The sequence below is a fragment of the Oxyura jamaicensis genome, chromosome 15 (genome assembly GCF_011077185.1).
Source record: "Oxyura jamaicensis isolate SHBP4307 breed ruddy duck chromosome 15, BPBGC_Ojam_1.0, whole genome shotgun sequence".
In the NCBI taxonomy this organism is placed as follows: domain Eukaryota; kingdom Metazoa; phylum Chordata; class Aves; order Anseriformes; family Anatidae; genus Oxyura; species Oxyura jamaicensis.
Window position 1 is genome coordinate 4,930,639 of NC_048907.1, and position 71,887 is coordinate 5,002,525.

At 45.7% G+C, this 71,887-nt stretch overlaps 3 long non-coding RNA genes across 6 annotated transcripts; all 3 read right to left on the reverse strand.

Moving 5' to 3' along the window:
• Window positions 1–11,837: 11,837 nt before the first annotated feature.
• On the reverse strand, window positions 11,838–19,992 carry LOC118175118. The gene is made up of 3 exons (XR_004754887.1): window positions 19,803–19,992; window positions 13,144–13,254; window positions 11,838–12,389 (listed from the first exon to the last, which is right to left on the reverse strand). It is a non-coding gene; the product is annotated as an uncharacterized LOC118175118 (long non-coding RNA).
• A 19,562-nt stretch (window positions 19,993–39,554) lies between these two features.
• Window positions 39,555–46,054, reverse strand: LOC118175097. 2 transcript variants are annotated; one of them, XR_004754870.1, is made up of 4 exons: window positions 45,653–45,739; window positions 44,354–44,386; window positions 42,870–42,962; window positions 41,876–42,138 (listed from the first exon to the last, which is right to left on the reverse strand). It is a non-coding gene; the product is annotated as an uncharacterized LOC118175097 (long non-coding RNA). The 2 variants fall into 2 exon arrangements; XR_004754871.1 differs by lacking the exons at window positions 41,876–42,138; window positions 42,870–42,962; window positions 45,653–45,739 and adding exons at window positions 39,555–39,915; window positions 45,928–46,054.
• Window positions 46,055–64,776: 18,722 nt separating this feature from the next.
• LOC118174643 lies at window positions 64,777–67,109 on the reverse strand. Of its 3 annotated transcripts, none has more exons than XR_004754719.1 (3): window positions 66,999–67,109; window positions 66,802–66,848; window positions 64,777–66,180 (listed from the first exon to the last, which is right to left on the reverse strand). It is a non-coding gene; the product is annotated as an uncharacterized LOC118174643 (long non-coding RNA). The 3 variants fall into 3 exon arrangements; XR_004754721.1 differs by having other exon boundaries at window positions 64,777–66,243; XR_004754720.1 differs by lacking the exon at window positions 66,999–67,109 and having other exon boundaries at window positions 64,777–65,829; window positions 66,802–66,922.
• Window positions 67,110–71,887: the final 4,778 nt, after the last annotated feature.

The window sequence follows — 71,887 nt, forward strand, 5'->3', positions numbered from 1 at the left end:
CATTTGATCTACTTTCTAATGCCAAAGTATTGTGAAACTGTGTTGTAAGATCTCTCATTTAAAATCCCTGTCTGTGGAGTAGGACAGTTGGATAAAGGGATGAAAACTGCCTCCTTAGGATCTCAAACCATGCAAGCCTCCCAGTAGCCCTGAGGTGGTCATTAGGAGCTCCTGCCACAGTTGTAATGTGGGCTTGATCAAAACAAGCTGTTCTCCTTTTTGACATTGATGGTTTTCAGCAATGACAGACCTAACTCCCCGGACTCTGGCCCTCAGTAAAAAAGGCCTGAGAGGCACTAATAAAGATGAGCACTCTCTGTTATCCATGTGGCAAGCGTGCCAGAAGATGACAGCACTAAAGAAGGGACCACATCTTTAGACCACACATGATCCAACACCAGGCATGCTGGCACCCTTCCAGAGAGGAAAGACAATTAAATTCCAACCAAAGTAGTTCTATACATTTGTTTTCCCTTGCAACAGCAGTCAGGGACCCATGCCACCAGAAGGATATCTCAGGGAAAGGACTACCAGCAGCTGAGCTACCAATCCTAACAGCAAGTGAAATCGTTATCTTGGAACGGCTTCTGATATGCCCAGCTGCTCTGAGCCAGTGACCTTTTCAGCATTTTCCTCTCCAAGGGTGAGTGAGCGGACACCTGCCACAACCTCGCTGTTCCCCTCTTCCCTTCTGCTGCACGGCTGCATTAACCGTGGCCGCCATCCAGCTGGGTGACGCATGCCCGCCCACTGGCCACAGGGTGCTCTTTGACTCACTGACCGATGCTTGCTCTGATCCTACGGCTGGGGAGAGCTCACAGCTCCTTCAGACTCTACCTCTGAGTCACAAAATAAGCAGGGTCAGAAGAGACCTTTGCAAGGGCCAACAACACCAGATTGATTAGGGCCCTCTACTGTTGCTGTCTGAATACCTGCCAGGACAGAGATCCTGCAGCCTGTGATCTTCATCACCATTTATATTTCCGGCTCCCTAAGCTGCGACAGTCTCCGGATGTTCATGCCCATGACTGCTAAACTGCCACCCCTTGGCACTCACAGTCTGGACCAATTTCAATGCTGGGAGAAAAATCCCCTCGTGTTTCTCCTGGCAATAAGAGAGATGTCACCTCAGCTATTTAATTTGGGGTGAAGCATAGAGCTAATGTCTCGCTTTCTGTACAAATTAGCTTTTTTGCCCTGAAGTTCTGGTCAAATTCCAGTGAAGGTAATTACACTGAGTTCACCTAATTCCCCTAAAGCCTGAGCTGAAGACATTATTAAGGAATAATTATTTCTTAATTTGCTTTGTACAGTGTCAAATAGTTGTCATGTGGTACTGCAAGGGTGGCTGCGTTTTTGCCATGGTCACAAAGCAACTGATGACTCCGTAATATTTCTTGGCTGTTTCCATGATGTAGCACTTATACAGCAGATTTGGAACTAAAATTTAATCCATTATGGCTGTAAACAACACACTACGATGTGAAGCAGGTGTAGCCTATGCTGTCTGCTGAAAATATGAAATAATAACTCTGAGAAAATGGTGAAAATCTAATAGTCTGTCTAGCTATTTGTCAGTGTGTAATGTCCCCTGCATGCTGCTGTTACGGGGAGGGTTGGTCTGCCTACATATGTGTCCCTCTGCAGTTGCTGGAGCGTGCATCTGCATAAGCAATAGAGCCCACATCACCACCTGTCTTGTCCTAAAGTACATGTCCACAATAGGTCAGATGAACAGTCCCTGAAGGTACCTTTTTTTCTCCAGATACTACAAAGGGAGCCCACAAAGATGTGGTCAGACAGAGGCACTTAAAAGTAGGAGGAATAAATCCTCCAGTGGATATCTCTGCCTAAGTTTATTCCAAACACTAATGGAAGAAGACAGGGACACTGCTAACTCTGTCCCTATAGACGTTCATCCCTTGCATGTCACGTTCTGCAGTGTTCACATATGACGTGGATGTTCATTCACATCAGGTATGAACTGACACAGTGTCAACACCATCAGGTAAGGCCTGGTAAAATTGTCCATTTACCTTTTCCCAGTCTGAACACAGACCTGTGCCAAGCCTGTGCCCTTGGACACAGCTTACCTGGTCTCTGTTTCTGTCTCAGGGCAAGTGAGGATTGTCTTTAGTCAATTGTATTTATTGTACATCAATTGTTATTAATTTTATTTTGTACATTCATTGTTATTAATTTGTACATTAATTGTTATTAATTGTATTTTGTCACCTTGTATATTTATTGGGGCATAATGAGTCCTGACAAGTGGGAAAATGTGGTCCAGGTAAAGCTGAGTGGTGAGAAACCAGAGGGAAATTTTGCAGTGTCTGAATCCAGTGTGTAGAAGCAAGTCCTTTTTACCAAAAGGGAAGGTAGTGAGCAAAACCAGGCAAGCCCCAACCCCATCCCCACCCCTGCCCCATACGTAGCTGACTGGAACCCTGGAACAGTCAATTGCTTGCCCTACTGACCCCACAGCCTACTTGAGATCATCAAAGGCAACACAGCCCATTTTTCTGTCCTTAACTCCTTCTGAGACAACATGTCCAGAGAATTATTCTCTTACAGGAGCTTTTCTATCCCGTAACAAACTGCATTCAGCATAAAAGCAATTCTATCCAAGAGTAAGCCGCAGGCTGTATTTTTCCTCACACCCTAATCTCTCTGAGAACAGAAATGGGCAGCAGCTTGGGAGCCCAGGGTGCCTAGAGAGGAGTTTGTTTTATTGCCTGGAACATAACCCAGCATAAATGGAGCCATGATGTATACGTGGAATTTATTCCAGTGAGATAAGGACAAAGGCTATTAGGAAAATGAGTTGGACCTTTCTGATAAGCTGCTACTTTCATTGCTTACTGAGCATAAATCACAGTCCCCCTGTGAACCTGAACACATTTGATTTCCCTCCCTTACCTTCTCTCAGTAAGATCTGTTCTGTCCGGGGCTTCATAAGGGTCCAGAGGCATCAGTTTCCAGCTTCACAGATAAGACTGTAGGAGAAAAGTCTGGAGAAAACAGTTTATTAGAAAGTTGGCAAATGGGGAGGATGGGGCAGTTCGAAGAGGAGAGTGCTGCAGACATGTACCGGGATGCAAAGCAACACATGCTCTGGAGGAGATGAAATGGGTAGTTGTCACCCCCATCCTAGCTTGTCATCCCTTCTCCTAGCACAAAGGAGCCAACAAGTAAGAAGTAACTGCATGGAGAAATGTAAAAGCAGAAATATGCTTTGTTCAGACGCAACACAGTAGTAGTCCTAGGTACTCACTGCAGCAAAATGTGGGACAACAATGCCCAGAATCGTCCTTTTAAGTAGCAAACAGAAAATAAGAAATTCATGTGAAAACACATCAGATTAGGCACATCTAATCAGGGCATCTCCTTTCAAATTTTCTGGGGTCAGTGGGGAGTCCGGGTAACAGTGTGTTGGTGATCCTGAAGGCAGGATCCAGAAGGGGTGGAGGAGGCTGGCAGGCTGCAGGAGAGCCCTTATGCACCCCGCTGCCACCTATGGCACACTCCAGAAAGGCCTGCATGATCGAGGCCTCGAACACACGCCGGAGCAGCAGCCCTTCGTGACCAGGTCGCTATGACCAGGTATCAAGGATCTCCTGGCCGGAGGCAGCTGGAAGCAGTGTCTGGCACAGCACTGAACAGACCGCCCGCCATGCTGGGGACAGCGCCGAGCAGGCCCGGTCCTTCTGGCAGGAGCCACCACGTGCCGCTGTAGTCAGCCAGAATTACGCTGACTTCCTGCCCTTCATTTTAAAGGCGAATCCCATCTGGTTTTGTTTTGCTCTTTGGGGTGATTGTGTACTCTTTCTTGAAAGAGGTGACCCCTATTTCATTTGTCACACGAGTTGTAGGGGGCTGTACCAATCGTCAGTGCCGCTGCTGATTAAACCTTGCTCTCAGCAGGGAATTCAGCCTGGGGGAGCCTCGACTTTTAACAGAAACTAATCACAAAGTTAGGGTGAAATACAGGTTTGTCTCATGTTGCCAAAGACCGTGTTCCCTGTGCACCCTCATTGAAAATCATAGATATGGTGTTGTGTTCAAGACTTTGCCTGTCAGACATGCTATTATCCCTGGCCTTTGATTCTGCGCTTGTCAATCAGGCTGGGAAAAAGCATACAAAAAAAGTCTCCTGGACAGATCCATTGAGACAAAACAGCAAATGCTCAGCCTCTGACATTTTATTGCAACGATTTAGCGAGTCTAATGAGTAGGACAGGGCACTGAAACACCGTGCAAGATCATTGCTCTCTGACAGGGCCTGAATGTTAGAGCCCAGCATGCCAAAAATCTCCATCCCTGGTGGGCAGCTCGGGGCTGGGGATGTCTCCTCCTCCTCTGCCACTGCTGGGGTGGCTGGAGACTCAGCAGGGAGCTTGAGGAGAGGTGGGTTCCGTCCGTGCTCAGGGTTAAAGGCTGTGGAAACCCTGCTCCAAAAGGTGGGGAGGACACCCCCTCATCAGGGGCACTGCTACTGGAGGCTTGAGAAGTTGGCTGAAGATGGGTAAAAATTCCAGCATGACAGAGAGAAACTCCTGAGGGCCCTGCTGTGTGTGCTTCTCCTCCAGAGCAATTTCTGAATGGCTGAACTGCAGTTATCTTTATTGAAAGCCATCTCACTTCCCAAAATGTCTGGCCCTTTGGGGTCAAGTTCAGCATACTTTGTCCCAAATACTATGTAATCACATCTACGCAGAACCTTGAAAACCAAATGGCTGCTACAATGCTTATAGGGCATTTTCCCAAAATTATTCCACTTTCCGCTGATGTGTAATGACATGTATGAAATACGTGGTTACAGGATTTTAGTCTAGAGCTGGGATAACACTACATAGTCAATCTTTTCTCAGTATAGGGATTTTTTAATCCATAAACACATCATGTTTGAACACTGGCTGGCAAAGGCAGGTCTCTGCAGTCTGTCAGCTCGGTGTAGAGGGGACTGGAGGCAGGCAGGGTGACGAAGAGCTGTGCCTGGGTCACGGCACAGTGTCTGTGCCCCACAAGGGTGGTGACCACAAGAGTGCCTGCAGCAAGTCAAAATACATCCCTAGAAAGAAAGCAGCCTTCTGTTTTCCCAATGGAGACGGTCCCCCAGGGATCACCAAATAGAGAAATAATTTCCATGAGCCCTACTGGATTTATATGAAAGTAGATTCTGAATTGCTTGAGGTGGGTAATCAGATATAAGTCATTATGCGAATGAAGCAAGTGCAAATGCTAAAATTATGGCATTAGAATTCTATAGAATACAATTATAAATTATAATACATATAATTATAATATATATAATTACAGGGGAACTCATAAGAGCAGATCTCTTGAAACTTTTGCCTAAGGAATATGAAAATATTGAAAATGACAAGGTAACTGCTGTAGAAACAAGAGCACATCGCAGCATTATCAGTAATCATTAATATAGGCTTTGTGATTGTGATAATAAATGAAACACTGTTGTTTGTCAGGCTTCACTTACAGAAAAAATGACAAATCTTGGTAGGGCAAAAAAGTACATATACTGTCAACGACACATTGTCACTTCTTCATGTGAGGAAAATTATTAATAAAGACCATGTGTGTTTTTTCCTTGCTGATGACATGTAATGCTGTGGAAAAACATTAAAACAAAATGTTATACATTGCTATCTATTTGATTATTTTCAACATAAGAAAGACCATACAGTGTTTCTGATACTGATATTTCAGAATATCAGAAAAAAAAAAAAAAAAAAAAAAAAAAAAAAAAAAGATCTTTTGACTACTTACCTTCATTTATAGATTCTATGCTAACATTAACTGTGGTAGATACCACGTGAGTACAAATTAACAGGAAATGAGAATGGATATGTGCCCTACCAGCTTACATAACTACCAGCTTACATATAACAAAAATAACAGGGTATGCCACAGATGTGTCATCATTTTGTCTTGAAAATCATCAATAAATAATTTCAATCACTCTTAATTTAAAAAAAGTCTTTCAGCACCACAGAGATCTTTCATTTTGGCAGCCCTGAGCATGTAGATACATTGAGGTATATCCCCACAAGACTTTTCTTCTCTCTACTGTGCAGCTGAAGGGATTTTTTAAATGCTTTCCTGTTATTAGAGGTTACTTCCATGCATTGAGGGAGGACTTTCCACATTGCATTTTTTAAGTTATTAAACAACAATAAAGCTGGTGATGCAGAGGCCCTCTTTATAATAAAGTAATGCATACATGTATATTTACTCATTTCTTGAGACACTAAAAGCTTTTCTTTTTATGACACAGCTAATTAAAACAGTCTCATCCTGCATTCTGTATATGAGGTATTTGCACACCTCAAAGTGTGCCATAAAAAAAAAAAAAAAAAAAAAAAAAAAAAAAAAAAGAAACTGTGACAGATTATTTGGCCACAAATAAGGCTCCTATTAAAAACTCAGGCAGTGGCAAAGTAGAAAAGAAGCACAGGAGTTTCAGCCCATTGCATATAAACATTTCAGGGAGAGGGAGTGAAGAAGATTTCTTCTTCTTCTTCTTCTTTTTCTTCTTTTTCTTCGTTTTCGTTTTCTTTTTTTTCTTCTTCTTTTTCCTCCAAGAGCTGTTTGGGAAGTTTTACATTTACATTTACATTTACAAGTTTTGTCTGCATGTAAGAGGACTGTAGTGGACAGAAAATCACAGTACAATGTTTGTGAATGGTCCAGGAGTCTGGTATGTGGAGAAGTCTGAAGTTCAAGCTTCAAATCCTTTCTCTTCCAAATTCATACATCAGAGCTGTGCTGTCCAGATATCAGTGGAAAAAATGTTTTTCTTGAATAACTAAATATGAACAGACTGCAACAATCCAGGAAATATTGATTCTGTTAAGGCTAGCCTGCAAATTAAAGTTAATCCTGTTTGTACATGTAAAGAGTGCTTTACAATTCATTAAAAATAGTACAGGTGCCCTGGAATGCACTAAAGGTGATTAATATGTACCACTTTAAATAATATACCAGAGTTTACAAAATTTTAATCATTTATGAAAGCAGCACTAACAACTAGCGGAAAGAAAAATAAATGAATGACTAAGGAAAACAGCATTTTTCTAAATGTTGCTTAATGTAAAACAATATTTCCTCCTTTCCAGCTGGTTGTTGTTCATCTTTGCAGAACCTCAGAATTGCTAAAGTTGGAGGCACCTCTGGAGATATCTCATCGAACCCTCTGCTCAAGCTGGCTGCCCTGGGCTACATCCAGTCAGGTTTTGAATATATCATAGGATGGAGACTTCACAACCTCTCTGAACAACTTGTGCTAATCAAAAGCTTTTTTCTTAGGTGCAAGTGCAATTTCCTGTTTTTCAGTTTGTACCCACTGTCTCTTGTTTTGCCTCTTGGCATTAAAAAGAGCCTGGCCCCATCTTCTTTGCATCCTTCCATCAGCTTTTGGTACATGTTGAAAAGATTCCCCTGACCCCTCTCTTCTCCAGGCTGAACAGTCCCAGCTCTCACAACCTCTCCTCTTGTGAAAGATGCTGCTGCCCCTTAGTAATCCTCTTGGCCTTTTGCTCCCATGGCACGCAGCAGAAGTGCAGGAGAATCTCCAGTCCCAAGAGGAAAGGCACTGGAGGCTGTGCAGCTGCTCCTGAACACCTCCTGAGTCAGGGCAGATGTATGCCTTGTGGCAATTGTTTCAAATCCAGTTTGGGGTCTGGAGGCATCATTAACTAAAAGCTCAACAAGATGCAATAAGAAACTAGAGCTTGTCTATTCAGTCCCCAGTGCCTCACTGTCCCCATCCTAGTTAACGTCTTTTGCCCACACTCAGCCACATGGTAATTATTTGCCCTGCCAGGTCTGCAGCAGCAGAGGCAGGATTTATCACTTGTGCAGCCACCTCCAGCAGCTGTTAGATGAAAATGGAAAAAGGAGCCCTCTGTTATCCCCTGGGGACCCATCGAGACAGAAGCTCCAAGCATCTGTTGTGAAGATGGACAGTTTTAATACCATACAAGAGCCCACAGACAGTTGCCCTGACTGTAGTGTGTTCGTCAGTGCTTACTTTGCTGGCGCATGCCTGCTCTCACCTCTTGATATTTTTATTATTTTGCTGACAGTTTTTCTTTCCAGCTGTTTTATGAGCCAGACTTTTCATATTGGTTAAAGCACAAGAAGCATCGAGCAGGGCCAGGGTTAAAGGAGGTCAAGGAAGAAGACAGGAATTGGAGTCTGCAGCTAGGATGTTTTATGTTTTCCCTACACCTAGCTGCCAGCTCCTCCTGCCATTGCCACATGATGGATTTGCTCTCAGCTTCTCACTAGACAGCTTGCATAGCAAAAGCACTGAGAGAGCAATTACATCCAGATGTGGGGTGGGTAGTTTTAGCAAACTGGCCACCATTCATAACTCAACAGCAGCAATCGATACTCAGAGCTGCACTTGGGGTGGAGTGGAGAAGGTGGGAACACGTAGGTGAGGCTGCCCTGAAAGGATGGGCCGCTCTGCTGGCTGCGGTCACAGCTCATCAGGTTCCTTGTTTTAGGGTGTGAAGAAGGGGTGGCAGAAGGCGAGAGTCCTCCTTTATTAGGCAGCCTAAAGAATTACCTGAACCACCAATGCTTGGGACTATCTCCCTTTCTCAGCTGAGAGTGGTGCATCACTGATGACCCCATGGAAATGTCTTCTGGAGATCGGAAGGATCTGCTGGACCATGCCCAAAACACAGGCTTGATTCCTGGGCAGAGAGGAATGATGCCAACCCTTCCCCTTATATGCTCTGCAGGATTCTTCTGTGAGTTCACCACTAGAGGCAGATTTGGCCAAATTTTGGAGACCTGCTCTAGCCTGGTCTTTGTTTCTCATCCTCCTCAGGATCATCATTAGCCTGTGAGGGATTGGGGCATAGTCTTCAGTCTTTCATGTCCTGTAAATCCAACAGAGAAGAACACAGTGCAAAAGACTCAAACCATCCAGCCCCACCCCGCCAGCACCCAAAGGGACCAGGAGCTTCTGTGGAATTGCTGATGCAGATCACCTGCTCAGCAGGTAACCTCTGATGCTGTCAAAGTCTGGTCTCCTCTGGGTCCTTTGCATTTATTGTGTCATCTCAAGGGAAAAGAAAAGAAGAAGTATTCTGCTTTTTGCCAGAGCTCTGCACTTTTACTGTTCTCCAGTGATATTTAGCAAAATCCACCTTGAAATGACATGACGTACAGAGAGACTTAAGAAGAGCAGCTATTCACCTCCTGGACAGACAAACATTTAGTGTCATGACAGCTGTGAAAGAAATGACCAGGTATATCCAGCACTGATGCTACACAAGAGAGCAGAATTAGGAAAGCCTGAAACATTCAGACAGGATACGTTGCATGTGAGGAAAAGGAAGGTGAAAAAACAAGTGCATCCCAGCTGACCTGACCATATCTGCTCTACCTACAAACCTGTCAATAAACAACAACCCACCAGTCTCTTATGGGAGCAGCTGAGACCAGTATGCTGCTTAAACAACCTATTTCTTTCCAGTGGAGCTGTTGATTTGGAACCACACCATTGACAAAGTTGTTTTTCTGTTCAGCTTCTTATTATGACACAGCAATACAGTCATTAGCATTTCGTATTTAGTGACAATATTCTTCCTTTGGAGACCTTTATATGAGATTATGTGGCAGGAATGATCAGAGTGCTTCTCAAGGGGATCTGGTTATTGTGTCCAAAGAAACTTATGTTGATGTTAAAGCATATACTAGAAACACACCAGCAGCAGCCATCAGGATCAAAACCAAGCCCTTGTTCTGTATTGCTGGCCAGATCAGCTCGGTACACACACCACTTTGTGTGGTAGGCACGGCCCAGGCACAGCATCAAAGCAATGAAACACTTCAGGATATCTCCCTGCAGCCCTGGTGGGTTTCGGCAGGCAAGATGGGTTAGGTAAAGCAATGGGGCGACCTGTTCTTACCTCAGCATTCATTTGATCAAATTGCTGAGCACCTGCTATTGAATAAAAACAACCATTTCTGCTCCTGGACACATGTAGGGAGCAAGGCTGGGTAAATAATTGATTTTTCAGTTCAACTACCAAGTTAAAAAGTGAAAAAAAAAAATCAATTTGATCCAAACTAGAGCAGATGTTTTTCATGTTTTCTTGCCAAAAAGAAAAATGAAACAATTCCACTTCAGTGATTAACAAAAAGTTTCATTCCTGTTTGGGCCATTTTGAGCAAAAATGGGATGCCCACAACACCTGCAGCCTGGAAACCAAAGTTTTAACATCTTTTTACACCCAACAGCCTCTTAAATTCATCCTCAGCGTAGCCTGGAGCTGGGTCTCAGCCCCATGTTTCATGCTGAATCTGTTCCACTTGTGTTTTACTGACTGGAACAAAAATGGAAGGCATATGTCTCCTCCACAGCCGTGACCCTCTGGGATGCAGGGTTGTCCTCATCCACCAGGTGAGTGTTTTGGTTTAGGAGACACAATCAGGGCATGCAGCAAAATCCACCTGGAGGTAGAGAAACTCAGCAGAGAGGCGGGTCACCCCATTCTCCAAAACAAGAGGGAGGCGCTCTCAGGGACTGTATTGCAGAGTCACAGAAGCATCTGCTGGGTGTTACTTGGCCCAGCAGCTTCCCCTCCTCTGCGACTTGTGATCTCCTTGTCAATGGCTCCTTCCCACCTCCATCCCAAAAATATGCCAAGGCTGCATCAGCTCAGCATGACAGCTTCCAAGCAGCAGCAGAAAAATGGGCAGACAGGGTTCTGGGACCAAGCTGGCCCAAAATCAGCCACAGCTCGCCTCAGCAGAGCTGTGGGCCTGGCACGGAGCAGCACAGTGCGTCCCCCCCAAGGTGGGCAGGAGCTCTGCCATCACATCCATCAGCACTCACCTTGGGCTCTGACACTGCACAGTAGTGCCTGTCGAGATTCCACTAAATCCAGATTTTCTGGCCAGAAATATGTGCACGTGTGTTTCTGTGCAGGTCAGAAAGCCAGCTGTTGTGGGAAGAGCCTCGTGTCCTACTGTGAAGATATAGCGTTCATAAATGATACCTCACATGCTTCTGGAAGGTGTGGAACCTCGGCTGATGTGCTCTGCAATTGGTATTGGTACGTGCAGTAGATGCAGATGCAATTTCTGCATCTGAACGGTCCATTTAGTCCTACTGGATGGCTCTCAACCTGGAGAAACTTTGCCTGGATGTGGTTACTGAGTGGAATAGAGAGCATCTCCCAGGAAAACCAGCTGCACAGAGCCTTAGCTTGGCAGAAATCTCCAGGCTGGCAGTTTGGAGATCTTATCTTTAGGGATGGATAAATCAAACCCCGTGGTAGAGGAAAAAATACCTGCTGAGGCAGCACAGGGGCTGGGTAACGTGGCAGGACCCTGAGAAGTGCAAGAAATGGAGACTTTCCCGAGCCCTGCAAAGGGTAGAGTAAGGTAGAAGAAACCAGAGAGTCCAGACCTTCGGCAGAGCACTGAGAGGCACCAGCAGCCACCTCCTACCAGGACAACTCCTTCTGTGTCCCTGGGTGCTGGGAAGCAGCCCCGCAGCTGCAGCTTCATTAGCGAGCAACAGGGCTGGAGCAGGGGCTGTAGTTCTGCTCGCTGGTTTTGCATCTGTTGTTCGAAGAGAAGCCAGTGCTTTCCGAGGCTGCCAGTCTATCACCTTTCATCAGTGCGAAGTATGTTTCGATCAAGAAATGAGATGTGCAAGCTGAGGATAATTGCAGGTTGTAGATGGCGATAACAGCTGTAATTTGGATTGTGGAAGCAATAAACCCAGGCTCAATCACTGGCTGCTTTATTTGGGAAAGAGCCCAAGCTGCAAACACTGAAAATGAAATATATGAAAAAAATATATTTCGTGAAAAGTAATTAGCATATGTCTGTTGCTGTGTTTGCAGGGGACTAAGTGCTTCCAACTTTCTGCAGGCTAAGCCAAGATGTTTGTTTTAAGAGAAGGAGGGTGGGGGGGGGGGGAGGGCTCTGCATGCACTATCATGGGCAGCCAGCACAGGCAGGATGAGCCACGGTGTGAGGCTTCCCTTTACTAGTGGCGTAGATTGGACACTGAATTTTTAGGCAGCTAAGGTTAGGTTGGGATAAATGTTACTTCAGTTTGATTAACTTTGGGTCATCAAAGCTACACTGTAAAAAATAAATAATTTCCACCAAGGTTGCTGTATTCATGCCACTGGACTGTAAAACATTTCCAGTTGTCCCCGCTGCTGACATCTGACTCATTCCATGCTGCTCCAGCTTACCGCATGTGCTCAGGAGGTCATATGATGAGTGGAAGATAAGGAAAATCCCATCTCATTTTCTTTCTTGTGTCTTCCTTTCTTCTTTTCCTTCAGCAGTCTGGAGCTTTCTGTTAGCTTCTGTCTCATTTTAAACACCTCAGGTAAAGCAAGACCAAAAAATAAATAAGATGCAATTAATAAAGTGAGATTCAGAGGGAATGAGACTACTTTGATTTTTGACCAAATTCAACTAGTGCTCTGTGCATAAAGTAATGGAGGAAATAGAAAATACACAAGTGTTACATTTAGACACTTTAAAAAAAAAAATGCTGTGCTATGGAAATGCAGGAACATTTTAATTTTGCCTTTTTTTTTTTTCTTTTAAATTAAATTGCATCTTTTCAATATAAAAGGGGCCAGAATAAAAAGAGCAAAATGTACATAAACTGGGCAAATAGCCAAAAAATAAAGCACAGTATTTATCTGCCTCTTAATGGAAATTTTCCCGACTGACCCAAAATGATTTTTTAAATTTTTCTCCCATAACTTGTGCTTTCAACAAGAAGAACAAAAACTCTTTCCAAAGCAAACTTAGGTGGATTTTTAGGCTTGGTCACTGATATGATAACTCCATTATTTTCCCAGATCATCTCCGAACTACTGAAGTTTCAATCATCTCCCTTCTGGAACTTCTTCCCCTGTAAAATTGATCTCTAGGGAGAGCTTCCCTGGCAGGCAGCTTAACTGTCCCTTCTCTCATTTTCATCCCATTACTCCTAGCAAATTATTTGTTAGGGTTATTGCGATGAGTGATGGGTTTTTGTGACCCTTCTTACTCTGAGCTGAGTATTATGGGATGGGAATGTGGTGAGGAATCCTGTTATTGCTGATGGGTTGGTAGTTGGTTTACCTTTAAATATCTCTTCAGCAAAACATCTCGGATCTGTCCGTTCATTGTGGACATGGGACTGCACCCTTAGTGAAATGGAAACAATACAATTAATGTCCCCTGCAGCTCTCTCTAGAGGTGGGAAGGCAATCAAAGAACAAAAAGGGGAGTAAAACTGCAACTCCCATGAGTTGTTACAGAATCCTAGTTAAAAAAAAAAATATATATATATAATTAAAAATAATAATAATAAAATAATAAAAAAAAAAAGTCTTATTCATCTATAGGACCAGGAACTGCCTCTTTATTTCTTCTTTGCAGAGAGGCAAAACCCCTGTGGCTTCTGTTTCAGATATGATTTATTTGAACATAAACCTGTTCTGATCCAAATATGACATTTTCCAAAGGAAGACCACACACATATAGGTAGCTTCACACTCTGCTCTTCCTTGCAAGCCACCACGTCAGCACAAGAACCTGCTGCTGCCCAGAAGAAAATTTATTCTTGATGCCTTCCAACCCCTTCAAATATATATATATATATATATATATACATATATGTACATAAAATAAAAACCAGAGACCAACTATATTGAACAACATGTTAGAGCAGCCCCACCAACCCCATCGGCAGGCATTTCACTCTGGACACACATAAGCCGTGCTGAAAAAGCAGATTGCTGCCCTACGGCCAGCCGGCTGGTGACCTCTTGCTCCTGGCCCCCCAGGAGATGACCTCTCACATCTGTAGGGCACCAGGCACATGCTGTGAGGAGGAGGTGTGCAGGTCATGGGCTTGCAGAGAAACTCCTGAGACCTTGCTCTGCCCTGCTGGGGTTTTCTTGCTCCCTAGAGCATTCAGTGAGCTCCTGCCTCATCTGCAGGCTCTGTGCAAGGTTAACAGAGGGTGCTTTTGCTCTCAAGGAGTCATTATTTGCAGCAAACGGTCCACTCCTGTCACAACAGTCTCTTCCCTGTTTCACTGCTGACACAGCCATAGGTGGGTCATCAGCTTCTCCAGCATGTGAGCCCGTCACCTTGGCTGTCAAATGCCAACTACAGGCACTGATACTACTTATGATAAAAGCCAAAAAAGATATTTCCTCAGTCCTTGGCCACACAAATAAGTAATCCCTTTTGACAACCAGTTAAGGGATCCCATCACCAGCTTCTCTCCTGTGTCTGGACCACTGCTCACATCAGATCACTTTTCCTTGTTCACTAAAAGACAAGGAAAGGGAAGAGACTCAAGGATCCTGGCTGAGGGTCTGGCCCTGGCTCTGCAACAATGCTGTCTGATGCATGGTATAATGTCAAGGAAGGCTGCCACCCCCATGGAGACACCCAGCACTGAAAGACATTTGATCCAAGGAAAAAGAACTGAGGCAAAGTCTCACTCAGAGCCCCAGTGCAGAGCAGTACCATGACGCTGGGTGTCCAGTCCAGCAGCGAAGGCAGATGTCTGTGCAAAGATGCCAAAAGCACAGGGTCCCGGTCCACTTTCAAGGGAACTGGGTCACATCCTGAGACAGAAATCATGGGGATCAGCAAGAAAGGAGGAGTGAAGAGAAGGCTGAGGTCTTGAGGGTAGCTGTGGTGCATGTCATAAACTCCAGCATGCAATGTAATCTTTGGTTTTGCAGAAAGTCTGCATAAACTCACATCTCCCTGCAAATCTTTAGCGCTGGGGACGTGATATAATGAGCTAATAAATACTTGTCTTTGCATGTCACTAGGACACAACGTTCTTAGCTTCAGTGAACCAGCAGGTTGTATCAGCCTTTGGGCACTCTGATTCACACACCTCTAAGTGCTTGAACGTGCCACTCGCCTCTTAAACACTCTGAGCATTTCTCAGCATTTTGGTCAAGAGACTTCAAACACTGCCTGACACCAGCAAGCCTGTCTGCTGTCCATAAGCATTGTCCAGCTGAGATCATTACTTTCCAGAGGAGACAGAAAGATGCATGATCTGGTGGGTCCGACTGACGTTTGCTCCACTCAGCGGCCACTGATCACTTCCCCAGGTTTTATCACAGATTGAATCAGTGAGCACTGCAGGGAGCAACATAGCTGCAATGTGTGACTGACTCAACAGAAGAGACGAGTGGTGTGGCAGCTCTCAGAAAGATTCTGATGTCAAAATATCACGGGCTATTTTTGTCATTCTCACCTTACTAATTCCACAAAGCCATCCATGCCTGGAGCACATCACAGTGTCTCATTTGGCTCAAAGCCACCCCATTTTCAAACCAGACCAAGTACCCTTCTTGCAGCAAAACAAATTTTCAATAGGAGAAGGGCAGAGCTGTCATGCAAATGAAGACTCTCGCCTCCAAATTGTGCTGCTCTAAGACAGGGCGTACAGCTGAGACACGCAGATTTCAGGGAAGGTATCACATATTTTTATTCACTTCCATGCTCTCGCTACAGACTCCCAGTCTGAAAAAAATGTTATAGGCAAATCTGACAGGGGCACTTAAAATAGGAGCTAGTTAGATTTAGAAGCCCGTGGTTGAAACCATGTGGTTCTTCAAGATCTTTTTTGAACTTCTGTGTAGCCCTGGAAGTGTTGCTTCAGCTTCCAGTGTTCACCCCTCCGACGTGCCTTCCCACTGGGGCAGCTCAGGCCCAGGTCCACCAGGACACTTCACAGATGCTAATGAAAAGCAGATCTGTCCAAAAGAAATGCTGGAACATGGTGTCTTGCTTCTGCGTTCAAACCTGAATGCTTCCCGAGGAGAGATCCTGCTGTTGGCCGTGAGAGGACTGCCCGCAGCTGTGCAGCAGAGACCTGCCCCACGGGGTCGTTCTGCCCCATGTGTCGGCACTCCCCATCCCACACCATGCATGCAGCACAAACACAGCCACGCTGCTGCAGCCAGAGTGAGGCTGGGCACATCCACCACCTCTGCACTGCCTGCTGTGACCATCCCTCCCATGCACAAATACAACATGCAGCCGCGGGTGCGATTATTATTACTCCAGCTTAGCTCTTGTGTAGAGCTTTGGTGCTGTCCTCCACTATCTGCACTGCAAAGCTTTTTTGTTATTATACATGGTTGAAGAGGAGACTGGTTCCTGGCAAAGCTCCATTGGTAGCTTCAAAGGAAAAGTTGTGCTGACACTTACCTGCAGCCTGAAATTTAAATTCCTACATCCACATGAGCAAGCTGAGCCCATTCCAGTAGTGAATTGATGTTTTCCTTGCCTGCTCTCAAGTTTGAGCTCTCCGACAAGGGATACTTCTCACAGTTGTTGACAAGGCAATTCTCACCTGCAGAAGAAACTGCATGGGATGCTGTGTCACCACCTGGTCATCTGTCAGCCCTTGTCTGCAGATTCTGGGGATATCTGTGGCAGGGAGCAGCTGCCTCCCTCCAAACTGCAAAACCCAACAAGAAGTAAATATCTTCCCTTTGAAGCTTCGGCTTTAGCTGGACTAATGTATTTGTGAGTTCCACGGTAATACAGTGCAGCAGGAGAGTGGACGCAGTGTATAAATTTCATGCAGACACCGTCATTTGTTAATACTAGGAGCCATTGCTAATGCAGAGGATCATTGTCATTCATGCACTGTGCTGGATATATACAGATACGTCCGGAATACTAAATAAACACAAAGCAAGCATGAGAAGATAGCAAACAGACAAACATAAAAAAAGGAGCAAAGTGAGTATTCATCTTTAAAAACTACATTTATTCTCCCCCTGAAAAAAAAAAACAGTTGAAAAAGCAGGATGATGAAAGAGAGAACAGGAGTTAATCAACAAAGAAGTTCTGGCAAGAAACCAAGTCACCTTTGGAGCTTCTTGTATTGAATGAGAAACCATCAATGATAAGGTACAGCCGTAAATGATTTTCACAATGGACTGGCCCAAACACTGAAATTATTCTGCAGGGAACAGCTCTTCACAGGCTAATTGGGCTCGTTCAGTCTTGAAAACCGAGGATACACCAGGGGCTACTTTCATTTATTGGGTTTAGAAGAAGTATTTACAAATTTAAAACCATAAATCTGAGGCTTTGTAGCCTTAGCGAAAGAGCAGAAATGCAACTAAGACTGATGCCAGACAGGACTTTGCCTTCATCCTTGAGCTTAACTGATTGATTGAGTTACATGTAGATCATTAATAAACATATATTAAAAGAAAACTCCCAACCTCTGGGAAGACCACCCCTGAATACTTTAATGCTAGCAAGAGAAAACAAAACAAAACAAACAAACAAAAATAACAAAAAATATCAAAATTCAGCAACAAAAATATGAAAGAAACCTATAACAGCATAGCATCAAATGGATAGAAACAATTCCAGTTGCTACCCAAAAATACCACCCTGCTTCTCTCCTCCTCATGCTGGGCACCTGCCCGTTGCTTGTGTGAGCTGGAGGTTACCATGTCCAGACAACTGGTGGGCCAAGATGGTGGCAAGCTCAGCCAGGAGTGTGATGGACATAGAAGAAGGCTCATCTCCAGATCATAACAGGTCACAGCAGAGACATGGAGGCATCTGGCAGCCAGACGTGGGGCTGGAGGGAGACTGCTCGGGCAGCTGAGAGGCTCTGCTCTGCCTGGGGACTGTTGTAAAGGCATGGCCACCAGGGAGCCCGCCGGGTCCTGAAGGGCTTCCCCAGGCCAGGGGCTAGCTAGAGCATGACAGAGTACTCATTAATTAGCAAATTTTCCTGAATTTATGATCCCAGAGGAACTAAGGTAAGTCACAAACATCAGCTGGAAAAAATTAGGCAATTTTCTAGAAGCTGAAAGAATCCTCAGAGGGATCTCAGGAGGTTTCTTGTCCAACCTCTTGCTCAAAGCAGTGTCAGCTATGAGGGGAGATGTGGGCTTAGGGCTTTGCTTAGGGCTTTGTCCAGTCTGGCCTTAAAAACTGCAAGGGTGGAGACTGCATATCTGCCCCATGCTACCGCTTCCAATGCTGGCTTCCCAGGAGCAAACAAAATGGTTTGGGGCTTTTCGTTTCTGAGCAGTCCTCTTCAAAAAAAGCTAAATGGAGGGAAGTAGAAAGGTAAAGTAGACAGACTAAGGAAAAATAAAGCAACCCTTTGTGAAATGGGTTAAGTAGAAGGAGCAGAGATGTTTTCACCTGTTTATGACATCTCCACTCTAAGCTAGTCATCCCAATTCCCTCCTTGCCACCTGAGTACTGACAAGTTTTGGATATTAATCAGTCCACCATAAAGGAAACATATTTTATGGCTTAGATCAACAGCCCTCTGGACCTCTCTCTCTCTGGTGACTGGGGAGAGCCTAGGCTACTCATGCACAAAAAGACACCTCCATCAAGATGTCTAAGCCTGGGGCTGATATTTCCTGTCCTGCCTGCCTCTTTCACACCATCCACCAAACATGTTTCTCCTGGCTTTGTTCCCCCCCACCCAAAGCTGCACACTTGCTGTCTGAGGGAAAGCTCAACCTCCAACATCCATTCTTGCAACTTCCTTAAAGATGCAAGAGTCAAGGCATTGACCATGGGTGCTGAGGCTTCCTGTGAGCTCTAAGTGAGTTTGGAAAGAAACTCATTTCCTTGCACATGCAGGATACTGTTGGCATCCAAACCACAGGTGCACAGATTGGTCTGGCTCTCTCGGGGTGACATATCCAATGTCCTCCTATACCACCCCAAACACACACGTGGAGCTAGTTCAGGGTGAGATCAGTACGGACAATAAAATACAATTTGTCATGTCGTTACTCTGAATGACAGGGGTTTGTATACTTTAAAGAGCTCATTAATTTAAACTAGTCTCTTATTTAGCTGTTACTTTTATGCAGCCTCACTCATCACGGAGTCAGACCTCAGTGTACCCTGTTAGTGCCACGTCGCCTGAAGCTGTGCATCCAGCTCGCAGCTGCCAAGCTTCACCCTTCCCAGCGTGCATGGACCAGCTGCCAAGGCAGCAACTGGAGACTAGGACGGAACATTAGGTGTGAGCCAGTTGTAAATGTCGCTTCACTATTTTGGCTCCTGCGAGGACAGATCAATCTGAGTAGCTTTGGGAGTGGTAAACACATGGTTTGCAAACACAACTGCTCTGATGACACCCTTTCTGCACTGTGCGCGAAAACTATCAAAATGGTAAGAACCAGAAACATAAAAATCATTTGATATAGTCCTCTTTATTTTCCAGTTCATCTGTAGGAGGGATTGTTTGGGCACGGAGCAGTAGAGAAATTAGCATTGTTAATTTGATGTAAGCCAGGATATCTATATGTGTTCAAGAAATGCAACACAATTAATTAGCCTCTAAAAAAAGCATTTGAAGTGTTTATTGCAGGATCAAGCTCCTGGTTTTATAAGCAGATGGGGAAATAAAGCGCTAGGAATGACATGGAGAAAACAGCTGCACTGGGACCAGAAGCCTAATTCATAATTCAGCAGACTAATCAGTGAACATCTTCTGCAGTTCCTCAGCTGTAATGGAAGAACGTGAGGAGGCAAACGATTAGGCTGCTTTATTTCTTAAAGAGGTTGCTACCAATTAGCTTTCTTTCTCTGCTGCCTGTGTACAGAACTAATGATGTGGCCCATGTTATTAAAGAGACAGAGAAAAGTAGGTCAGCCTAAAATAATTGTCTTAACGATAAACACACTGAGGCACAATTTCAATACAGTTTGCTGAGAATTAATTAGAAGAGTAAAGACCTGTTCACACTCACTTTTCTGATCTTCCCCATTCTCCCACACGAGGAGAAAGGGACGATGTTCTGTCACTGCTGCTGTTTGCTTGGCGATGGCTCTTCAAAGCAGAGCCAGCCATGGCTGCTGGTTTACCTCCACGCAGACCCAACCGGCACAGCACAGATTTGCCCTTGAGGGCAAAAAGCATAGACTGCGTTGCAGTCTATGTGTCCAATACCTGAGTCATATGCATGAAGTTTCACAATGTGCCTACACTATGCATAACCTGTCCCTGCTTCATATTAAAATTAGTTCAAGAAGTCATTTCCATAAGCACCTCCCATCTGTGCTTGCACAGTGTCTCCTGGTGGTGGTCGCCGGGGGTTGTAGATGAAGGTTGATGACTCTTCCTCATCGCCGCTAGCTGACCTCTTGTCTTTGCACAGACTCAATTGCTCCTTGGCTCTTGTCCATCCACAGGACCAGTTTCTGCTAGTCTCTTAAGATGGGCTCACACTCTTATCAAGAGACTAACCTTGGTAAGGGGTCCAAGGCTTCTTGCTTTAATTAATTTGCACAATGCACAACAGTTAGCAAAGACACTAAGTAGGATCCACAAGTTTAATACTGTTAGCGCTCTATCTCTACTTGATAAGATTCCCCTAACTCCCTCTCTCAGCACAGCCTTCACTGCTAGTGAAGGCCTTGGCTTGGAGTGTCCCTGACGTGGTCTTCGCACGGGGCAAAACACCCTTGGGCAGAAGCTTCATGTTTTTCTTTCAGTTAAAGAGCATTCATCTCAACAAGGATCCATTGAGATGACCTTTCATTGATCTGCATTTCAAATCCTTTCCCTGAATCTTGTTTCCTTGTCTGGGTTGTAGATCATTTTACTAGCAGCTTAGGATTCAGCTGGCCCATGTTTCCCTGTGCTGGCACCAGGGCACTGAGTATTGATTGTTTCTCCATGTCACAGCAGAACGAAGGGCTGGCCCTGATTCCCTCCAAGCACACGTCTGTGCAGCTGGATGAGTTGAAGGACCAAGATAAGCTGATGGTGTTGGCATCTCTCCGCTGTCAGTAATGCCATCTGGGATTAAAGTTTTCTTCTTCATGAATCTCCCAACTAATATCTTCAAGTATAGTCGGCACTAACAAGCTGTATTCCTACCCCTGCTGTTCTTCCCAAGGTTGTGAGAATCCAGCTATCACAAAAATGCAGTTGGAGGGTTTTGGGCCCACATTTCTGGAAGAAATACACTCGCCTTGATGTAGTGGCAAATCCTCCAAGCAGTGGGGAGCTTGCATCTTTCTGTCTGCCAGCTGATACCTTTTGCAAAACCAGACTAAACTGTGAAGATTTCTTTAGCTGAGTTTTTAATCAACTTTGAAAAGTGGAACATTTCCCAACAAAATGGTTTACTTATTCCTTTCAAAACAATACCCTGTCAGCCTCTGCCTTTTGAAATAACGGATGCACAAAATTTAGTGAGATATTTTGTCAGTTCTTCCTTTTTAGACCAAAACCAAAAAAACATTGTCAAGTTCTTCCAGAATGATTTTTTTTAAGCACATTTAATTTGATGTACTAATAAAAGACCGATCTTTTTTCCAGATTTGACTGGGATAAAAAATGATGTTCCGAGTCCACTGATATCAAGCTGCACCTGGCTGTTCTGATGCTTGTCTAGAGACAAGCCAACACCGGAGCCCCAGATCAGAGCTACTGCCTGAAGAACAAACGGCTGAGTCCTCCCTGCTGGGCACTTTGAAGGCACCAAGCCTGGTGCTTAGATCTCTGCTCTGCTTCTGCCTCAGTGCATTTCCTACCAGCTACCCCCCCAGGACCTGCTCTTGTGACCTATCTGACCTGCCCTGTCTCTTGTTAAGCTGCAGCTGGCCATCTCCTGCACCTCCAGAGCAGTCTGGGGCACTGAGCTTGTTGCCTGGACTGGAGCTTGCAAAGTTCCCCCAGCACAGGCTTGCATACAAAGCAGGCACCGTGTTCTTCTGCGGAGGCGAAACCAGCCCTTCTCAAGGAATTGCTTTCTAAAAAGCCCTCATGGAGCACAAACCTCTGATTAAAAGGAAGGAAAGTCATTTTCGATGTCTCCATTCAAGAACTATATTACTGAGCCTTTCAATAATTACTAAGCTAATCTGACATTCATGATCCTCTCTAACTGATGGACTTGGTTTCAGTCATTCATTCCATGCCATATAGAATCTGATTAATAAGATATTACTTAGTGGAACACAGTTTCTTTTCTTCCCCAAGGACATTGTAATTTTAGAAATAATTTAAATATTACAAAGGATAGCAGGTAATTGGCAGGAGCATTTATCATGCAGCTCTGCAATTCATGGGCTTCCTCACCATCAGGAGAGGGCTTTCCCAAAAGATCACTTGATATCGTAGTTGGGAGGGAGCAGAGGGAAAGGAGATAGAAGAACAGGTGGGAATGCAATGGACAGGAGTCAGGGTTGAACACAGACCCAGGTCCATACGGTAAAAAACATAGTTCGGGCTCTCTTGGTTTCTCTCTGCTGTTACCAGGCTGACCCTATGCCCAAAGAGATGAGAATGCTTTATATGCACCAGTGAGGTTACTTCCAGCTCACACTGATGTGCCCAGCATCCAAATTCCTCCATGGATTTCCACTTACACATCCTTGAGGAAGCACAGCCTGTGCAGGACCAGACCCTTCGAACCACTGTTTGCCCCTGGGGTCCACAGCCCCCATGAAGGCTGATGTAGGGCAGGGGATCTCCAGTGTCTTCCGTCCACTCCACACCAAACCTATGCATTTTCCAAGATGTTACATACAATTTGAAGTGCCAAGAAACTCTGACAAAGAAAAAAGACAACATTATTATTACTTATTTTTATTTTTTTTTTAATTGGACTCAAGCCTAGTGAACAGAAGATAAAGCAAGACGAATGAAAATGTTGACAGTACCAACTTACCTCTTTGTTATAATCGTGCTGGGAACTGCCTGTCTTAGCAAAGATGAGGCCAGTGTCTCAGTGCTGACAGCGTGTGCAGTGTATTTCTTCTGAGCCTCACGACCCTTCTGTCTTTTAAAAAGAGAATATTAATGTTCCTTCTGCTATGCTGGATCCAGGGCTGTAGACCTCATGCAGTTCATTATAATTCTCCCAATAGATCTCAAAATAATTTGATGCCTGCAAGTCTGCTTTCTCTCATGGACATTATTGGGTTAATCAATATCCAGCTGACTTTCTCAGAGCCCTGTGTGCAATACATTAGGATATAAGCAGTACAGGAAAAAAGTTATCACATAAAAATGCATGTTGAGTGTGCCACCTATTACCCTGCTTCTAAAAGCATTTTAGGCTGTTCACACCACCTTTGCAGTGTGCCACAGCTCCTTGCCAAGCCCTACTGTGGTGTGCATCCATACAATGCCCCAGCTTTGTGTTTCATCTCTAACGTGAATCTGTCAGCAATGCCCTGCATCGTCCCCAGCTGTTCCCCTGGTAGCTGTGAGCAACCAGTTCAGGCTGTGTTGGCTGACTGCTGTCTGGGACACATCTGAGTGGCTGGGTATTTGCAACGCAAAGGTATGCAGAATAGACCCTGCACCTGCCTCTCTATCAAATACCCAGCACTTCTCCAGCAAACCAATGAGAGTCTGCTAACCCATAACACATTCCTGAAGTGTTTCCTGAGCATTAGTGATTGCCCTGAAGATGAGGAGCACAACAGCTGTTGGGACTCAGTGGGGTCAGCACCTATACCAGGTTCTCCCCCCACTCCTCCTCAAATGAACCCATAAGAAGGGGGACATGGCAGCAACGCCAGCCCGGGTTGCTCCTTCCCAACCTCTTCTGCAGTTCTGCTGCCCCTGAGCCATGCTAACATGTGGAGCCCATGCAAACATGTGGAGGTCCAAGCTACACACTGGAGAAGTGAAATGTTCTGTTTTAAAAGCAAATCTTGTAGTGACAAGATCTGCTGAGGTTTCCATAGAAAGACATCCTCATCGCTGGATCCAGACCCCAGCCTTGACCCAGATATAGCCCCCAGGTGCAGCTACTGGGCTGGGAGCTAAAACAGGCTCTAGTCATTTACCTTCATCTCAGAGCCCACAGTCTTTCAGAAGAGCAAGGTGTTGACCTCCACAGCCTTCCCTGTGCACTCCTCTGTGGTCTCCTTCTACCTCCCTGATCTCATCTCAGACAGGCTTTTGGTGCTTGCAATGTTACATCTGAAACCATGGGGGGCTGAAAAAATGCTTTCTCCTATCAAAATGTTGGGGGTGGGGAGGGGGGTTAGGAATTAATTAAAGAAATTAAATCAGAACTTCAGAGTTCTTGGGGTTTTAGAACATGACAACTTTATTAAATAGTGTTTTTATTACTCAAAGCAACAAAAATGAAGAAAAAACAAGTGAAATTAAGCTAATGAAAAGCTAAATAATTTAATTGAGAAAACAATTCTCCGTAAATGCTGGTTTTATGTGTGTTTTTTTTTTCTCTCGAATGCCAGACCTTTTTTCTCCTAACTGCTCCCCCACTGCTTTTGTGCTCCTTTTGCCACCCACTTCCCAAAGCTAGCTGCAGCCTTGCTGTGCTGTTTGGAGTGATTCCTGCCTATTGTTTGGTTTATTCCTCATCTTATAAAGTCTGCTGGTTTGGGATGTCACTGTTGTTACCTGTTCTCTCTGTTGTCCTCCTGCAAATGATTCCCAGAAATGGGCAAGCAGAGTGGGCTGTCTTAGACTTCTAGGTCAACCATCAACCTTCTCTTTTTCTTTGGGCCCTAAAAATATTTTCTTCTGATTTCCAGTGCACCAGCAGAAAGCCTGTTCTTCCCACAATAGCATCCTCTGTGACATGTGGAAGAGATGAAGTAGGAGAAGTGGAATCACTGAAGTAGAAGTAGGGTTATTGTCACATCTTTCTTATGCTAATGACATGAACTGGAGTGGCTAGGAAAACATATATATATATATAAATCCCATACCAGGAACATCAATGGCCAGCACAGCATTAAGGGAGGCTGAATTTCTTGGTGTCCCCCTGAATGAGCGAACTCAGTACTGTGCAGGTTGTTCGCAACTTGTGCACCTGTAGAGGTTACCAATTCTAGCCATTTCATCCCCATAACAAATACTTTCTTAAACAAACATCCATTTCACAATTTCAGATGGATTTTTTTTTCCAGCTAGCTCTTACCCTTCTAATTATCAAGGAAGAAAATATGGCCTCTAAGACCTTCAATGCCATAAAGCTATTAAGCAGAGTTCATGGTTAAATCTTACGTGTTCAACCATTCCCAGCATCTAGGAGGACTCACCAGCCAGTTAATGCATGTGGAGTGTTGGCATAGCCCCTGCTGCATGGAGGATCCTGAATTGCTCCTGATGAAGTCATTGAACCAAACAAGGACATAACAGAGCAACTGTTTGCAAGCAGTCCCAAACCAAACAGTCCTCTGAACTGAACGGTCTGAAATCAGCTCTCCTTAACCATCACAGATCGTGACAGCACTTCCATAATGACTGTGTGGTTTTTAGAAAAACAGAGTGCAGAGACTTGACTCCCTGCTGCTTGCCTCTCATGTGGCAGCACCAAGTTTTTCATCTTTCCCAGTCTGACTTGTAGAAGTGAGAACAGCAAAAAAAATACATTGATTCTGGTGGTATGTCTGCCTTGATCTGAAAAGCAAATGTCATTTGCGAGATGCACGGGATCCTGTCCACAACAGCCCTGTGGTCCAAGGGTGGGGTGCTAGCTATGCCAGATCAGGGTGACTGAACTTGGGTGATGTTCGTCTGATTGTGCTCTAAAGAGCACATTTTTGTTATGGCCCAGCTGTTATGGCATTTGGGCTTCCCAACAACCACTATAACTCTTGTTTGGTGTTCCCTCTGACATTTGCAGATATATTTGTCTGCCCCACTGAGAAGCCTTTGCCAAGGTGTCAATTACCTGCCCAGATCAACAGGGTTTTTTGTTTGTTTGTTTTGTTTTTCGCTATGGTAGCGGTTGTTTTGCAAAATTTGTGGATGTTCAGAGTCTGGCAGGGGCTGTAGGAGGGATGCTCCTCCCCTGGCCTAACTGTCATATGAATATGTAAAGAGAAGACTTGAATGAGAAAGGAAAGAAAGATGAAAATACTGATAAGCCACCTTGTATCTATAATGATCCATTATAATGAGGGGTAGGGAAAGCTATTGCTATTGTATGACATAAGCAATATGTTAATTAATGTAAGAGATGCTGACTGCTTTGGCATGCTGGAGGTGGAACCTGTTTCCCTCCTTACTAAGAAACATTTAACATAAGATATTGTTGGCTTAATAATTCATTAATTTCACCAGCAGCATGCCAGGATAAGGGAGAAGACCCATCCCCTGTCAGGTTGTTAGCTCTCAACATCTTTTGGCACCAAGTAAAGCCTCAGGACAGTCAAAAGAGGGAAGCTCATTTCCCATCACAGAATATGTGAGGCCAGAAGGGACCTGTGGAGACCATGGAGTCCAACCTCCCTTCTCAAGCAGGGTCAGTGAGAGTAGGTAGCCCAGGACTGTGTTCTGCTGGGTTTCAACTATCACCAGCATCTCCTGGCTTTTTGCTTTTCCAGGTTGTTTCACATCAGCTTGTTGTGCTGGAAGCAGCAGAGCAGATTCAAAACAGTCAAACACGATTAGGGATTCTTGGGAATGATCTCGTAGGAAGCCGCAACAAACTTTAAGTAATTATGTTGTTACAGTTTATTGGGTATGTATTAGTTTAAAACTAATTATTAAACCCCACAGAAGATACTTGAAATAATTATTCTCATTTGGAGAGACATGCTTGAAATAACGATCCTGATTTGCAGACTCATGTTTGCTACAACAGGAATGCTAGATGTCCCCAGGACCAAAAGCATAAACCTTCCTGCTCTCCGAGCTTTGTGGAGAATGGTGGAATGAGGTCTGCACCCCAAAATTGCAACACACTGGTCCCAGCAAAGGGCAAAGTCAGCTGGTGGGAAGTTCTCTGTGCCAAGCTGTGACAGTGGAGTCTCGTGGCTGGGTGCTGTGACCAAGGCCACACGATCCCACTATTCCCCGCGGCACCAGCCTGAGCCCAGTCCTTACACCTCCTCTGTCCCACAGCACCAGCACACCAGTGGGGCAGGACTCGTATCTGCCCGCCCAGCAACCTCTCTTCCAAGATTTTCTGTGCATATGCAGGAGAATTATTCAACACACGTGGAAAAACAAGAACACTTCTGGCTTGAATTTCAACAGAGGGAGGAACCTTTTTTTACTGGCAACCATGCAGCATCGAGAATAGGGACCCCATCTCCCTCTCATCCCTTTCATCCCTCCTCCCTCTGCTGCTGATCTATTTTCTTTGCACTCATGCAGGTAAAAACCCCATACTCAGCCTTCTCAACAGTATGGGGTGCAGGCAGGATGAGAAAGAGGTCACACCTGCTGCACCAAATTGGCTTATGTATTGTGCTAAATCAGATTACAGGCACCAGACAGGAGATTTAAAATAAATTGAATATCAAAAATTTAAATACATTTTATGAAACTTCTGGCTTCTACATGAACACTGCTTTCAAAATAATGAAGGGATGTTAAATATGCATCCTGGGATGTTTCTGCTGGCAATAACCTTTAACAGCCTTCCTCGCTGTGTTGAGAAACTGAACTCATGCATATTCGCTATGCACATTCTTGCTATTCAAAGTAAGTGCCGCGAGTATCACTGATTCATGTTCAGCCAAGTGTCCTGTTTCTTCATGCCTGGGAAACTGTCCGGTGAGACTCGTCAAATGCTGTGTGCCTTCAAGCTTCGTAAAAAAAAAAAAAAAAAAGAGGAAACCCCCAAACCAGTGATTAGGCCCAAGCAAATCCCACAAGCTACCTGCCAGTATTCACATTTACAGCATAAAAGCTCCGAGGCATGTTTCAGGGGTTTTACAGTTCATCTTTTTGTGCTTAATAAAACTGGGGGAGGCATTTTGAAAAAATATACCAAAAGTACACCTGGGAGCCAGCAAAAAGGAGGGTTTCATTATTCAATGCAATTAAATAATAAAAAGGCAGATTACACACACACACACAAATAATTATTTCCATCACTTGAAGAAATCTCTCAACACCTTCATGGCAAGATGTCAACAACTGCAGTGCTGGAGAAGAAATGGGGAAAATTATGGAAGAAAAAGCATTTCTTGGTAATGTCAGTGGGTGATACGTGGGCCCCAGAGCTCTGTTAGGAGTTAGAGAGGAGATTGCTGGGATGAGTCCCAGGGGCCTTGGGGGACAGCCCCCCACTGCCACCCCAGGGAGCCCGCTGCAGGGGCAGATGACCAGCACCAGAACCACCACTGATGGCAGAGTCATCGAAGACAAACCCTCTCAAGAGAGTCAGGTTTGAGTGAACAGTATGACAGAGATATTGGAGATAAATGCCTAGGAAAGACACGAAGCTTCCCTAGATCATGATCTGAGAGTGAACGTGCTCAAGGGAAGAAAAACACAATCATTTCTTGTTTCTTGCTTTAAAATCTTGATTTTGAATATAATGCTTTGATCTTTCTGGTAAAGAAAATCTAGCTGCGGGAAGAATTTTGGTCTCTGCCTTCACATTCCTAAAAATCCTTACTGCTAATATTCATACTCAGATCTTTGGGATATTGCTGTGCACCCATGGCCTTCAGTGCAGTCTTTAACAGTCCATTATATCACTCAATTTTCCTGGAGGCTGGTGCTTGATACGGGATATGACATACACAGTCAATACCATGCTCTTTGGCCTATAAGTCTATAAGATTGTTTCAGAAATGAGGCCCATTGTCTGACTCAATTCTTTCTGGGGTGCCACGTTGCCATAGGACTTGCTTTTCAAGGCCCAGGACAGTGTTCCAGGCAGTGGCATGGGGCACAGGGTATGTTTCCAGCCACCCGCTGGTTGCTTCCACCATTGTAAGTAAATGGCACTTGCCATTGTGGGTTTGAGGGAGTGTGATGTAATCAATCTGCCAGGCCTCCCCGTATTCAGCCCTTGTCCTCCATACCAAAGAGGCTTTAACCACTTGGCTTGCTTGATTGCAGCACATTTCACAATCATGAATAGCCTGTGCAATAGTGTCCACGGCCAGGTCCACCCCTCAATCACGAGCTATCTGTGATCAGATTAAAACTGAAATACCAACATCACGAATACTAAGAAGCCCTGGGAACACACTCTCTGTCCACATGGTAATTTACCTGTCTCTTGGTGTGTGCACTAAGCTGAATGTCTTCTGAAGGCACACACTCTTCTTCATCCACAAATGGTCAATGCCCTTGAGTTACGTCCCCTGCCCTGTGAGACGTGGCAGACAGAGAGAGCATGTGGGTTCTTCTAGCCTACAGAAACCATGACACAGACATTTGATATCTGTATATACAGAGATGCATCAGTTTGGAAGATGACATGCTAGAAGATGGAAACTAAGCGGCACATCAAAAAATAGCTAAATGGTGAAGAAATCAGTTTTGGTGGAAATAGAAAAAGCTTCTGAAAACGGCAACAGAACAATTAAGACTGGTGATTGTGGAATATCTGAGACGAGGTGTTCTTCTGTTCCTTGCTGGTGCCACAATGCAGCAAGATTGACAGAAAGCAGTGGAAGTGGCCAGTGTATGCCACTGCACTCCTGTCTGGCCATCACAAGTTAGTGCTGAGCAATGGTGATGGTGGCAGCAGTCACAGCTGGGTACAGGTTGGAGACTGAAGTCCCTTCTCCTGACTTCTCCTGACTACTCCTGACTTCTTGCTGTTGCCAGAGGAAGCAGATCAATGCTTTGGCCAGCAGCTGACAGTTCACAATGAAGTATGAAGCTGAAGCCCCAGGCCCCACTGCTCTGATGAATGGAAAATTGCTTGCTGGCTGGAAGGGGACCTGGGCTGACTTTGGGAGGTGGTGCTCACAGCCAGCACCCTGCCAGAGCAGGATCTGTCCCCACAGAATGTCTGCCTCCTGGCCTTTCAGAGCCCTCTGTATGCCCCGTCCAGATCTGGGGTGATCACAGTGCTTGTGTCCATCCCAGGGAAGTCTGGACAAGGGAGATGGTGAGCCTCTGCTCAGAAACCACAGTGCTGTGCATTGGAGTTTACAAATGCATGTCTTTGTAGTTAGCCATTAAGCCCAACCACTGATGTTCACAAAAGCCTTTAAAAGGCAATTTCTAATGATATTGATATTATTCTATGCACATTCTATCCACATTTCAGACTGCATCTTTTCTATTAAGTTTATTTATACTCCCCATAAAGAAAGGCCTCATGGCCTCTATTTGCCATTTCAAGACAGTTGCATTAACTTTATCTAATGGGACATATTAGTGATTAAACATGGAACAATTCCAGTTTAAGCATACTTCACAAAATTAGACATTAATTACAGCAACAAGCTTAAGAGAATTAGAGACAACTAATTAATGGGCTGCTTCATTTTTTGTCAGAAGTGATTTCTTCTGGCAGAAAATGGAGCTTAAGACCAACTTTACAAATGTGAAATAATCATGGATCTGAAAATACAAGCTTACAGAAAATTTGGTAATAATTTCTGCTGGGAATAAAACTAAACAGAAAGGCACCTCCAAGCCATGTTGAGCTCTGATCATAGAATCATAGAATCATTAAGGCTGGAAAAGACCTCCGAGATCATCTGGTCCAATCATCCCCTACCACCTTTATCACTCACTAAACCATGTCCCTAAGTATCACATCCAGCTTTTCCTTAAACACCTCCAGGGATGGTGATGCCATCACCTCCCTGAGCAACCCTTTCCAATGCCTGTCTACTCTTAATCCCTTTGTTTTAACTGTATTATGACATTTACAACATTCCAAACAAACAAGATTTTTATTTTTTTTTGTCTGTGATTTCAGATTTTGTCTTCTTGGTTTCCCATCTTTTCTTCTTGGTTTCTGCTCCTCAGAGATAAATCTTGTGCAGCATTTCAGTCAGTTATGCCATTAGATAAAAGTTTACAAAAGTGATATTACATTTTTTGATCCCAGAACTTGTTATTTTGAAATTCTGTTTTTTTAATTTTGCAGTGTGGGGGGGTTCAACAGAAGAAAAAAAAAAAAAAATGTTTGGGAGAGAGGAAGAAAAAAAGGAAAAACTCTAAAAAAAACATGCTTTAAAATAATGACAAGATGGTCTGTGCGATGTTCTTATACAGTTCTCACCTCAAAGCCGGAAAGGTTCAAGAAGAAACAGCAACAGTGAGAAGGCTCTTCTCTTTTGTTCTGATCTAACAGAGCCTCTTTTTCCTGCCTTGCCATAAACATCCCTTCCACTCTTCCCTCACCCTCTAGCTTTATCAACTTCCAGTCCCATATGATATGACACGTAGTCCAGTTCCGTGGTCCAGAAAGCATAAAAAAAAAAAAAAAAAAAAAAAAAAAAAAAGAGAGAGAGAGACTTTCAGAATTGTTTAGGATCAGAAAATAAGCCTTTTGGCAAAAGACTAGAACATTCAATTTGTGGTTTTTCAGCTAGTGGCTCCTGAGGAGAGTCACTGGAGTGCTGTTATAACTTTCTGTACAGCCAGGTGGGACAAGAAGCTTACATCTGCTGTCAGAGGCTTTGCACTTTTGCAGGCAGCTAGAAGCTGCAGCTAGGCAAGTCTGGGCTGGATATACAAAGCATGTATACAAAGCTCCATGCAGGAGCCACCAGGTGGAACTGTCTGGCCTGAGGTGTGTGCAGAGGTCAGTCTAGCTTGTCATGGGGTCCCACCTGCCTTCAAACCCAGGGCCTCTTGATTCTCCCTCAGGGTATGATAGCATGAGTGGAAAAGGTTGATTCAGGAACCTCCACGGTGACTTTGACAGAACAGAAAAATTGTGGGGTCTCTGCCAAGTGAGCAGGAGCATTCACCACCCCACAGTATGCTCCTTCGTGTGCCACCCTTCATGTCACACTGAAGGGTGGAACACAACGCTGGTGGGTGGAGAAGTGGGCAGGATCAGCACTGAAAGGCTTTGGGGACATCCCAACAAAGCACAGTGAACTCATTCCTCCATCTCCTCTCCTGTACAGTGACACGGAGCACAAAGAGGAGCCTGGGTGGAAGCTGCTGGAGGTTGCTCCCATGGCACAGGCTGAGGACGGCTGCATGCCCCAGGTCTGAGTAGCTCTGGAGCCCTGGGTTACACAGAGATTATTCTAATCCTTTCATTAGCTTAATCCTGCTTTTCTCCAGCATGGCTGATACTGTTACAAGGAGAAAGGAGTCAGCGGTGCAGGATTACATTCACCCATTCCTGCCAAGGAGAAGGAGCTGGGAATTATCCCCTTCGTTGAATTTGGATGGACGGTGCATGACTGGCATCGTTGGCCCTTCTTTTAATCACATCAGAGTAGATGAGAGATGCTCCGTGCACACTCAACAGCTTTGGAAGGGAGAAGCAAAAGCCTCAGAAGATATTTCTTAATTAGGAAGATTTAATTTCTGCAGATTAACATATTTATTATACTCACTAATCATGCCCTCCCATGTCCTACCACAGCACTGCTCCAGCAGGATCACGGTGTGCTGCCCTCCCTTGCCAGGGTGAGGTGGGAGCACGCCACCGCGGAGCTGGAGCCTTCCAGGAGAGCCTCCCAGGAGGCCTTCCAGCAGAGAGCATTCTTCTGCCCTGGTGTCACCGGGAGGGAGCCAGGAATGTCCTTGTCACAGTGATACCTGCAGTCACCACTACCAAAGAGAACTGCACCAGGGACTCCTGCCTTCTCTGGACAGCATGCATTTAGAGAGGGAGGTATGACAGCTCCTTTCTCTCACAGCACAACTTTGGCTGTGAATACCCAGGGAGGTGCAGACCCATCTCTGTGATCAGTGCCAAATCTGACTCCTGTGCTCACAGCTCCCAAGAGACTCAAGGAATTTCCTTGCTGGCTGCAGACAGTTCTCTGCTTAGCTCCCAGGCCCTCCAGAGTCCTCCAGGAGATGCCCAGCTCCCATCTGAGCTGGAAGATCTACCTGCCTCTTTTGGTGCTGCAATCCAGCAGTCTCAGACCAGCCCTGTGTCCCAGCAAACTTACCAGCACTGAACTCAGGGGATTTGGTTTGATGGGCTGGTTGGTTTGCTTTTCTCCTTCAAGCACTGTGACTCCTATGTAGTCAGGTGGGGGGGTCTGCCCCATGCCAAGGATCAAACTCGCAGACTCCTGTATTGTTCTGCTGCCCTGTCATTAAGATCCTCATCATCATTAAGATCCTCCTTGTCATTAAGATCCTCTTTGTCAGCTGGGGTGTGGAATCTGAGCACATGCCATGGGCTCAGCAGAAACAGAGGTACCTGGCACTAGGTCCCACTCAGTAGCTCTTCTGGGATTTCTCCTGTAGGTTGATTGCCCTCACAAGAGGAACAACTGCTGAAATCTCCTCTCGATTGTTCTGACAGCTCCTGTGCTCCTACTTACTGACATCCCAGAGTCAGAAAGAGACTAGGAAAACCCTGCCCACTCACAGACTTGTCCATAACCTTCAGCTCTTCCAAGTGTCCCCCAGAAAGGTGATTCTCACATGTCCCCCACTTGTGCTTCTGCAAAGAAAACCAAAATAAGGTAGAAATCATTACTGGCCCCATGTGTCTAACACCTGTGCCCACTCCCAGTGGTTTCCCTCCTTCACAGTGAAGTCGGGGTCGCTTTCTTCCCCTGACATTTCTCCTGAACCAGATGCGGGTGCGCACTCCTCAGCAGTGACCCTTTATCCAGGCCCGGCACACAAGCTGCAAGGGGCTGTGTGCTGGATGTGACGGCCTGCCCGCCAGCCCTGCCCAGCCACGTGTCCCACCCCCCTGCAGCGAAGTCTGTGCCCATCACCCGTCATTCAGTGCCTGCTTCTTTCATCTTTTCCCTTTGCCAGCATTAAGCTGCATCCCGCCAGGAGACTGTCTGAACCGTGAAGATCACGGTGACCAGGAAGCATTTGAATACGAGCAAATAATTGGCCTGCTGTTACTTTCCTGCTACATTTCACCTGTCCTGGATGAGAAACAGAGCAGTGGCATTTGATTTCCTTCCTGTGGCTCTGTGCACAGCCACCAACATGAAAGAAAACCTGTTGATCTCTCATGCTCTTCCTCAGTGACCTACTTTCTGATCTGGGAAGGGGAGAGGAGCTGCTGTGGGCTGCAGCTCACAGTCTCCAAAGGTCAAGTCATGCCCAAAGTGGCATGATCCACCATCCGTCATATCTGAGAGGTTGTGGCAGTCCAGTGAAGTTCCCGTAGACTGGAAGAAGGGAAACATAACCCCTATTTTTAAAAAGAAGCCCTGGGGAACTACAGGCCTGTCAGTCTCACCTGATCCTCGTGGAAACTCTGATAAGGCACCTGGAAAATAAAGAGGTGATTGATGACAGATAACATGGCTTCACTAAGGGCAGATCATGCCTGACAAATCAGGTGGCCTTCTGCGACAGCACTGGTGGACAGGAGAAGAGCAACTGACATCATCTGCCTGGACTTGTGCAAAGCATTTGACGCTGTCCCCCATGCTATCCTTGTCTCTAAATTGGAGACAAGGATTTGATGGATGGACCACACGGTGGATAAGGAGTCAGCTGGATGGTCACGCTCAGGGAGTTGTGGCCAATGGCTCAATGTCCTGGTGGAGGTCAGCAAGAAGTGGTGCTCCTCAGGGCTCAGGACTGGGACCAGCACTGTTTAACATCTTTGTTGGTGACATGGACAGTGAGATCGAGTGCACCTCAGCAAGTCTGCCAATGACACCAAGCTGTGCAGCGTGGTCAACATGCTGCAGGGAAGGGATGCACTCCTTTGGATGGTCTCTAACACCTTTATATCCTTGTTATTGCGCTGCAAGGAGGCCAGGATCCCCAAGAGCCAGCCAGGGACTCCTTTTGACTTCACTGGGAAGGACCTGGACATCCTGGAGGGCTGGCCAGCAGTGCTGGAGAGGGGGAGAGCCTGTACGACTTTGTCCTGCAGCCTCAGAGGGAAGTGTGAGGTTTTTTTTTGAAGAAACCCTCTTGCTGAGTGTGTCTGCGGCTGTATGCCATAGGCAGAGTGCCCCGAAGGGGCCTTGGGAAGACACAGCCAAGGCCTCAGGGGCTGATATGAAACACCAATGCCAAGCCCTTAAGATGTGGTGGATGGAGCAGGCAGTGGCACTGCGGAAACCCCAGAAACGTGCTGGGGCTGGAGTACTGCTGAAGAACGTGCTGCAGGTAAGGATGGCCCATTGTGATGTTGCAGTGATGGACTGTGACATCCCAGTGGCAATGTCCCCTACTGGTGGGCAGCAACGTGCCCAGCAACTGTCTGTGACATCCCGCTGATGCGCTGGGATGTCTCCAGGCGATGGTTTGTGACTGCATGGCCCTCACTGCTTAAATCTGGGCACGGCAGCTCAGCCCAGCCACTTGTGCCTCCCCTCCAGCCGAGCGGTTGTGCGAGGACTGGAGTGCGGAATTAGGCGTGCCTCGGTGCTGGGTCGTGGTCTCTGAGCTGCTTCGTGTAGCTCTCAGAGGCTCACGTCCCCAGAGCCACCTCTGTGTTTCTCCCAGCCCTGGTCCGACCAGGCAGCTGGGACATCCAGGAGGAGCACCTGCAGCAGCAGAGGTAGGCAGCGCAGGGACACCTCTATCTGCCGGCGGGGGGTTCCTCCCTGAGGGACCCTCCCCAGGCCAGAGAACGACAGTGGCCCTCTCTTCCTCTTCCAGAGCGACACCCGCTGCTGCAGCGTCTGTACCAGGGAGCGCATCGTCACCTGCTGCTCCCCACAGCCCACCGCAGCTGGTGGCAAGCATGGCCACAGCATTGGACACCCGCTGCCCCATATGTCTGGACACCTGGGGCAGCCCTGCTTTCACCATGCCATGCTACCACCAGTTTTGCTTCCCGTGCATCCAGCGGTGGGCTGACAGCAAGCCCGAGTGCCCACTCTGCAAGCAGAGGCTGACATCAATCGTGCACTCGGTGCAGGCTGATGACAAGTTTGAGGAGCTGGTCATCAGCCCGTCGGCATCCATCAACGCCGACAGCCCCCCTGACACCCAGGCAGCCTGGCCATGGGCTGCATGGCTGGCACCCAGACGTGGGCGGCCTCCCCACGGACACCTGGGGACAACTTTTCCGGGAGCACCCTGCTCTGCTCCAGCCCCTGCTCTCTTGGGTGCGCCAGGAGCTGGGGCGCATCTTGCAGACACAGCATTCGCAGGTGCTCATCTTGGAGAATGCCATCGGGGAGGCCCTGTGCCTCTTCGGACTGGAGGAAGAGATGCTGTTCCAGCTGCTGGAGGAAGACCTCGGTGGGAACACGGCGACGTTTGTGCGTCATCTCCTGGACGTTGCCGTGCAACAGCTCGGCAGGGAGGCACACCGCCTGCCGGGCCTCAATGTTCCCCCTGCAGCCGAGCATCGGGAGGCCAGCCCCGTGCCACAACCCGGCCCATCTGGCCCCGAAGGAGTGGCTCCTGCTTCCAGACCAGTCCCCTCTCTCCATCCCACCAGCTCCAGCAGGGATGAGGTGCCTGGCACAAGAGATGCCCTTCGAGGGAGTGCCAGCAGCCCTCACTCCCCCCCTGCTGTGGTCCCCATGGAGCAGGCAGCACCTCAAGAGGAGCCACGGGAGGCTGCAGCAGGTCCCTCCACCGCCAGGCGGGGCAGGGGCTGCCCACGTGCGGGACCCCCGCGAGCCCCCAAGAGGAAGACCAACTCCTCCCAGGCCTCCACACCACCCAAGAAGAGGCCACCCCGCCGGCGGCAATAGAAGACCCTCCAAGACCAGGGCTGGACAGCAGCTGGGACACATGCCACAGCCCCAAAGGACCCGAAGGTCATCAGGGTCCTATTCCACCACACAGAGAATAAATAAAATCACTGAAAGCGTGTCAGTGTTGCAAACAGCAGAGTGGTCATTGCCATCCCCACCCCTGCTGCTTTCTCCTCCCAGGTACATTTCTAATCCATATTACCATGGATGGCCATTTGTGACTTAGAAAGAAACCCATGATTTTCCCTATTTTCCTTGCGTCTCCCAGGTGCCTCATGATGTTTTGTTTTTGTTGTTGTTGTTTGTTTGTTTTTGTTTTTGTTTTTCCCAGAAAAGCCGTACTCTCAATTGCTCCATTTGTGGTGAATGATACCATGAGGGAAGAAGAGCTGATATTTTCCTGGACATTACTGTTGGAGGTACAAGGTTTAGATGGACCTCTGGCTGACACAGGGAGCTCTTCTGCTGGGTGCATCTAACTGTGGAATGAAATACCTGGGAATCTTTTAGGGCCCCAAAGACAGATGACCCATTGCTTGTTAACTCCACTTTCCTCCTAAGCAGCTAAGCAGGGCAGAGAGGACACCAGATCGGGGGGGGAGGTAACACGGGGAGGGGGGGGACATGACACGGATCTCTTCCCACCTCCACGGTAACTCAGGTAATGATGATTTTAGGAGACCTGCTGTTCTTCAGAATCAAGTCACACCACAGAGCATGGGGCTGGCATGAGGACTGGCAGGCGATAATCAAATCGTACTCAAGCAGATGCAACAGCAGACGAAGATAAATGGGTGGGAGTTAGGAGGGAAGCAGCAACAATGAATAGGGACTGTAAAACCAGATAGATTAAACAAGATAAAAAGCAATAAATATGTACATTTCTAGTAAACAATGATTAATGGGAAACAGAGAACATTGCAAGGAGGGGTTTATTGGAGCCAGAAGGAAGAGCAGAGACTAAGAGAACTAATGAGATGGTATGAGGAAAAAGAAGTGTGGCTGTCAAACCTAGCACCACAGCAATGGCGAGGAAAAGCAAGGACCAGACTGGTGGGACCCTGTTGCCTTGGTTAGCAAAGAGAACAGGAAGCCACCAGGACTGCAGGGGACAACCAGTATGATTGCACAAGAGTCAGCTTCACCGCACATTGGTCTCACACCGGCATGGCAGAAGGCAGCTGTGATGGCTATGGCCATTCCACAGAGGTTCCATGTTCCCCATGCCTGTATCTGCATGCAGGGGACTTGCTACTGCCAGGTAATGCAGGAACCAAGGCTTCCTTCTGCTCTCCTAGGAAGGGTGGTGCCCTTGGATATCCATGGCAAGTTCATACTGGAGGTGCAGCTTCCCACCAAGCAGCGGCAGCTGCTCACCTACAGAGCAGCAGAACTGAGTTCTTTTCCCTGCAGCAGGCCCTCCAAAGGGGCCCTCACAAGAGCTTTGCAGCCTTGATGCTGCTGCAGAGCTGTTTGCCAGACACATTTACCCACAAGTTTGGTAGTTGCCTGTCTTCTGCTGCCATCACAGAGACCTAGAGCAAGGAGGGCTTGGGAAGGAGGGGTATTTGGCAGCCTGAGCTTGCCCATCTGGAGGAGGGGAGCTGGGGAGAGTGGCAGGCAGTTCTGGCCAAGGACAGGAGCGTGAAGGGCTCACTGCTAAACTGTCCACCATGCGCTGAGAGATTGGAGCCATCCATTAATGCAGTTTCACTTCTCCCATCAGGTCACAGAGTTTGCAGTGATAAAAGGAATTAACAACTGCAATTAAACCAAAATCTCCCCTGTGTTGTCAGGATGAGTTATCAGGAGCTGGGTTTTATAATAGCTCTATCCAGGGGACTGCAAGAGATGGCTGTGGGTGGCGGGGGCTGAAATGTTTATGGGTTGTGATACCTTGAGCTCTAAGCCACTTTGTTTTCATCAAGGAAAATGTATTAGGAGCCAAGATGCCTGCATGTGCAGGAAGAGGTCCTGCTGGCCAGGAGAGCTAGAAGATGGGCTCTAGCTCTGTGGCTACAGGGATCCAGCCTGTCAGCCTTGGTCTGTGGAAAAGGCCAGAGAATGAGGAAGGTCGTGTGTGAAGACCTGGCCTTGCTCCTACAGTGGGAACTATTTTCAGGCTCCCTCCCACCCCAAACACAGGCAGAAACTCTCATCAAGCTGTGTGCAGTCACAGGCACTCCAGAGGCCAGCCCCAGCCCTGGCAAGGCTCCTGAGCTCTCCATGTGCTTGGCACCAAGGAGGGTGGCAGAGAAGGGATTCATGTCCCAGGCCAGCATCATCTGATGGTGAGGGCCACAAGGGAAGCTATTCCCCATCCAGGAGGGAGGACCAGCTTACCACAGATGGTGGCTCCTCTAAGATGCTGTGGGGAAAGTTGCAATGTTGCCACAAATGTTGCCACAGGCACAGGGCAAGTCGTGCTCCATGACGGTACCAGCAGCTTCAGGAAGGCACTGGATGACTGTCAGCTGCACGTCCTGTGCAGCTACACCTCAGGCACCACTCTCCTAACCAAGAGATGCTGCCAACAAAGCTCATCGAGACCTTCAGCTCCTAATGCGCCTCTGAAGCATCCCTTCAGACAACCAAGAGCCAAATAACGCTGTCTCCACAAAAACCTGTAGTAGCATCATCTGCACGGCTACCCTGATAATTGCACCCACCCCTGCGGACGGCACTCCATGAGACAGCCTCACAGGCTCCAAGCCATGCACACCATTGTGCTGGCACTGCTGGGTGCTCCAATGTCTGTCTGCAGTGCCCACACCAGCAGGAGACCACAACAAGGCCCACTGTGCCACGTCCTCACCCTGCAGCCTCCTCAGTGGCACTACGAGCAGGGGAAAATGCTCAAAAGGCAGTGCTGATGCTGCTGATGTCTGAATTTTCAGTGGTGTGAGTCCTTCCTCTTACTTCTAAGAGCATAGCAAGCCCTCTCTTCAGCCCTGCAATAATCCCATCTAGGCTGTGCTCTTAATCAAATCAATTTTACTAAGTAATTGAATTAAAAGAGCTATTTATACAGAGCCCAGTTATTTCGGGTCTTTGTGCAGCCTCTAGGAGAACAAAGCTTCAGTGCTTTTGGGCAAGACCTGACCATACCCAGGGATATCCAGCCAGCTCCTTAGGGCAGCAGGTCTCTTTTCATGCTCTTCACACAGTGCCTGGCCCAGCAGAGCCGTACTCCACTGCAGCAGCCCCCAGGGTACTGCTGGGGTATGAACCAGCAGCAAGACGGATGGTTTCTGGTGTGATAACAACCACAGGGATGATATTTTTGGAAGCAGAGTTAGTGTAAGAACCATCATTTCTCCACTGTACCATGCCAGGTAGAGACAGAGGGAGAAGCCCCAGCTTTCTCTTAAAGCAGGTTTCAGCTCAACATTAATACATCAACACTTCTGTGTCCCCATGTGGGGCAGATGTCTGTACCTGAGGTTGTGCAGTCTCCATCCTTGAAGTTTTCAAGACCAGACTGAATAAAACCCTGAGCAACCTGGTCTGACCTCAAGCTGATCCTGCTCTGAGCAGGAGGTTTATCTAGAGACTTCCTGAGGTCCCCACCAACCAGAATTTGGCTGTCTCATTATTCCTGAGAGAGATCTTGACTCTTCCAGCCATGGCAGCTGCCTGTTGATTCTGACAACACATGAAGTATCTGGTGGGTGGTACTCAGTGACTCCCAGCTAGCAGCAAGTCACTCCAGACTTCATTCCTTCTCAAAGGAGTTCTGCATTAAGAGCCATCCACTGCAGAGTGCACAGGAGCAGTGAGCCCTGCAGCAGCAAGTAGCAACACCTGGGTTACAGGCTCTGCAACACCAAGGAAACGTTTTGTTTCAGAATTAATACATTTTTATTATTTTATTTTATTTTTTACTGGAAGAATTTTGAGGGTTTCATATATTTGTTTTTTAAACAAACATACCAGTATTGGCCAAGAACAGCAATGTATGCTGTCACTAGTGCAATAAAGAAAAGATTAGCTCTTTGAGGGGAATTTTTCAGTTTGCCTACAGGTAGCTTTTCAAACCTCTTCTTTGGGTCTTTCCCATTCTCATTCTCTGGAATGGGCTGCAGCCCTACCTAGCTGAGATAATAAAATGTCATCAGTGCAGGAATAACAGAAAAGTACAAAAAAAATCATATTTAATTGTCCAGAGACATCCCTGACACACCACACCAGGGGAGGCACCCAACCTCATTGTGTGGTTCCTAGGGCTGCGTTTCACAACAGCCTGATTGGGATTTAATGAGGAGGACTTAGAAATACAGAGCATTTCCCTCATGCAAAATGGGGATCAAACTGAGCCCAAATACTTGAGAATGGAAAAAATCTATTAGACAGCCTGTCTCCGGCAAAAGACTGAGAGATTAGTACTGGCTTTATCCTGTGGGATTATCCCTGCTTGCGTGTTTTTAATTTACTCACTGTTATGGATAGGTGCTTTGAACATCTAAATAAATAAGTGATTCGATTGCATAAATTCTCCATCAGATTTAATTCTCACATATTTAAGAATTATCTTGTAATGCCATTTGTGCTCGTGTCTCATTAAATAGATCTGCAGAAGATTTTAATATTTTTTTTTTTTAGTTTCACATTGAAGATGCATGTTAGTAACACAAAATGATGAACCAAGCACTAATGAGAAGGAAAATCTTGTGGGAAGCAAATGTCAAAAGCACTGCTCGGAACAAACACGTGGGTTGAACCTTTGGCTGTGCCTCCCCTGTAGCAAGGATGCATCTCGGTGGTCTCCCTCCCAGCGTTAAGGCAGAGTCTCCCTGCCAGCACAGACAGACATCATGTCTGTGCCCTCCTTCCTTTTCTGCACCATTTAATGGCTTCTTACTGTTTCACATATTAGGAAAAAAAGCCTTCCCAATGTTGCCAGGCAGCGTCAAAGACAGAGAATTGCCTGAAATCTCCTTTGACGCCAGAGACAAAGCCATGGTCTGTGTCTGATGGCTACGGACAGCCCTATCTGACTTTAGTTCAGACAAATGTTTCCTTTCTCAGCTATGCTGGAAAAGGAACACACATCTAATAATACCATAAACACGATCTTAACTAGTTTTCAGATTGTGCATGAAATAATTAGTTATAGAAGACATTTTCCTATGTACCATTCAGGTTTAATTAGGAAAAGTGTTCGTGAAGCTGGTGCAAGGCGCATAGCTGCACAAACATGGCTGGGAAGAATTTTGGATTGTAAGGTTGAATGGGAAGTCTTCACCTTAGGAAAAAAAAAAAAAAAAGAGAGAGAGAACATTCCTGTGGGAATGAGCATGGAGACCGTAAATCCATAAATCCATGGTGGAGACTCACTGGCCTATGGAGACCCCAGTTTTCTTCTTCCAAGCAGGCCATCACTGTGAGGAGCACTGTGGTTTAATACATTACAGCAAGGTGCAGAGGGTGGGTGCTCATGGAGAAAGAGGGGTCTGGACCAGGGAGATGTGGAGCATCTCTTGGCATCTAGTCCAAAGGCAGCAGTAAAGCTTTGTATTGCTCCATGGTGGGAGACTGGACAGAGCAGCTGCATTGGTACCTTCATCGGAGCAAGTTTCCCATAAATACCTGTGTAGTTAATGAAGGGAAGGAAGAATCCTGGCTCGTGCACAGAGGCTCCCATGGCACCGGTGCAAAGTCCAGGTGCAGGTTGCAGAGAGACTTTACCTGTAATGCTGAGTGATTTGCTCTGGGGTGCGAGGGGAACAGATGGATGCGTGTGACATGTGGGGCATGGAAGCTCTGAGTGGTGCCTCTGGGTCTGTCCTTCTGTACCTGATGATGCTGGAGCTGTTGATGGGGTTTGTGCCCTACAAGGAGAGAAAGGAAGCAGAGACTGAGCCATGCAGAGCCTCTGCATGGGCATCATGAGCAGGGGCTGACCAGGAGCCCCGTACGTGGGACTCCCTCCCCAGGAGCAACCCCACAGGACCTGGGTGGTGTCCCCAAGGAGGGTGGATCCCCTGATCCAGCCCTGCTGCTTGCAGCTCAGCACAGTCAGGTTTCCCACATGCTGCGTCCCTCCTGCAAGGCCCTTGGGGCCTTCACCACTTCCCCAGCCACTGGTGCCACTCACAGCCAGCCACAGACAGCCACAGACAGAGCTCATGTCCCTGCACCAGCCCCCCGGGAATGCCCACTGCCCTCCCTCCTCCTTGGCAGGTGTGGAGGGAGAAAGGACCTCCTCTTTCTCTGCTCCCAACTCCACCATTCTGAAGAGTCGCACTCCCCCTTTCCAGAGCAAAGCACCCAAACCACTCACCCATTTTGACTCTCTGCCCTCCAACCAAACACCTCACCAGCAGGCTAATTTGTTGGCTTTTCTCCCTTTTGCCAGCAGCCAAAGGTCTTTCAGATCCTTCCTTCAGCCTCATCTTCAGTTCACACCACACCTGCAGCAGGAAAGCAGTAGGCAGCACACCTGCATGCAGAGCTTTTAGTGCATTAAATTTCAATGCATTGAAAATTTCAGCCCATCACTTGATTTTATTATTATTATTTTTTTACACCAGACCTGGTAACCCCTTCTTCGGATGCTGATTCCTGCCTTCTGGACCCCATGTTTTAGACGTAGCCCTGCAGTGTTTGCTAAGTACAGGTACAATTTCCAAGCAAAACATCTGGGATCTTCCCTACAGCTCCCCCTTTTTAATCCTTTGGGTTTCCTGATGGAGTCCCAGGTCACTTGTAAATCCCTACGTAATGCAAGAATTCATGCCTTTAGCAGCATGATTAGTTGGCCTGACACCCAGACAGACCTCTAGGCATGCATTAAATCTTTATACTATATTTACTTTTTATTGAAGGTATTTTATAAGCCACTGAGTTTCTGAGTTAGTTGCCATGGCTTAAAGAATTTTCTCTAACCATATTCAGAAATCTGTTCTATGCCTCAGATTTGTTTTTGACTTTGTTTGGCACTGAAACCAAGAATAGTGTCACTGCTATGCAAGATATGTCACGAAACTACTTATATATAATTTTTATACCCTTGTTGTAAAAAGTCTTTGTGTTGTGTTTACATTTTGAATTTACCAGTGGAACAATAGCATTCCATTTGGGTCAGAATTAAGGTCCTTGTACTATCATAAAATTCATGCTTAATAGGAATAATTTAGTTTGCTGTTCAGGCACTGCAAGAATTATGATGCCCCTAACTATTTGCATTGTTTCTTTTAAGTGGCCAGGTGTTTTGGATGCTGTGATAAGTAAGTGCATTTTTGTCAGTCAGCCACCATAATTGGGTTTTGAAACAAAGACTTCTGGCTTTTGGAATATTTACCAGCAAGTAGTGACATTTTCGACAGATCAGGCAAAGCTGCTGACTCAAAAAAAGCTTATTTTTGTGACTATCAGCAACATGACCTCCCTGGTTTGAAAAGAAAAAGAAGTGATTGTTCTGCTTAGAGCTGACAACAAGGTTCAAAATTCTTTCTTATATTCACAGCATATTTCTAATCCAACTTGATAATAGAAACTGCATTTAGAGGGATATATTTCACTGCTGCACATGAATTCAAACTCGGGTCAGGAAGAATTTTGGCTTAGAGAATGTGTTATTGTGATTAGCTGCTGAATGCAGAAATACAGTAGCCCAGACAGCATCAAAATTCCCACTTCCTCCTTATTATGAGAAGGGATATATCTGATCCATTGTCACGTTTGCAAATGGCTTACCCCTTGTATGAACATGTGCAATTCCTTGATGCGAATAATAAATCTTACCTACTTTGCTGAATGACATTAATGCATTCAATGCTAAAAAAGTTGTATTTGTGTTCACCTTCCTGACAGCAATTCCAGAGATTTCCAGAGCCTGAAACAAGAGATAACCTAATGAAATGATCATTAGTCTTTTTTTGCCATAGCCATTATGCTCCATGACTTCACAATTTCTGGACATGAAACTCTTGGTATTTTGCCTTTCCCTTGCTGATTCTCCATCATGTATTGCTATCAACATTGTGACAGGCACTACAAAACCGGTGGTGAACTCACATCTAAGTTTTAAACCTCCAGTTCTTCAGGAGTCTAAAATCAGTACTAAAGCTCAGCACAGCTAAAAGACCAGCTTGAATTTAAGTTCCACAATGGAAATGACCTGATGTTGGCAGACTGATATTCTAGGAGGTAACCATAGAAACGTTCCCAGTAGCTTACATGGAAGATTAAAAGTTGCAAGGAGGCAGAAACATGGTCTGGATTAGTTTTTATTTGTCCAAGGGCATCACCCTGGCAAGGAATTATTAATTATGTGTTCAAATTCTTCACTTTTAAGGAATAGCCTCCATGCAACTGCAGCTGCTTCCTAACCGAATGGAGAGCTCCAAGGTTAAAAATAATAATAATGATAATAATAAAAAATAAAAATAAAAAAGACCATGTATATACACACATGCAATTTTTGCAGCTCTTGCTGTTGCATCATTATGTGTGCACACAGGCACTGTAATGTACAGTGCAGGCAGCTGGACCATGGCACAGAACAGCTGAAGCTGGACTTCAATTCATGGAGCTAAAGCCAAGGATGGTGTTGGCAAAAGGCTTCTGCTTTTAAATAAGGGAAGAGTCAACCCTTGGGAGAGGGAAGGCTGTCAGAAATGTTTGTGTTTCCACGACAGATGGTCTCTGAAGGCCATCTGTCATGGAAACTTGGAGCCACTCAGTGCTTGGATGGCAAGTCCTTCACCACCACTGATGAGCTCACTAAGAAGCTGTCAGAGCAAGAAATGTCTCAATGAAAGGAGCATAGCAGTTCTGGACACAACCCTGATCTGCATGCATGCAGCTACCATTACTTTATCCCCTCGAGCACACAGCAAAACAGTCTTCTCTGTAAATCCAGGCCTGGCAAAACGCTCTCATTCTCAAAGTGCAAGTTTATTCCAGTCTTTATATATTTGAATAATTCATCATGCAATGTGGATCCACAGACTCGCAACTCTCTCTTTTCCCACAAAGCTGTGTCATTTCTGTGTGCTATAAAAAAGCAAGGTCAGTATCATTTTTCATCCACTTTGCACAGGTACCAGAAATGGTACAAGATTTGGGGCACCCATGGGCACATCACCACAACACCTACGTGCAATTCCCTCTGTTGAGCAACTTCCATGTGTATGCAAAAACAAAACAAAACAAAATATAACGACCAAATGAAAACCCTCAGAATCCATATGCTTTAGGAGTGTAGCCCTGTACTCACTACATTTGTTCTAATAATAACTAATTAAACGTTAGGTGTGAATCAGAGGAGCAATCATGGTTTAATCATGGTTTAATTTGTTTCACAATACTCCTGTAAGATTCTATGTATAGTTTAATTATATTGAAAACCAAGAATCATTTGGGTAAACTTACTATTAGCTGTTGCTACTGTAACCTGCTTACACCACCTGATAGTCACCAGCATGAGGGAGTGCATATAGGCAGGGAGGGAGATTTAGCCATGAGAGACAGAGCTGTTGCTCATGGAAAATCATGTTCATCTGCAACTTGTTTCCTCCCAGGAGCAGGCTCAGCCTCTGACACCTGTGTATTGGCACCTTTGGGCTAAAGTGCCAGGTGCCTTTGTACTGGGGCTGGCCACGAAGGCAGTGTTCAGAGGCTACAGCTGCTCATGCTGAGTCTTTGTGCTCAGAGTGTAGGATCTGAGCACAGAGTGCTCTGCATAGACATCTTGTTACAGAACAGCTTTCCAAGGCCTGACCACTGCTTCTCCATGGGAAAATCTTCCACCGTACATTACATCTTCAATGCAAAAATATCCCTGAGTGTTCCAGATGTTGCCAAACTTTTCCAGAGATAAATCTGTGCAAGCAATACAAAGGAAGATTGCTTTCAGAGCAAGGTCTGGTCCCACAGGCATTTGTCTTACTAGCTTTTAATTCAGGATGTCTGCTGCTTGTATGCGCCCACCACCCAAGAGGGCATCTAGGTCCCCAGTGAGAAGCCCCAGCAAATGAATCAATCACATATGACCACGGTCACTGAAGCTGGCGTGTCTCATTCTTGCAGGCTACAAACCTGGCTGTCACAAAATATATATATATATATATATATATATATATATTAAAAAAAATCCGAGAGGAAAAGAAACTCATACTTTTAAAACCATGATAATGACTTGTTAATGTCACAGCATGCAGCAAGGCATGGGTGATCCACATCTCAGTTAGCTGTCTCTTCTTTTCCTTGTGTCAAAGACTAAAAGAAACGCCAGGTGGAATCAAAAGCCAGACAAATCAGACCCAACATATGTTACTGCTAATAAATTTTTGCTGATGATCTATTTGAGGAGTTCATGCTCCTGCCCTTTCTTTGTAGTATCCAGACAGCTTCTGTATAAAATTAATAACAAGAATTAAATCCCTGGTGAGCTTCAGGCAATATCTGATCCTTTTCCCTCCCAAGGACAAAGCTCAGCTCTGTGTGGGTTTAACACAGCTTTGCTAAGCAAAGTAGTGTAGAAGAGAGCAATTGTTTTTTTCCAACGGGATTTTCAGAGATTTTGAAATATAGTCCCGATAGGAATGAGAAGCCAAACATTTGTATTTCCTTCTTAGATAATTCTAGAGGGGAAAATTACAAGCAGCCAATGAGAGCATTTAATTTCGGCACAATGCAGTGTGATTTTGTTTCTTAAATTGTATAATCAATTACAACATATTGTATTATAAACTGTGTTATGTTCTTTGCAGTCTAAGAGACAGCAGTTGCAAAATGAAAAGTGAAAACTTTCCATTGCAGTATCCTGCAGGAATCGGATCCAATGCCACCCTGAAGGACTGGAGGTTTGTGAGAGCAAGAAGCAGCTCAGGGATGTCTCAGAGACTTTCTCAGTATCCCCAGAAGAGCAGGAGCTGTGTGAGGACTGGGAACAGGCATGGCATGGTGGAAGGAGCTCTGGCCAACTGAAATGTGCTGCTCTAATGAAGCAGTGGAAGATCCCACCAAAAAGGAGGTGGTGGCACACCCCAGCCAGAGCCAACGCACCCAAGTCATCTCCTCCACCTAGGACCCCAGTCGTGACATGGGGAGTAAGTACAGAATTGACATTCTGCATCATCCCAAAGGTCCAGCTACCTGTCTCTGAATATGTCCAGTAAAATCACTTGAGAACAGAGCCTAATGAAGGAAAAGACAAGTGCATTCCTTTACCTGGTCTATGTCCCACCTATGACCACTTAGGACTTACCTTATACTTCCATGCACCAAAGTTATTGTGGCATAGAGTTACATAATTTAGTCATAGTGTGAATGAAAAAAAAGGAAAAAAGAATATATATATATATATAGTCTGCCTTACATTCACTGCCACATGATCCTGTTTACTAGCTGCTCATTTTCAGCTTGTGAGAAAGAGTACCCAGTCATTGCAGTTCCTCTTCCCCCACTATTTGTGTAATTCTATATCTTTAATAGATGCTTGTGTATCTCTTTCCCAGGTTGAATGGGTACAGTCTAATTTGGCTAACATTGCAGGTCCAGGCCATTCTGTTGCCTTCCTCTGAATCATTTCAAGTCTGTGCCTGCCTTTCTAGCATTGAGATCAGATCTGCACGTGTGGGCATGCAGTGTATTACAGAGCTGCACAAGCTCGGTTTGTGTCCTCGTTGTAACTTCATCTTAACGACACCTAAGTCTCTGAGATGTCAATGAACACCGAGCTAGCATTTGCAGAAGACTCTCCAGAGCTGCTCCGGGATCTCTTTCCTGAGCAGTAATAGCCAGCTCAGAGTACACCTTTGTCAATGATTGTGCCTCACTTTGCAATTATTGACATTGCATTTCATCTGACATTCTCTCCCTTAGTCACTAAGGATCATGAGATTCTTCTGCAGCTCCTTGCAATCAGCTGTCATTTCTCCCTGCTGAGTCGGAAATGTCAGAGGCTGACAAACAGAATAACATCCCTTTTGGCTGAGCAGATTGGATTACACCTTGCAACTGAACTAAGGACCAAAGATGAGGTTGAAGGAAATTACTCATCTTAGGCAAAATAAACCAAGAAATAAATAGTTCTGCAGAACAGCAACAACAAAAAAAACTAATTAACTTCAAGACTCCAACCACCAAAAACTGTATTTATCCATCTTATGATTTAGATATTTATTTTTGTATATGTGGGTTCTTTCATGTACTTTAATTGCTATGTCTTTTGTTCTGTTGTACAACTTTAAGACTTTAATGTTAGCAGAAGAATATTAGATATAAAAAAGAATGTATGTATGAGACCTACTCCATTTAGATAAACTGTAGGATTTTACGGTTTTCTCTAAATTTTTGTAACATTCAGGAATGAAAGGAGTTTCCTAACATAAGGAGGAAAAGAACACTGAGCATACTTAAATGTGTTGTAAAATAACCTGGAATATTAAAATGAATTGCTTAACTAATGAATAGGATAGATTAATACAGCAATGCAACCCCAAACATGGAGAAAACATTTAAAAGCTCCGATAAAAAAAAGATCAGAGAAGGCTGTTATGTGCTGCTGCCATCTCCTGGGTGTTGGGAGAGGGGTGCTATGGAAAGAGTGTGGACAAATCTGTAAGGCCAGGAGGGGAAAGGGAGCTCTCCTCCAGCAGGTACGGGCCCCGGGCATGGGGAACCTGAACTCACACAACCACCTTCAGTTTGGAGGAGTCTCTGGGGTCAGCCTCTTCACCACTTGAATGCCAGCAGTGCAGGCGAATGAAAAGACACACTTCACTGTTTGTATCTTATTTTATATTTTTATTACAGAAAGCTGAATGGCTCCTTGCTCAGCCAAAATACATCATTAACATATGTAATTCTAACTTAATCAAATCATGTGATACTTCTTGAGTTAGCATGCATATTGATTGGTTATGAGTTATAAAATATGCCTGATCTGAAAGATGCTTTTAAGGGAAATGTAGGACTGAAAATCCCTCGTGTTAAATTTGTTGAGCTAAAGGTCCCAGTAAAAACACTTTCACCTATTCTATTCTACTCTATTCTACTCTATTCTGTTCTATTCTATTCTATTCTATTCTATTCTATTCTATTCTATTCTATTCTATTCCATTCCATTCCATTCCATTCCATTCCATTCCATTCTATCCTAACCTATCCTATCCTAACCCATCCTAGCCTAACCTATCCTAACCTAACCTATCCTAACCTAACCTATCCTAATCTAACCTATCCTAACCTAACCTATACTAGTATTGGCTCTAAGCCACGCAAACTGCCTCATCTACTTTAAGACTTTATCTTCACCATCTGCCTGGTACCTAAGTAATCTCAGAGCACTCAGCCCCTTTCCCACTCAGAAGGACTCAGGCACCAGCCCCCCTTTCTCAGTTGCCTTTTAAAGGACTTGTCAGTCTCCTTTGTATGCTCCACTGATAAAGTGATTTCATTAAAGAGAAATGAGCCAGAACTTCAAAGCTCACACTCGTATAACCCCTTTGACCAGGATTTGGGGTCCATACAAACAGTGCTTAAGATGCCGGGAGGGATGCTGCTTTCATCTCAAGAACAAAATATGATTCTACTGCAAGTAACTGCCAGACCAGTTTTCGGCTGCAATATTTCAGCATTGTGACTTTCTCAGCAATATTGAAAAAATTGGTAGGTTGCTGAATGAACCACGTGGGCAAGCCTGAATGTTTGCTGCAGCGTGTCATCTTGGAGTATTTCCAGGGCTGTGTTCGGTGGAGGGTCCTTGTCACCTCAGCTCTCACCTACCAGCTATGCTCTATCTGTAATCCACCTGAGACACTTTGCTTCAAAATAAAATACATTGAGTGTTTAATACATTTTCTTACTCCATCCCATAGACACAAAATACCCTGCAGATGTTTGATGGTAAGAAACACACAGACAAGAAAACTGTAAAGAATTTTAATGTCTCATTTTCTGGGTGAAAAGTTATTTTGCTTGAACTTTTGGCTTTCCTTTCACATTTCCATGCTGCAGTCTTCAAAGATCATTCTTGTCACCTTCGTACTCTCCCACTTCTTGTCCTCTTTGTCTGTAGTGGTCTTTGGTTGTAGGGACATTATCTTTGGTTTGAGCGGTTTGTTTTTATATTCTGAAACAGTGCACTCCTGGAGTCTACCAAGCTGCATATAATAATAAATATAATGATATTTATAATTTAAATAAATAGAATAAAATTTATATTTTATAATTTAATCCACTTTGGGGGTACTTTCTCCAGTTTATCTGAGAGGAGAAGAAAATTAAACCACCCTTATTGATAAAATAAAACATTCCAGACCTCACCATTGTGCTGCTACCTAAACTAAGCAAGATGGATAAAAATCATCTTTCACAAAACAGAAATATATAATCCTTCACCTAGGGAAGGATTCAAGTAAGAATTGGTAAAGAATAAATTCAGGGGCAACAGCACGAACCCAACTAGATGTAAGACAGGGAACTGCTGATCTGCACCGTCTCTGGTTCAAGCCCCAAATTATTTCTTTTACTCTTGTGAAAGCATTTGTGGGTGCCAGATACCAGTTCACCAATTCAGCAGCTGGGCAGGTGGATGTGTTTTGAGACCCAGAGTATTCCTCTGTGAGTCCTGTTGTACCAGGAGAATAGACTTGGGGGGACTTGGTTTCGGGGTTTAGGAGTCTTTTTTTGCCAGACTCCATTTTATTTTGTTTCTCTGCACATACTAATCCTGAAAAGTTGGAATTCTGCCTACAGCCTCATGTTTTTGCTGCTCTGGGAGGAAGGTTTGATAGTGGTTTTCCTCCCTGTTTCATGTGTGTCTCTACCTGCATTTGAAACAGTTCATTCAACTAATCTTTCTGCTGTTCCTGGAAGGTTCCCTTAACCAGCTGGAAGCCAGGAAACAGTTTTTCCCTCTTTAGGAGGAAAAAGTGAGAGCAGGCAGCATGGCCTCAAATGAACATGCCCAGGAGACTCGACTTTCTGGCTAGCCCGTGAAGATCAGTGCACATCGGCTGGGTGGTGGGAGCTGCCAGAGACCACCTGTGGCTGAGCTGAAGTGGGAGCCGCAGGCACAAGTACGGTAATTCTGTGTGACCTGGCACAGTAAGGTGTAACTTGTACATCGAGTTATTTTCATTTTACAGAGGGCAGAGCTGGGTCTCGGTAGTTTGAGGCCAAGTGGCTGCACCAGAGCAACATAACAGACCAGGGTGGAGAGGCCAAAAGCCCCAAGATCTCTTCATGTGCCAGCTCAAGTCATCTGCAGGGATGAGAGATAACCCGGAGAGAACAAGTTAATGCACAAAAAAGCACCAGAAAGACCCAGTCCTGCAAAATGTCGCCATTCAAATGCACCGTGATCCTGTATGTTGGCAGCCCAAGGGAAGGTGCAACAGCGGTGGCTGGGGACAGCAAGGCACAGGGCGCAGCCAAAGTCACCCACACTGCACGCATCCATCCCATCCCTTTGCACTGCTCCTTCAGACGGTCCTGGGGAAGCAGCTCTGCTGAGAGCTCCCAAGCCATTTTAAAAGAAGCTGCCATAATTGAGCTCACTGTTACTACCTGGGAGTCTCGAGGTCTTTAGAGAAATTACAGGGCAGTTGATGAGCTTGCAGCACTTCTGTTAGCCAGTGTCACTGTGAGGCCACAGAGCCTGCTTTCAGGTTGCTGCCCCAGGCATAATTTATGCAGGAGTCAAGGGCTTTTTACCAATTTCCTTTTTTTTTTTTTTTCCCCAGGTCCTTTTTGTGACAATCGTGATACAGAACATTGGAATGACTCAGTTAGGGAAGCGGCAGGCTTTAAATACACAAACCTACAATTCTGTGCCTCTGCAAATAGCCTGCGTGTTTCAAACAGAAAATGCGGAGTGAACCGAGGGGTTCCTGGATGGGACCTCCTGGTGCAGCCACACCTGATGGCCACAAAGGTCACACAGCCTCAGTGACAGAAAAAAATAAAATAAATAAAATATAATATAATACAATATAATAAAATAAAATAAAATAAAATAAAATCACAGAGCCAGCGATGGGGACAAGACTGAGCTTTGTAACTGTTTCTGCCTCCAAATATTGCCCACCGACCCAAGCACCTCTGCTGGCAAGGGCACATGTCCCCAGGTGGCTCATGCCTCCTCTGCTCCTGTCACCACAGGGCACACCCAACCCCAGGACAAGGCACGGTGCCCTTAGAATTCATTCATAATCACCAAATGCCTTTCACAGGGCACGCAGTGACAGTCACTGGGGCCCCAGCCCTGCAGCTGTGAGGTTAATTAGGGATGTCCTCCCCCCCAAGCCCTGCTCAACCACACAACTGCAGGTCTGACCATGAGCCTATTGCAGTTTTGATGAGACAGACCTTCAGCAGTCAGGTCCTGCTTCCTTTCCAGTTCACTGAGCTCAGGATCAGACTTCGGTGCTTTTTCCATCCAAATCCATGGTGTGGCAGGTTTCCTCCAGACGAGCAGAATTCTGCTGAAATAACTCACTTTTGGAACAGAAGTTTGGGGTCATTATTTTTTTTTTTCAGTCCACTGGGAGTACACAGCACAGAATCTGAAGTCCAGAGTTTCATAACAAACATGCAAAGAAATGTGTAATTATTGTCTAGAGAATTACATGATTATATTACAAAATGGAGATTTCCTTGTCATTAGCAAATCTCTCCATAGGCACTTTTTTACTGGGAAGCTTTGAAACTATTAGCATAATAAGCTGTTCCTCAAATCCTGATTGCTAATTAAAGCCATATATTATTGTCAGCTCCCCTATTGGTATGTGAGCTTGGTTTTACCTCATTATAGTGTAATAAATGCTTCTTTTTTCCTAGTCTTTGTTTTTTGTTTCCTTTCTTCTTCCTTTTTCTTGCAAAAACAAAGTTGCAGAAAACTGGCTACCACATAAAATTGGACTTTTTTTTCCCTCCCTTATGGGGAACTATACAGTTTATTCTGCATATTTTTCATGTCTTTTTCACAAATAAAGGAAGCCCAATGGCTGTATTGACTGCTCCCAAAGATATCACACAGCTCTGAAGCTAATTAAAAGTCAGTCTCTGTGCAATTGTGATGGAATAGGGTAAGCACAACTGAAGTGAGCAGCAAAATACTCAAAGATTTTCTCTTTGAAACCCAGCCCCAGAACTGCTCCATGCAAACACTAAATGAGGAAGTTAGTTCAAAAAAGCAAGGAAATAATGGTTGTTCTCCTCAGCACAGAGACTATTTAAATATCTTGAGAGTCCCAGAAGGGTTACATGACCCAAAATTACAAAGACAAAAGAAGATCTAAGATGTCAGACTACAACTCAAGTGGGACAGGCCTAGAGCAGCTGAGCAGCTTCCTAAAGTGGCACTACAGCCTGGCAAATGTCGCTGGAAACAATCATGAGATTTGCAATCAGAGGAAGGAGAAAAGACAAGAAGCCATGAAGTGGTGCAGAGCACAGTAAATGCATACTGGCCAGGCTGGAAGTAGTCTCCCTACGCTGTAAAGAATGATGTGTGCCTGCCCCACATATCTATGACAAACAAATGCTCCCTGAGAGCTACAGGAGGTATTTAAACAAAGCCTTGAGGTTCCTGGAGAGAGGATTAACCCTTTGTAGGTACGCATGTTATATTGGGATACAAGTTTAACACAAAGGTAAATCCTTGCAAAGGAGTCTAAGCCTCATCCTCTGCTCACTGTCTCACATGAGACAAGTGAGTTACTAAAGGGTAATAAAAATTCCAAAGAGTAGAGAACTGGTCTCTCTGTTCCTAACAGCAATGTGCATGCCATGTTTCAGATGCCCTGGGGCTCAATTACTGGTGTTTTTGTCCTTCTCCTACATCTGTTCACCAAGAAAGAGAGCTTCTTCAGACTGTCCTAGGAGTCCTGAGAGAAGCTGCATCTCTCCACCATGGTTAACATACTGGTACAACCCATCTATTCCCTCGCTCCATTCTTGAGGATTCCCAGCATCTTCACTGGAGATTTGTTCCTCACATTGCAGCTTGTAACTTAGGAGTATTTTCTGAGATGCAATAAGAAATCCACAAGGACATCCCTGATTTTTATTTACATGAGTTCTTCCAGTGGTAGCTTTAACTGGAATGAGATGAAGCTGGGAAGCATCTTTCAGGCCATACAGGAAGAAGAAAGCTCTTGTACCATGCCTGTTGTCATCAGACCCCCAGCCATAAGCAGATGGAAAAACAGTGCCATTTACAGAAAATGACACAATAACTCCAAAACAGCCCACACACACTGAAATTTGTAATTGCAGAAATGCAGATTTTTTGTATGGTTTGAATGCAGACATTTTATGCTCCTCTGTTATTATATTAAATAAGTTCATCTGATACAGCTAAATGAGAAGTTTGTTGGGATCCCTTCTCATAATAACCATCTGGAAGGCCCCTTCCAGGAGTGATGTCTCTTGGAGGGAGGACTGCCTTTTATAACTTGCAAATCTAGTAAAAATAACACCCCTAACAAAATGAAACTCACATCAGATTTTAGCTCATTTTGAAATCCCAGGTAAATGTCAATTTGAAAATAAAATACTGACACACATTACATTTTATGCAGGAGGGAATAGCAATGCTTCTTGAGGGGACTAGGAGGGTTATACATAAAGGAGAGAATGAAAATTAATTGAAATGATTCCCAACCTGGGGGCCTACTCAGAAAGACTCAGTTCATCAGAGAAACAATAGACTCTTTGAAGTAATCTCTAAAGATTAAGTGTGTTCAGGAGGAAGAGTATAGATGCCATATGAAAATTTACTTGGCCTGAGCAAGGGAAATTTCACAGAAGAGGGTTGGTCAGCAATGGAGCCTTATCTGCTGGCCTTGGTCAACCCACCACACTTGCCATTTCCAAGACCTTTGGCAAGATATCCTCCTGGACATCCCTGTGGCCCCCACTCCACCATTTGAAAAACCCCTTTGACCAATGCCGTGTAATACACCCTGGTGTGCTGAGCCTCAGCTCCTTCACCTCTGCTACCCCTGGTGTCAAGAGGCTCTTGAGTGTGGTGTCTCATGGTGTCAATGTGTGCAATTTGTGTCTAACTTGGATGCTGGGAGTTGGGCAAAGTGGCCCCGAAGGCATGTGCCAGACCTGGGCAGAAGGCTTCGAGCAGATTGTGGCTGGGTGAATACAGCACGGGGGATGTAAGGGATGTGTCCTTTAACATTGACAGGATTGCAGGGGCTACATCCAAATGTTTAAATGCCTGAATGCTATCAGTGACTTCTGTCCTGGCTGCTCTCACCAGCTACCTGCTGCGGGTGTCTGGCTGCTGCCACTTGGATGGATGCCCAGCAGTTTCAGCCCTGTGTTTTCCCTCTTTCTGGGTCTCATTTTCCTTCATGAAATGCAGCTCAGTTTCCACAGAAAGGAACATCCCAAACAAAACAGCCAGGATTTGGGAGTATACCTTTTTGTCACTGGGAAACAATCTCCCATGGCAGAGCAGGAAACAGAACTGAGATCTTTCCCATCCCTCTTCCCATTCTCAGCAGTGCTTCTCAGGCATTAATACCACTTTATCTGAAGGCCATGATCCCACTTCACTGCTTGATGGAAGCTCCTTGGTTGGTGCAACAAGAATTTCAGTCCATGAATCCCACTCATCTTGCTGATCTGAGCATTGTACCTAAACCATGGGGAATGTTCAGGACAAACCCTCAGCCCAGGGTCTCTCTGGGATGGGCTGTTCCTACACGGGACACCCTCTCTCCCACCCCCAGTTAGAGATACCAGTCTCCCTTGCAGCACTGGGGTACCAATTCCTCACCGTTGAGCTAAAAAGTGATACTAAGCTGTATATAACACTGCAAATTTAAACATGTCCTCTTACAAGTGTACAGATGGTGCTGCTGCATCCAAGACCAAACTAGGGACTGCAGCAGTGCCCTGCCATGCCAGGGGGCTGTGGGACTGTGCACATTCACAAGTCTGGGAGGTGTCAGCAATTCAGGGACAAACACAGGATTTGCGTGTGCACCTTAAGACAAAAGTTGAAGATTCCTAAACTGAGAAATGCCAACAATGCTGTGTGTTTTTATTTCAATTCCTCACCTCACCAAATTAAATTAATTAAAAATCATTATCTGGAGTTATAAATCTTTAAGTAATTATTACCTCAGTAATAACAAATTGATTAATGTCTGCACTAAGAATTATAATAATTATTATTAAAATTTATACTATCCACTTATTACTAATACTTATTAAATGCCTGCTAATAGGTGGAATACAATCATTGAGCTTTCCCTCTGGGAGCTGGGAAACTGATACAACTGGCAAAGTTTTTGGAAACCATGGGGCTGACTCCAGATGGGTGCTCTTTGCTCCAAACCTCTCCTGACCTCGGTGCTGCAGACAGCGGTGGGGAGTGCACATGGAGGGACGAGATATCTGAGACACAAGGGAGCAAAGACCTTGCCACTTGGCCATTAGGAAGATGCTCTCTCAGTGCACTCCATATCTTCGGGGCTTTTGCAAATTGCTTTTATTAAGTTCTGTTTCACGGGAGGGCTCAGCTGGCCTTGGAAGTGGGCTAGTGAAATGCAGAGGAAATCTTTCAGGCAGTGCTATAGGCATGTTTGAAATTCATCCAGATGGCAAGACCACTCAGTTTTGGGGTGTTTGGCATGGGGTGGATTTTTCTGGAGATTTTAAGGAAACAAGAAATGCACTAGTCTTGTTTCTTTAGCAAAGAGTTACAAACAGATTGCCCCAAAGGCAGAGGAACCACAGAAGCTTTTCCAGAGGCTCGTGCACTTTGCCTCCTGCTCCCATCAGGGTCCCCCTCGGGCATCACTTCTGGGCCGAAGGCAGCAGAACCACAGCTCACCCGAAATGGTTCTAGATCAGGAACAAGGCAGTGCTAACTGGCTTTAAATCAACATTTCACTGCCACTTTCTCCCCTTTCCTGTACTGCTATAAACCACTGAACCTGAGGCATCTGGTGAAAATAAGACTGTGTCTCTTTAAGTGGACTTCTGCTGAAGACCTAGAAACCAGGCAACTTTTTAAGGCTCAAAGCTGGGTAGTTAAGCGTGCCTAAAATGAAAGGACTCCTCATATGATCATTTCAAACTTAATATTTAATAACATTTCTAAAAATACCTGAATGGGCACAGCGATGCAGCGTCATGGTGCAAGCCCCATGAAAGCTAGATTACAGAGCCTCCAAAAGGCTGTGAGAGGAAAGCCCAAGAAGCTATTATTTGTTTCCTTGAAAAACTGCAGATATTCCCTTAGGGACAGTATTTCTAACAGACAGCCCAGGTGTCCATGTCAACCCCTTGCTGCAGTCAGCCTTAGCAAGAAGGGGCTTTTTCTATACCTCATTTTCCCATCGTAGAAAATATACATGGCACAGTTCAAATAACGTTAAAAACATGGTATTTGTACCATTGTTGTTGTAAAACATCAGTTTTCTCCTTTCCTCTCTGGATTTTCTCTATGTGTGACAGGTGGAGAGGAAAAGGCTGCATCCAGCTGGCCCAGTCAATCCTCCGTGGTCTTGGGTTGGATCTCCACCCTGTGCAGAAGGAGACAGAAAGCAGACACTGTGCCATGGACTTCAAGGCTTCAACAGTTGCTGCTGAAAGGCCAGACACCTGCAGAGGGTGTCCAGCTGCCTTGTAGCAAAAAGAAAAGAGCACATTTACCCACCTTGAAAGAAAAATAAGGCTCTGTTGCTGTTATAGAGCTATAATTTTTCTTGTAAGGCAATGTCTCACAGTCATGCTACCTTCATTAGCCTTTGCTGTCTTATCAAAATAAGTGTGTCACTGAAGTTTTCCCTGAGCACTGGGAGAGCCTACAGCAGTCATTTTTGCCTGTCTCTTTAACAGCAGAGAGTTCAGCAGCACTCACAGTGCAGCCCTTTTCCCACTGATTTTGTTCAGGTTCACTCTAACACTTCAGACCTGTGCCGGTGCTGGTTTTCCCCAGGATTTTCACCTCCATGTGTTAGCGTTCCTTCCAGGTAAGTGAGGAGATGGCCAGTCCGCAGAAGTGCCCAGCATCTGTATCAGGCAGAGATTTTTGGTTTTGGTTTTTGTTTTGTTTTGCTTTTTTTCTAGATTGCCAAGTAACTACCCTGCAGCTTAACACAATGAAGTCCTATCAAATGGTCACAGCTGAGGTCCCCACTGGAACTAGGCCCAAAACCCTGGGAGGTATTTCTGACTTGTGCATGCCTTTAAGAAATGTGCCTGGTTTAGCTGCATTCTCTCCTTTCTCCCTGAGAAATCAAAGACTGTAAAGATTTGGGGCAACCATCCATCTGGCTTGTTGCCTCAGGCACATCACCAGAGCCAAGTCCTCCACCCTCTTTGCAGAAGCCTATGTCTCTGCTGCCATCTCATCGCTGCCTATTTTCAGATGCTGTCCTCAGGTTGAAGAGATTCCCTGATGTGGAACCACAGGGCAAACCCTTTCCTTTCTGGTGGCACTGGGGAATCCACACTGCTGCAAACCTTTCTGCTCTTTGGAGAAGGGAGGAAAGATGAGGACAACAAAGTAGGAGAAAGAATGGAGTGATTAAATGACGGAAGACTCTCAACCTCTGCTTCTTCCCAGGGGTGAAACCAGTGACAATAAGGTGCACCCTAAATGGAGATTTCCTACATGTCTTCTTGGACCATGGTGTATAGGTCATCAAAAAAAGAGAGAATTGGTCACCTGAGGTCATCTGGAGGGTCTTCAGGACTAGCACAGGCTTCACGAATAGGTGATGGTTATGAGCATTCATATTGATCTCCCAAGGCAACCCCATTCATTTTAGGCTCCAAAAGACAGTTAATCTTAGTTAAGAATAAATACACTCAATTATCAGAAAGGAAAAAATAGCAGTGTATTTATTGTGAGGAAATCGAAAGTAATTACTCTGGAAAAAGTTGTGTTGGGCCTGGAAGCACAATACATTAGCTGTCAGGATTTTTAAAGCAGCCGGCAAAGACCGTTCCAGCGTGTCCATCCCTGTGACCCAGGAGAGGCTGAAGGAGTGGTCTAGAGGAGACAGCACTGCCTAGCACATTATTTGCTGGTTAGCCAAGCCCCTCGGGCTGCAGGGGGCCATAGGGACCCCCGTCCAATTGTTTCACATGCCGTGGCAGCTCTCGGAGGCACTTGCACCACTTGGGCAGAGGAAAACCTTGCTACCTCTGGGCCACTAAGGTGGGGAACCAGGCAGTGCTGTGGTCTCCTGGTCCTCTGATTTTAGGGCTCCTTGGTATGAGGAGCTTTAAAAAAATTTTTTAAATAGCTGCATTTGGCAGTACTGTTAAACAACACCCTTAACTACTGCTGGGCTAGAGCACAATCCCTCTTCAGACAGCGATTGTCATCTGGTATTTCCAGACCACACTGAGAGAAATGCCCTCCATCCCCAGAGCTGTGGTGCAGGTATCGCCATCACCCCACCACGGACAAAGCTGCAGATGGGCTCCTCTGCCCCGCTCTGCCAAAAATATCCCTGTGCTTGGCCAGGGGCTGTCCATCAGCATCTGACCAGAAGCATCTGTCCTCACAACCCAGTGTTTGAAAGCAATATCCCTCATTCATACCAACATTTCCAAGAAGGGACTTCTCGAGCTTTAAAAGCATCTGATGTGCGGGGGGGGGGGCTTGGAGCTGCAGGCTCTGTGAATGTCTTTGGAAAGGCAAATCTTAGCTGGTGTTCCTGCCATTAAAGGAGTGCAGTGGTTTTAACGGTTTGTTTCTCTAACGAAGGCAGCAGCTGAACACTACAAAATTTAACCCATTTTGAGGAAAAAGCAGGTGCTTTTGTGGACACAACACCATCCTGCCTCAAGGATGCTGCCAGGTTACCCTTGGGTTGGGAAGCACAGCAAGAGAAATCATTTCAGACCAGCTCACAGAGCTAAACGTTTACACCGCGCCTCGCCAGGCATTTACTCACAGCTCACATTGCAGGCTAAAATGGGCGCAACCGCAGGCACAAAATGGTAAGGCAGCTACAGCCAGCATTAAGTCACACCGTTATTACGGATCTGATTTAGAGCAATGCCAATGGAAAGTGGGAATTGTGCCTGGCTCTGTGTTTTGCATGAGCACTGCAGGTAGAGCACTATTTTCCGAGATAGCTCATATCACGCAGTCTGGAGCAAGAGGCACACAAAACCAGGAACCATCCAGGTTGGAGGGGAGCTCACGAGGCCTCCCATCCTGGTGCTTCAAGCAGGGGGAACACTGAATTCAGACTAGGTTGATCCAGGTTTTGTAATTCCCATGCCTAATAATACTTCTGTGACAGCACCAGTGTGCTGAAAGGTTGTCTTCTGCATACAGTGATCAGTTAATATAGTGGAAAGTCCCTTTCAGGAAGACCCCATAGGAATAATAATTCCATGGGACAGAGTTGGAACAGTAGCTATAATCAGCATTTAGGAACGGTGCAAAAGAGGGTAAAGTGATAAATGAGTAAACTTCCATGCTTGGTGCAAGGAGCTATTCCACTGCAAAGACACGTTCATAAAGTATGAAGGATAGCATCTCTGTGTGATGTTAGTGTCATTGGTGAGACAGTTAGTTACAGAAATATGTGTCTGGGAAATGCAATACCTACATAAGGCTTCAGTGAATAAAAGTGTATATAAAGGCTGTAATATCAATTTTCTTTGGATTAGATTTTAAAGCTATATTCTCCCCCTGGTTAGGTAATGCGATCACCTCAATTGTCATGCTAAGATGAACATATCTGACTGTATCGTTAATGCGAGTTTGTGCATTTGCATCACGTTGCCGCAGGAGCTGGCCGTGCCCCTTGAAAGCACCAACACACTGCTGGAACAGCTCTCAGTGCCAATATCCCCTAGTTGTGAGGGGATCTTGGAGGATTGAATTAAAACTTTGTGCCAGCTCAGCGGTTCTCTGCTACCTGAATGCATACACTCGCAATGCCTCAAAGTGTGTCACTTATCGAGCATAGATTATTTTTAGTGAGTTGTCTGAAGAATGAACTCTGGGGCTGCTTGCATGCAGAGTATTGCATCCCCCTTGTTGTGCTGCTGCGCCTGGCCTCCGGACGAAGTCAGGGCACTGGCCACATCCCTGCTGGGTGCAAAGCCCACCTACACCTCCTGCAGCGACAGCACCTTGGAAACAACTGGCTGTGTGGATGAGCTCACTCACCGAGTCAAAATTCAAATCAATTGGCACCCCTCCTGTAGACATTATGTTTCCTGCTCCTTTCAGTACAAAGATAAGTTCTGGTAAAGGAACTCAGGAACTTGCAGGAACTCAGCTTCTGAGTGGGTCTTGTTAACAGTGGTGGTAGGGGCAGAACTTTCCCTCAGGTGGACTTCATGGAGCTCAGCGTGATCACATATCGAAGCAGTATTTTTGCAAAGGTAGCAGAGGCCTGACAGTTGCATTGTGTGTTTCCATACACTACAGAGATATGCATCAGCACTCAGCTGTGGGACCCAGGGTCTTGTGAAGAACGATATTGTGATAGAAAACACTCCTGGAGCCCCAGAAAATAACTTGCAGGCTGTACTGAAGTGTGTTAGAAGAGTAGCTCTGGCATTCAACATGACCAGTTGTCATTTGGGAGGACCGCCGTCTTTTCCTTGATGTAAACACCTCCAGCAGAACAGAGAATTCATGTCTGTTAATGCATTTCTTTCCAGTTTAATATTTCCCCGTGGGAGAGATTTGTCAATCCCCACTGCACTGACCGCAGGCCGCCAGCGAAGCAGATCAGAGACATCCCCTGGGTGAGGGGGTGAAGAGCAGTAAGTAACAGAGCTGGGGCCGTGTTTACAAAGAAAATGAAGATAGCAGCCCCCCTTGGGGCTCAAGGAAGAAATGAGGGGCTCTGTCCTGTCCTTCTCTGTCCTCATGGAGACATGGAGGGGTAATGCTCGCCTCCCAGCAAGGGGTCACCAGCCCAAGGGGGACTCACCCCAGTAAGCAACAGCCCAAGGGTCACCACCCTTGCAGCTGCCTACATTACCATTTTTTAAACATACAATATTATATTTAAGGGCACAATTGCTAACTACATGATTGTAAGTGGTGAAAATTAACATTAAAATTAGACTTAGCACATGAGGATATGAACCACATGGACTGGACTAACTTGTATTTATTACTGATTATTTATTACTGATTTCTATGTTTACTGAGTCTTTCCCCAACACTTCTTGCAATTCTCTTACCATCATCTTACTCTGCTTGCTCCTTTACTTTCAGACCAGCAAGCAGTATATCACTGAAAAGCTTCTTTACTTAAGTTCTCAGCAGCCAAGGAAGCAAAACCACTATAGAAATGACAGTAAAGTAGAATAATATATATATATATATATATTAAAAATAGACCTGGATGCAGAGGAAGAAAGATTTTGAAGCATGGCCCTGAAGTCAGGCTGAAAAGCAGTGGTGGGCCATGAGGAGAGCCAAGGACCCTCAGATCTGTGTCAGCATGTCCTCTCTCTTTTGCCCATCATTAAAATACTCACTTTTCATCCTCTGCCAGTCTAGGGCTGACCACGCTGCTGTGCTGGAGGTAACAAGAGGTGCAAAAAGTGCATATTATCGGCAGGGAGCTGCCCAGTATTGGCCAGCTCTTCCTTAAGGACCAGGGACCCTTCAATGCAGACTTGCCTGGGACTTGCACACCAAAGTCAAGGCTGCTGCAGATCAGCTTTTCCCTGCAGCCCTTTCTTGGGTGCATCTATGCACATTCAAGGAGAAGCTGTGCAGATGCTCAGGGAAGTGAGCTTGGTCCTTCAGATGTGTCATTGTGTCCTTTTGCTCCCTGCCAATGGCTCTCCTGCCACCAGGGACTGCCGCCAGAGCCCTGTCTTGTGGCTGTGAAACTGAACGTAGCTTTTCAACTGTTTAATGGCTTCTTAAGTGATAAAGTGAAATCCCGTCAGTCTGTCCAAACACACATGACTCCCCCACATTTTCAGCAAGAAGAAATTACTCTCCAGTCTGTTAGCTGAGACTTGATAAATCAGATTAACCTGTCCAAGCGATGACGGATTGGTCCTCCTGTCACTGCAAATGCTCTGGAGCAGGGCTGGCATGTAGATGTCCCCCGACCCCCGCAATGAGGAGCCACATGCCTGTGCCCTAGCCCAGGAAAACACAGTCCTGCTTTGTGCAGAGCCTGAAATGGGTCTGAGGGCACCTCTGCCACGAGTGCTGGCGGAACTGGGGAGCCAACCAGTTGGGCAGTTCTATGGATGGAAAAGGTGCAGCTGAAACCACTCTGGCAGAATGGAATGTCTTGCCTTTGGCTGGGCTTTTAAACGCCTGGGAGAACAGTGAGATGTCGGAGCGAGAGTTAGGAGATAGGGACAGCCTTCCCTGGGTTTTGGTGGTGTGCCCTCTCCCAGGGGTGCTCTGGTCTCACCCCTGGAGGAACAGCCCCGCTGGGATTTTGACCTGTGATTGCATCCAGGCATCCGCCAGGCCCCGACCTGCTCTGCCTGCCCACCACGGCGTGGTTTCACACGGGGCTCAAAGGCAATGGTCAGGTGCCTGGAGACTCCTGAAGGGCGCTGTACGGGCCTGGCCTGGGAGGCAGCTGTAGGACACAGGTTGGAGCTAGGTGACCTTTAAGCTCCCTTCCAGCCCAAACCACCCTACGATTCTATTATGGTCACGAATTTCTCTTGGATTCTGCCAAGGAGAAGAGACGTGTTACCAAAATCAGTCAGGTTACTAATCTCGATGTGTTATAGCTCATCGTGTGAGCTGTAACAACAGGCAGCGTGCACACCCAGCCGTGAAGCTGAAGCAGGCATAGCAATGTCATTAGCTCCAGCTACTGCAAAGTTTGTGGGCTTTATCCCTCCCAAAGCACCCATATCGGCTTTTGACAAATAAAGCTGGCTCGCTGTGCATCACTAGAACATGAAAATCAAATGCTCAGCGTGCACACTTTTTGGAAGAAAAATGGATGTGGGTAAATTATAGCGTCTCTCAAATGCCACTCTCCTCCTTTCCCTGCTCCTGCCCAGTTCTGTGGCTCAGGAATGCTGGAACCAGAGGAAAAAAAAAAAAAAAAAAAAAAAAAAAAGAAAAAAAAAAGGAGATTAACATGTTCCCAGCTACTCAGTAATAGTTCTTCTGCTAATTAAAGCAAATCAGCAGATTTAATGTACACATCTCAGCAGCTGGTTGCTTTTCTAATATCGCCAGGCATTAATCATCAGAGAATGACTTTTAAATAAATTAGCAATGAGCAACTGGAGAAACAAAATGATATAAGCATCTCCATTAGGAAGGCTGAACTATTTATTGAAAAGAAAAATATGTATTACCCAACCTTGTGCTTCTTTGATATCAAGCATACACGTTAAAAAGCCAGGAGAACTGGGACTTGGATCTGCCCTCGCACAGCATTTAATCTCCATGGCAGTCACAGGCTTAAAACATTTTAGTAACTCTCCCTCCTTTACTGTAACTGCATCTTCAGTGAACTTTAGCAATTAATATTGAAGACAATCAATACTGCAGTCAATACAGTTTTTTCAGGTACCAGTAACAGGCGTTGTGCTGGTGGCATGGAGTTTACTGATACCACAATACATCATCCAAGCCCCCCAGTAGCCTGCGAAACAAGGAGCTCTTTCCCGAAAAGCATTTAAATGCAAGATGTGGGATTAGATCTGCTTGCCATGAGTTTGGGGCTTTTCCTTGGCGGAAAGCACACAGATTTTCTCACTGTATAGGATTGTATTCCAGATACAAAGGAAAACCTAAATGGATTTCACCAGCATATAGGAAATTAAAGAGTTTAAGTTACTGCACTGTGCCTTCTGAAACCACGCAGCTTTGGCTGCTCTCGCATCCCATGGTGCGGAGGTTTTCCCCGGGTACGGGAGGCATCTAATCACAAACCAGCAGGGATGTTGAGAAGGGCAAACATGGAATAAACAGCCTGGCACCAGCCTGAACTTTGGTTCAGATTCAATATCAGCTCCAGCAAAATCACAATATGTGATGAAGGTACAGGCGGCTGTAATTATTCATTTCCTCTGGTCCCAGGTTTCAGACTCGTGGAGAGAGTTTTCTATCATAAGGAAAGTCAAGGTCCCTGATGAAAACTCCCCTGGCACATTCTTTGTGGAAGCTTTTGAAATGACCTCTGGATATTTGGTTCTGGGGAATTTCAAGAAATATTGAAAAGTGATGAATTGAAAAGCACCTGAAACTCTGTCAGACTTCTTTTGGATTTTGCATTTAATTGAATTTTATCCTGCATTGTCCCAAAGTGTCACTGAGATATGATGTGTCTTTTATAGCTTCTGTGAAGTGTTATCTTCCTGGAACAACAGAAAGTGTAAAGAGCCACTGAGATAGGCTGGATGTGGACACATTATTAAAAGCTCTCCGCGCTTTCTGATCTATGTGCATTTCTACAAGTGGATGGGAGCACTGGTCCCACAGCCCGTCCCAGCACTGAGCCTACTGCCGGTCACAGAGCTTTAAAACGAGACAGAAATTTAATTCAATGTGAAGGAAATACTCTCGGAGAGAAACATGGCATTTCTGCATCCGTCGTGTGACCAGAATGAATGCACGGTGACATCCTGCCGGGGCACTGGCTTTGTGCTGGCCGGGGTTGGGATGGATGCTGTGTCCTTCCTGCACCTTCCTCCCTTTCCTCGGGTGTCCTGTGCAATGTTAACAGTGGTGCATCAGGAGCAGAGCAAGTTTGGTCCTTTTCTGCTTTGAGGCTTTGGGAACAATTTTATAGAGGTTGTAGTAACATCATTCTGCTGGGCTTTTATGGCCAGTGTAATAGGCAGTAGGAAAAAAAAAAAAAAAGGAACAAAAAAAAAAAGAACAAAAAAAAGACTTCTCGTTTCCAAGGACCCCAGCACAATTCACCAAGCATCCCTGCCACCCTGCAGGGTGTGCACACCCCAGCAGTGCCCCTCCCAGTCCAAGTGATGGCACCAAGGTCAGAAAGGATGTCTCCTATCATCCCCCAGCCACAGCCACTGAAGGGGACTGCAGGAAGACCCCTCCCCAGTGCCCCCACACTTCCAGCAGAGTCCAGAGCTCTGGGAAGCTCCCCACTGGGGCTGCCGTGGGGATGGGGATAGGCACAGGCTGGGGCTGCAGAGCCCTCTGCAAGCAGGAGCTGGGCCTTGGTGCAGATGAATGAAATCCCAGCCACGGTGGTGTCATGTCCAGGTGTCATGTCCAAAATGGGTCCCAGAGGTCCAGAAGCACAAAGCTGCCGGGGTTGTAGTGTCTGTGCGCTGGCTGTGCCCATGTTACGAACCCACCTTGGGACAATACAGCCGTCCAGAACAGAGCCCTCCAAATAGGTTTTCTTCGGAACAACTTAGAAAAAAGTTAAGAGAGAAGATGAAAACTTTTTGAGAAGGAAATAAAGCCAGGCAAGAAATAAAAGATAAGTGTTGCTAAATGAGTAAATAAATAAATAAAAATGGGGGCCTGTCCATGGAGCTGTGCAGCTCACCATGTTCCTGAAAACTATGGAGAAGGGGAAGCACTGAGGTGGCAGATTTTGGGGGGTGATATGAAATTAGGCAGGAAAGAGGAAAGTGGCTGTGGAGGGGCAGGGTCTGATTCTGCCTCACAGCTGCTGGGATTCAGCAGCTGCAAATGCTGGGCAGTGCTTGTGGGGGAAACCAGCAGCAGTTCTGCCCCTATATGCCTAGATGTTAAAGAGGGGTAAGAAGTTAATGCCTATCTGCAGGAGGTAAAATAAAGCGCCGTGCAGACACAACACAACTTCCCCTGTCCCCCAAATGCATTTGAAAACGTCTCTGATGAAGGACCAGTGCTTTGTGCTGCACAAAGTGTGGCACAGAGCTCCCAAACCAGTGGCAGCATCTCTGCAGGCGAGTGAAAGTGTCCCCAGCATGGGCATCTCCACCCATGCACACCACCGGGGTCCTTCTGGGGATGCTGGGGACCATGAGAACAGGTTGGGTCAGGCAGTGCTCACCCTGAAGTTCAGCTCATCCCGTGTCATCTCAGACCAACCAAGTCCCTGAGGTTACGACCCCACGGCTGCATGTGAAAAGAGCCCAGGGCAGTGAGCTCAGGTGTAGGCACCTCCAAGGCAGACACCTGGGCTGGATCCCGTGCTGATGGGTCCCCACATCCACCAGCTGCTGCTGGGTGTTGCTGCCTTGCACTGCACCAGATCATGAAATGCAGCCTTGGTACCCAGCTCAGTTTCTATAAAATTAAAAGGGTAAGTACACAGTATGCAACAGATAATAATAGCAATAAATTGGAGCATGGCATCTTCCAGAATATTCTCTTTGTTCTCAGACTCTGACAGGTTTTTTTTCCCCTACTTGAAGCTGTATCACAAAAGATTATCTTTCTGCTCTTACACCCTCTAAACAAATAGTTTTCCTGATTTGTCACATGCCATGTGGTGCCTGCACTGCTCTTTGCTTTATTCTATTATCAAATGATTCCCCGCAGCTCATGGGAAGGGTGTTGCCAGCTGCTAATTTATGTCTGTTCCTCCCTAAGAAACAGGTGGATAGAGTTTTTCTTGGTCATCTGAACAGGGGAAAGAGCTTCTGTCATCTCCAAAAGGGCCCTTTCAACCTGGACCCTAGCAAACAAGAGCATTTCCAGCATCAGAATATTTTTAATTGGTTCCATTTCAAAATAAATAAATAAATAAATAGATAAAAAGGGAGGGGGGGCAGGGGAGGGCCTGCAAAGCTTTTGAAAGGGCCTTAATTCTTATTAATTTTCCCATAGCAGACATGGCCTTCTTTTGATGTGCAAATTTTAAGCTGTATTTTTCCCCACTCGGTGTAGATAGGGATCTTTGGGAGATGCTGATTGTACCAGCGCAGGATGGGGCAGGGGGAAGGGGAGGGATGGGCTCCGTGTGAGCACCAGGAGGGGCAGAAAGCAAGCAGCAGCCAGGAAGGGGATGCCTGAGGACTATTATAGAAGCAGTCCTGCCAGCAGAACCATCCTGCAGTGGGTACGGGACCCAGGAGGGGCTGTCTGCAAAAAGAACATCTCTCCTCCTGGCAGGGAGACACTCAAGAAAAGGCTCTCCATGGGCAGCTGGGCACTGGGGAGCACCCAGAAGCATCAGAGATATCAGCACCACCTAAAGCAGCCACAGCCGGGGCTCTGCCTGCACTGAGCTTCACCCTTGGCATGAGCCCCCTCTTCTCTCTATGCCCCAGGCTGTGTCTGTGTGCAGGGATGTGATCAAACAAGATCTCCAGCAAAGCTGATGGGAAATTCCAGTCTGGGTCACTTCTCTGGAAGAAAAAAGGTCCTCTTCTGGGAACAAAGAAACTAGAGAAAACTTGTTTAGAGGCAATGTATCACCTTTCCCAAATGGTGGAGCGTGTTTAAGAAAAGGAAAGAAAGGATGAATATGTCAGAGATTTCACTATGAAGAATCCAAACCAAAAAATGGAGCAATGGAAATCTCCAGAATGATCTTCTGAACCCTCAACAGCAACTCATTTCTCCTTTATTGGCTGAGTGTATTAATATGTCGTCGCCAATAAATTAAATCAGTTGTAAAACATTCTATGTAAGACGATTGTTATTTTTCCCTGTGTCTTGCAGTAACTGCATCGTTACCAACCACATTGGCTCTGCTGTCACCGTCTTGCACCTTCACTTGGTTCCCACCAGCACTCTCACATCCATCCCAGGTTTCTCTCACCGCAGGTACAGCCCACCACTTCGCGGCCTCCTCTCTAGAAATATAACTTTGCATTCAGCAATATTAATACACATGCTCACTGCAGTCCCCTTTGCCAGGTACTTCAGATCACTCTGTAAAAATTGACTTGTCCCCATGCACCAATTTCAGTCACCTGCAGAATTCATCTGGTGATTTAATGTATGCTTAGCTCTGGATCATTGACAAGGATTAGGACTGTCACAGCACCCTCCCAGGAACTCACACGCACTTTTCAGAAGTTTACGACCTTTTGGGGACGTTATATCCCCAGAGAAGTAGTTCAGTGAGTGGACTCAAAGTTATCGAAGGATTATATATCAAGTCAACCAGAAAATAAATAAATAAATTCAGGAAAGGCACACCCAACTTGACTATGAAAATTTCTTCTGCCCAGAATGAGTGGTAGAGAAGCCATCCTCAGTGAAACCAGGCCTTCACAGAGGTACGTGAAAAGAGTGCCATTTAACAGTGTGCAGTCAAGTGATAAACCAAGAGCAAAGCAATGGAGCTAACATGGAGAATACAAGTTTGACCATAACATGGAATTTATGCAGAAAATAAAGGCGATGATAACAAATGTGAAATGGAAAGATTTATTTATTTATGTATGTATTTATGCAGAGTCCTCAGGCTGGAGCAGGTCTTCCTGGCCAGGCTCACACATTTTTATTCCTCCTGTTGAAGGAGGAGGAAGGGCTGTGGATCCCAAGGGCAGGCAGCAGGATTTCTTGCTGAAGCTGGCACTGATTCCTTTGCCAGTGCTGATGTGGCAACATTATCACTGGGGGGGGCACCATGACAGCTGGTGGGAGGAAAACCCACCAGAGGGTCGCAGTGAGTCCCTCACACCTTTCCTGCCTTCCCTTCTTGGGTGGGCCTGGAGTGGATTTTAATGTCCTGCATTTTAATGTGATAAGCCAGATTTTATGCAGTGCAAATCCCCTGCCTTTACTTGCTGTGAATGATGAAATGCAGGGGCTTTGTTTGCATTTCAGCACCTCCCAGTAGCAGATTTCCCAGGCAACTTTGATGTGTTGTGTCTGTGAGTTATTGGGGGTGGATTTCAGCGTACAGAGAGGAGGCACAGTCAGCTTTGACCAAATGTCTTTAATCAGGGTTACTGAGAAAGATAACAGAATCAGCTCAGTCTCTCCCGATAGCAACTCAACCTGGGCTGTTGCAGCACAGAAAGCAGAGGAGTGGTGAATTTATCAGAAAAGTTATACCCTAGGATGAGGTGGTAAAAACAACAATTGTTCAGCTATTGATCTCCCACCAAAATATGTGTGAGTAGACTAAACTCAGACCCAAACCAGCTGAAAGAAACCTGGAATTACTACCAGGACGTGCAGCCAGTTTACACAAGAGTCCTGCAGACAGCATGGAGTGTGCCTGCAGGAAGATGCCACCGGTATCCACAGCAGGCATTTTCAGCCCAAAGCGGCCTCACAAAAAAAAACCTTGCTCTCCCCAGGAGCAGGGATGCTGGTGAGGAGGACTTGATCCTAGGGTCAGGTGCTCAGACCTGCCCACCACGTGAAGAAATCCCCCACCAGCTCATCCCCACTTTGGGCACCAGACAGGGACAGGCACTGGGCTGACCACCAAAGCCAAAGTGTCCTCTCCGGGAGGAGAAGGAGGGCTTGAACTGGCTCAGTGGAGAAAGCACAGCTCAGGCACACCAATGGGACAAGATTTGTCCATTTAGGTGTCAAAACCATGAAAACAAACCATTGAAGACAGTGGGAAGAAAGGAGGGGAAGTGATCTCTGAAAATCTTTTTAAACTTTCCTTGTATCTTAACTGAAGATACGAGGCTGAAAAATTTAACAGAAAAGTCCTGTTCCCGGAAGTTTAATTAGGCGTTGGCATATAAGATGTATTAAAGGTTCATATATTTCAAACAGTGCACAGAAAACGCAATAAGCCTGAAATATAACCTGCCTCTGTGAACAGCATGTCCATGGCACGTCTTCCATCAGCTCCCTGCCCCATCCCAGCACGTCACCAGTGGGACTGACCAGGGCTGCCAAGGGAAACCAACTGGCAAGACCAAATGTGTGGCCAAAAGGGCTTGGGTGGCTGCAGGGACCTCATTTAGCCAGATCCTCCTGGCAAACCACCGGACAAGCATTTCAGATGGATGCTTGGAGGTTTACGAAGCATCAGTGAGTATCTTTCCATAAAACTCGAGGGCACATTCATGGAAATGCATTGATCAGCTGAAGGATGTAAAAATACATCAGGATACTCAGAAGAAACATAACTGGTGTAATCAAAAACTCTCACCTGGAAAAACATGTCCCACCTGTCCAATGCATTTGACACCCGTGTCCTAGACTATAATGAAAACTCCAGTACAGTAAGAAACTGGGAAGAACTGGCCTACAACGTGCTGATGCTGTGAAATATTAGCCTTGGAAGTGTGACTTATTCATGTGGATAGACAAAGCAACCCAATTTTTTAAAGCTAAGAGGCTAAAGGGCAGAATTACTTTCTAAGCCTTGTTTTACTTTTTTTCACCTGCATGGTCTAGCAGAGGGACTCTACCTAGGGGGGTTGGTTGACTCGTTTAAATTTCATATTCCCCTGGTTTTTGGGTGGCCAAGTCAAGAGGGAACTGATTTTCAGAAAGTGCCAAAACCTTGCCCTTGAACTT